The following is a 55,155-nucleotide window of genomic DNA, read 5'->3' as shown; positions in this document are numbered from 1 at the left end:
CCCTGTCAATGAGAGGAGGCAGCACTGGTAACCCTGGTCCATCTACAACACACTGTAACCAATCCTCCCCCTTTTTAACCCTGGTCAGGTGCTGGATGACAGGAAGCAGTGGTGGAAAGTGTGTAACTGCTCCGGGGCGTCTGGCTATGTGCCAAACAACATCCTGGAGGTCACCAAGGCTGTGGACTTCACGGTGCGGGGGGAACCCATCTATAGCCATACTATACAGGTGAGTACCTGGACGGAGTCTGAGAATAAGATATTCTCAGCATTTCTATGTTAATATTAGTCATGTTGATGGAGTAAAATAATACAGTCGTGGCCAAATGTTTTGAGAATGACTCAAATATTAATATTCACGTCTGCTGCCTCAGTTTGTATGATGGCAATTTGCATATACTCCAGAATGTTATGAAGAGTGATCAGAGGAATTGCAATTAATTGCAAAGTCCCTCTTTGCCATGCAAATGAACTGAATCCCCCCAAAAAACATTTCCACTGCATTTCAGCCCTGCCACAAAAGGACCAGCTGACATCATGTCAGTGATTCTCTCGTTAACACAGGTGTGAGTGTTGACGAGGACAAGGCTGGAGATCACTCTGTCATGCTGATTGAGTTTGAATAACAGACTGGAAGCTTCAAAAGGAGGGTGGTGCTTGGAATCACTGGTCTTCCTCTGTCAACCATGGTTACCTGCAAGGAAACACGTGCCATCATCATAGCTTTGCACAACAAGGGCTTCACAGGCAAGGATATTGCTGCCAGTAAGATTGCACCTAAATCAACCATTTATCGGATCATCAAGAACTTCAAGGAGAGCGGTTCAATTGTTGTGACGAAGGCTTCAGGGCCCCCAGAGAGTCTAGCAAGCGCAAGTACCGTCTCCTAAATTTGATTCAGCTGCTGGAACGGGGCACCACCAGTACAGAGCTTGCTCAGGAATGGCAGCAGACAGGTGTGAGTGCATCTGCATGCACAGTGAGGCGAAGACTGTTGGAGGACGGCCTGGTGTCAAGAAGGGCAGCAAAGAAGCCACTTCTCTCCTAGAAAAACATCAGAGACAGACTGATATTCTGCAAAATGTACAGGGATTGGACTGCTGAGGACTGGGGTAAAGTCATTTTCTCTGATGAATCCCCTTTCCCATTGTTTGGGGCATCCAGAAAAAAGCTTGTCTGGAGAAGACAAGGTGAGCGCTACCATCAGTCCTGTCATGCCAACAGCAAAGCATCCCGAGACCATTCATGTGTGGGGTTGCTTCTCAGCCAAGGGAGTGGGTTCACCCACAATTATGCCTAAAAACACAGCCATGAATAAAGAATGGTACCAACACACCTTCTGAGAGCAACTTCTCCCAACCATCCAGGAACAGTTTGATGAACAATGCCTTATCCAGCATGATGGAGCACCTTGTCATAAGGCAAAAGTGATAACTAAGTGGCTCAGGGAACAAAACATCGATCTTTTGGGTCCATGGCCAGGAAACTCCACAGACCTTAATCCCATTGAGAACTTGTGGTCAATCCTCAAGAGGCGGGTAGACAAACAAAAACCCACAAATTCTGATAAACTCCAAGCAGTGATTATGCAAGAATGGGCTGCCATCAGTCAGGATGTGGCCCAGAAGTTAATTGACAGCATGCCAGGGAGGATTGCTGATGTCTTGAAAAAGAAGGGTCAACACTGCAAATATTGACTCTGCATCAACTTCATGTAATTGTCAATAAAAGCCTTTGACACTTATGAAATGCTTGTAATTATCCTTCAGTATTCCATAGTAACATCTGACAAAAATAGCTAAAGACACTGAGGCAGACTTTGTGAAAATGAATATTTGTGTCATTCTCAATACTTTTGGCCACGACTGTAGACTCCTCCCCTCCACATGTTCACCAGTCCAATTGACAGAGTAAAGCATCTCATCAGCCATTAAATCATGTCCCAGTCATATATCTCATATTCATCTCTGTCTGTCTGTCTGTAACCTGTCCGTCTGTCTGTAACCTGTCTGTCTGTAACCTGTCTGTCTGTAACCTGTCTGTCTGTAACCTGTCTGTCTGTCTGTAACCTGTCTGTCTGTCTGTCTGTAACCTGTCCGTCTGTCTGTACCCTGTCTGTCTGTAACCTGTCTGTCTGTCTGTCTGTCTGTCTGTCTGTCTGTACCTGTCTGTCTGTCTGTCTGTCTGTCTGTCTGTCTGTCTGTCTGTCTGTCTGTCTGTCTGTCTGTCTGTCTGTAACCTGTCCGTCTGTCTGTAACCTGTCTGTCTGTCTGTAACCTGTCTGTCTGTCTGTAACCTGTCTGTCCGACTGTCTGTCTGTAACCTGTCTGTAACCTGTCTGTCTGTCTGTCTGTCTGTCTGTCTGTCTGTCTGTCTGTCTGTCTGTCTGTCTGTGTTGTCTGTCTGTCCGTCTGTCTAACCTGTCTGTCTGTCTGTAACCTGTCTGTCTGTCTGTGTTGTCTGTCTGTCTGTAACCTGTCTGGTCTGTCTGTCTGTCTGTCTGTCTGTCTGTCTGTCTGTCTGTCTGTCTGTCTGTCTGTCTCCATTCCACCTGCTCCTCTTTGTCTTTCACATAAAGCTAATGATGCCAAAGAAGGAGTTTGAGTTGTTCAAGGTATGGTTGGTTGGACCAGAGTCATACTGCATATATATATATACTATATACTATATACAGTGCCTTGCGAAAGTATTCGGCCCCCTTGAACTTTGCGAACCTTTTGCCACATTTCAGGCTTCAAACATAAAGATATAAAACTGTATTTTTTTGTGAAGAATCATCAACAAGTGGGACACAATCATGAAGTGGAACGACATTTATTGGATTTTTCAAACTTTTTTAACAAATCAAAAACTGAAAAATTGGGTGTGCAAAATTATTCAGCCCCCTTAAGTTAATACTTTGTAGCGCCACCTTTTGCTGTAAGCCGCTTGGGGTATGTCTCTATCAGTTTTGCACATCGAGAGACTGAAATTTTTTCCCATTCCTCCTTACAAAACAGCTCGAGCTCAGTGAGGTTGGATTTGTGAACAGCAGTTTTCAGTTCTTTCCACAGATTCTCGATTGGATTCAGGTCTGGACTTTGACTTGGCCATTCTAACACCTGGATATGTTTATTTTTGAACCATTCCATTGTAGATTTTGCTTTATGTTTTGGATCATTGTCTTGTTGGAAGACAAATCTCCGTCCCAGTCTCAGGTCTTTTGCAGACTCCATCAGGTTTTCTTCCAGAATGGTCCTGTATTTGGCTCCATCCATCTTCCCTGTCCTGCTGAAGAAAAGCAGGCCCAAATCATGATGCTGCCACCACCATGTTTGACAGTGGGGATGGTGTGGTCAGGGTGATGAGCTGTGTTGCTTTTACGCCAAACATAACATTTTGCATTGTTGCCAAAAAGTTTGGTTTCATCTGACCAGAGCACCTTCTTCCACATGTTTGGTGTGTCTCCCAGGTGGCTTGTGGCAAACTTTAAACAACACTTTTTCTGGATATCTTTAAGAAATGGCTTTCTTCTTGCCACTCTTCCATAAAGGCCAGATTTGTGCAATATACGACTGATTGTTGTCCTATGGACAGAGTCTCCCACCTCAGCTGTAGATCTCTGCAGTTCATCCAGGGTGATCATGGGCCTCTTGGCTGCATCTCTGATCAGTCTTCTCCTTGTATGAGCTGAAAGTTTAGAGGGACAGTTTTATATCTTTATGTTTGAAGCCTGAAATGTGGCAAAAGGTCGCAAAGTTCAAGGGGGCCGAATACTTTCGCAAGGCACTGTATATGGCTCTGGGTTAGAATGGCTCTGTGTGCTGAGTGCCTTGAGTGCAGTGATGGGCAGCTTTGATGGGGACCACAAAAATCTGAACTTATAATGAGGGTGCTGCAGTGGCTGAATAATTTTGCACGAGTCTTTTTGTTTACCCACTTCCATAACCCACACATGCAGTCGGAGCCGACCCTAACCTTCTGCAGTCAGAGCCGGCCCTGTAACCTTCTGGGGACCCTAACCTTCTACAGTCAGAGTGATGGGCAGCTTTGATGGGGACCACAAAAATAACCTTCTACAGTCAGAGTGGCTCGCAGTCATGTTTACCCTAACCTTCTGCAGTCATTCTGCAGTCAGCCCTAACCTTCTGCAGGGACCGGCCTAACCTTCTGCAGTCAGAACCTTCTGGGGACCCTAACCTTCTACAGGCCCTAACCTTCCTAACCTTCTGCAGTCGGAGCCGGCCCTAACCTTCTGCAGTCGGAGCCGGCCCTAACCTTCTGCAGTCGAGCCGGCCCTAACCTTCTGCAGTCAGAGCCGGCCCTAACCTTCTGCAGTCAGAGCCAGCCCTAACCTTCTGCAGTCGGAGCCCCCTAACCTTCTGCAGTCAGAGCCGGCCCTAACCTTCTGCAGTCGGAGCCGGCCCTAACCTTCTGCAGTCAGGAGCCGGCGACCTAACCTTCTGCAGTCGGAGCTGGCCCTAACCTTCTGCAGTCAGAGCCGGCCCCTAACCTTCTGCAGTCAGAGCCGGCCCTAACCTTCTGCAGTCGGAGCCGGCCCTAACCTTCTGCAGTCGGAGCCGGCCCTAACCTTCTGTCAGTAACCTTCTGCAGTCGGAGCCGGCCCTAACCTTCTGCAGTCGGAGCCGGCCCTAACCTTCTGTAGTCAGAGCCGGCCCTAACCTTCTGCAACCTTCTGCAGTCCGGCCCTAACCTTCTGCAGTCGGAGCCGGCCCTAACCTTCTGCAGTCGGAGCCGGCCCTAACCTTCTGCAGTCGGAGCCCCTAACCTTCTGCAGTCAGAGCCGGCCCTAACCTTCTGCAGTCGGAGCCGGCCCTAACCTTCTGCAGTCGGAGCCGGCCCTAACCTTCTGCAGTTCTGCGGAGCTGGCCCTAACCTTCTGCAGTCGGAGCCGGCCCTAACCTTCTGCAGTCGGAGCCGGCCCTAACCTTCTGGGGCCCCTAACCTTCTCTGCAGTCAGATCCGGCCCTAACCTTCTGCAGTCGGAGCCGGCCCTAACCTTCTGCAGTCGGAGCCGGCCCTAACCTTCTGCAGTCGGAGCCGGCCCCTAACCTTCTGCAGTCAGAGCCGGCCCTAACCTTCTGCAGTCAGAGCCGGCCCTAACCTTCTGCAGTCGGAGCCGGCCCTAACCTTCTGCAGTCAGAGCCGGCCCTAACCTTCTGCAGTCAGAGCCGGCCCTAACCTTCTGCAGTCGGAGCCGGCCCTAACCTTCTGCAGTCGGAGCCGGCCCTAACCTTCTGCAGTCGGAGCCGGCCCTAACCTTCTGCAGTCGGAGCCGGCCCTAACCTTCTGCAGTCGGAGCCGGGCCCTAACCTTCTGCAGTCGGAGCCGGCCCTAACCTTCTGCAGTCGGAGCCGGCCCTAACCTTCTGCAGTCGGAGCCGGCCCTAACCTTCTGCAGTAACCTTCTGCAGTCAGAGCCGGCCCTAACCTTCTGCAGTCGGAGCCGGCCCTAACCTTCTACAGTCGGAGCCGGCCCTAACCTTCTGCAGTCAGAGCCGGCCCTAACCTTCTGCAGTCGGAGCCGGCCCTAACCTTCTGCAGTCGGAGCCGGCCCTAACCTTCTGCAGTCGGAGCCGGCCCTAACCTTCTGCAGTCGGAGCCGGCCCTAACCTTCTGCAGTCAGAGCCGGCCCTAACCTTCTGGGGACCCTAACCTTCTGCAGTCAGAGCCGGCCCTAACCTTCTGCAGTCGGAGCCGGCCCTAACCTTCTGCAGTCGGAGCCGGCCCTAACCTTCTGCAGTCGGAGCCGGCCCTAACCTTCTGCAGTCGGAGCCGGCCCTAACCTTCTGCAGTCGGAGCCGGCACTAACCTTCTGCAGTCGGAGCCCTAACCTTCTGCAGTCAGATCCGGCCCTAACCTTCTGCAGTCGGAGCCGGCCCTAACCTTCTGCAGTCGGAGCCGGCCCCTAACCTTCTGCAGTCGGAGCCGGCCCTAACCTTCTGCAGTCGGAGCCGGCCTAACCTTCTGCAGTCGGAGCCGGCCCTAACCTTCTGCAGTCGGAGCCGGCCCTAACCTTCTGCAGTCGGAACCTTCTGGCCCCTAACCTTCTGCAGTCGGAGCCGGCCCTAACCTTCTGCAGTCGGAGCCGGCCCTAACCTTCTGCAGTCGGAGTCGGCCCTAACCTTCTGCAGTCGGAGCCGGCCCTAACCTTCTGCAGTCGGAGCCGGCCCTAACCTTCTGCAGTCGGAGCCGGCCCTAACCTTCTGCAGTCGGAGCCTAACCTTCTGCAGTCGGAGCCGGCCCTAACCTTCTGCAGTCGGAGCCGGCCCTAACCTTCTGCAGTCGGAGCCGGCCCTAACCTTCTGCAGTCGGAGCCGCCTAACCTTCTGCAGTCGGAACCTTCTGCCGGCCCTAACCTTCTGCAGTCGGAGCCGGCCCTAACCTTCTGCAGTCGGAGCCGGCCCTAACCTTCTGCAGTCGGAGCCGGCACTAACCTTCTGGGGCCCCCTAACCTTCTGCAGTCGGAGCCGGCCCTAACCTTCTGCAGTCGGAGCCGGCCCTAACCTTCTGCAGTCGGAGCTGTCGGCAGTCGGAGCCGGCCCTAACCTTCTGCAGTCGGAGCCGGCCCTAACCTTCTGCAGTCGGAGCAGAGCTGGCCCCTAACCTTCTGCAGTCGGAGCCGGCCCTAACCTTCTGGGGCCCTAACCTTCTGCAGTCGGAGATCCGGCCCTAACCTTCCTGTAGAGTTTCAGTCGGAGCCGGCCTCCCTTCCATGTTATAGACGTCTGCAGTCTGTAGAGCCGGCCATCTGTCTACTAACCTTCTGCAGTCGTGGTTTCATCTGAACCATGTTACACCACCTTGTCAATGTGTTGTGGTTTCATCTGAACCATGTTACTTGTCAATGTGCTGTGGTTCAGTTACCCACCTTGTCAATGTGCTGTGGTTCTTACACCACCTTGTCAATGTGCTGTGGTTCAGTTACACCACCTTGTCAATGTGCTGTGGTTTCCTAACCTTCACCACCTGTCAGTGGAGCCGGTTTCATCTGAACCTTCTGCAGTCGGAGCCGGCATGTTACCCAACCTTGTCAATGTGCAGTCGTTGAGCCGGCCCAATGTGCTTCTGCAGTCGGAGCCGTTTCCTAACCTTCTGCAGTTTCCTCTGTCGTGGCATCTGGTTACACCACCTTGTCAACCTTCTGCAGTCGGAGCCGGCCCTAACCTTCTGCAGTCGGAGTTGTCCGGCCCTAACCTTCTGCAGTCGTCCATTTCCTCATGCAAGCAATTACTGGGAGAGTTGAACCTAACTGCTTCATATTAGCCCAGTGGATGGATTCGGGCGATGATTGCCTGTTGTTTTTGATTATTATATATCCCCCTTTTTCTCCCTAATTTCCTAATTGGTAGTTACAGTCTTGTCTCAGTGCGGACTTGGGCCGTGCCCTCCGAACCAACCCAACCAAGCCGCACTGCTTCTGACAGCGCATCCAACCCGGAAGCCAGCCGCCCAATGTAACCTTCTGGTAACCTTGGTTAGCCACAGGAGCCGGCCGATGAGACATGGAATCCCAGCCGGTCAAAACCCTCCCCTGGACAACGCTCCAATTGGCGCCGCCCCATGGGTCTCCCGGTCGTGGCTTTGGGGCGGCAGGGTACCTAGTGGTTAGAGCGTTGGACTAGTAACCGAAAGGTTGCAAGTTCAAATCCCCGAGCTGACAAGGTAAAATCTGTCCTCCTGCCCCTGAACAGGCAGTTAACCCACTGTTCCTAGGCCGTCATTGAAAATAAGAATTTGTTCTTAACTGACTTGCCTAGTAAAATAAAGGTAAAAATGTTTTTTTAAAAACAGAGCCTGGACTCAAACCCAGAATCCTAGTGGCACAGCTCCACTGCGCCACTCGGGAGGCCCAGGCTAGAGCTGTTCTGAGTTCACCACTACAGTCTCTTCTCCTCCTCAGAAACAGCGGACGGACTACGTCCCCAAACCTCCCACCCCCATGCCCCCCATCCCCACGTCCCCACACCCCTCCCTCCTGCCCCGCCACGTCTCCCCACCTCCCCTGCCCCCCGTCGAACCCCCCCCCCCCCAGCACGGTGAGCAGACAGAGCAGCAACACCTCCAGCGACTCCGCATCCCAGCCAGCGTCACCATGAGAGACCACCCAAACCAGAGACCCCCGCCAGTCAACCGTACCACCTTCTTCCCTCTGTAGAGGGTTTTTGGTGTCTGTGTTCCCCTGTCTAATGGGTGTCTGTGTACTGTAGCTAGTGGAGGCATGGGTGTCTGTGTACTGTCCTAATGGGTGTGTACTTCCAATGGGTGTCTGTGTACTGTCTACGTCTAATGATTCTAATGGGTGTCTGTGTACTCTGTAGGGTGTTTGTACAGTTAATGGGTGTCTGTGTACCCTGTCTAATGGGTGTCTGTGTACTGTAATGTTAATGGGTGTCTGTGTACTGTCTAATGGGTGTCTGTCTGTCTAATGGGTGTCTGTGTACTGTCTAATGGGTGTCTGTGTACTGTACTGTCTAATGGGTGTCTGTGTAACTGTCTAATGGGTGTCTGTGTACTGTCTAATGGGTGTCTGTGTACTGTCTAATGGGTGTCTGTGTACTCTAATGGGTGTCTGTGTACTGTACTGTCTAATGGGTGTCTTGTGTACTGTCATCTGAACTGTCATGTTCTGTGTACACTGTCTAATGGGTGTCTGTGTACTGTACTGTCAATGGGTGTCTGTGGTACTTCATGGGTGTCTGTGTACTGTCTAATGGGTGTACACCACCTTGTCTAATGGGTGTCTGTGTACTGTACTGTCTAATGGGTGTCTGTGTAACTGTCTAATGGGTGTCTGTGTACTGTACTGTCTAATGGGTGTCTGTGTACTGTCTAATGGGTGTCTGTGTACTTCAATGGGTGTCTGTGTAACCACTGTCTAATGGGTGTCTGTGTACTGTACTGTCAATGGGTGTCTGTGTACTTGTCTAATGGGTGTTGTGTACTGTACTGTCTAATGGGTGTCTGTGTACTGTACTGTCTAATGGGTGTCTGTCTTACTGTCTAATGGGTGTCTGTGTACTGTCTAATGTGTCTGTGTACTGTACTGTCTAATGGGTGTCTGTGTACTGTACTGTCTAATGGGTGTCTGTGTAAATGGGTGTCTGTGTACTGTACTGTCTAATGGGTGTCTGTGTACTGTCTAATGGGTGTCTGTGTACTGTCTAATGGGTGTCTGTGTACTGTACTGTCTAATGGGTGTCTGTGTTTTAATGGGTGTCCATTCTGTGTACCTGTCTAATGGGTGTCTGTGTACTGTACTGTCTAATGGGTGTCTGTGTACTGTACTGTCTAATGGGTGTCTGTGTACTGTCTAATGGGTGTCTGTGTACTGTACTGTCTAATGGGTGTCTGTGTAACTGTCTAATGGGTGTCTGCTTACTGTCTAATGGGTGTCTGTGTATTAGCCCAATGGGTGTCTGATGTACTGTCTAATGGGTGTCTGTGTACTGTACTGTCTAATGGGTGTCTGTGTACTGTACTGTCTAATGGGTGTCTGTGTACTCTGTCTAATGGGTGTTTTACTGATTACTGTATAATATGTCTAATGGGTGTCTTGTACCCTGTCTAATTTGTCTCCTAATTTACTGTACTGTCTAATGGGTGTCTGTGTATGTCTAATTGTACTGTCTAATGGGTGTCTGTGTACTAATGGGTGTCTGTGTACTGTCTAATGGGTGTCTGTGTACTGTACTGTCTAATGGGTGTCTGTGTACTGTACTGTCTAATGGGTGTCTGTGTACTGTGGGTGTCTGTGTACTGTCCTCTGTGTACTGTCTAATGGGTGTCTGTGTACTGTACTGTCTAATGGGTGTCTGTGTACTGTACTGTCTAATGGGTGTCTGTGTACTGTACTGTCTAATGGGTGTCTGTGTACTGTACTGTCTAATGGGTGTCTGTGTACTGTCTAATGGGTGTCTGTGTACTGTACTGTCTAATGGGTGTCTGTGTAACCTAATGGGTGTCTGTGTAGTACTGTCTAATGCCTGTGTACTGTACTGTCTAATGGGTGTCTGTGTACTGTACTGTCTAATGGGTGTCTGTGTACTGTACTAATGGGTGTCTGTGTACACCTAATGGGTGTCTGTGTAACTGTCTAATGGGTGTCTGTGTACTGTCCTAATGGGTGTCTGTGTACTGTAGGGTGTCTGTGTACTGTACTGTCTAATGGGTGTCTGTGTACTGTCTAATGGGTGTCTGTGTAGACTGTCTATGGATCTGTGTACCCTAATGGGTGTCTGTGTACTGTACTGTCTAATGGGTGTCTGTGTACTGTACTGTCTAATGGGTGTCTGTGTACTGTACTGTCTAATGGGTGTCTGTGTAACCCTGTGTACTGTCTAACTGTGTACTGTACTGTCTAATGGGTGTCTGTGTACTGTACTGTCTAATGGGTGTCTGTGTACTGTACTGTCTAATGGGTGTCTGTGTACTGTACTGTCTAATGGGTGTCTGTGTACCTGTCTAATGGGTGTCTGTGTACTGTACTGTCTAATGGGTGTCTGTGTGTACTGTCTAATGGGTGTCTGTGTACTGTCTAATGGGTGTCTGTGTACTGTACTGTCTAATGGGTTCTGTGACTACTGTCTAATGGGTGTCTGTGTACTGTACTGTCTAATGGGTGTCTGTGTACTGTACTGTCTAATGGGTGTCTGTGTACTGTCTAATGGGTGTCTGTGTACCTGTCTAATGGGTGTCTGTGTACTGTACTGTCTAATGGTGTCTGTGTACAAATGGGTGTCTGTGTACTGTACTGTCTAATGGGTGTCTGTGTACTGTACTGTCTAATGGGTGTCTGGCACTGTCTAATGGGTGTCTGTGTACTGTCTAATGGGTGTCTGTTACCTGTCTAATGGGTGTCTGTGTACTGTCTGTCTAATGGGTGTCTGTGTACTGTACTGTCTAATGGGTGTCTGTGTAACTGTCTAATGGGTGTCTGTTACTGTAACTGTACTTGTCTAATGGGTGTCTGTGTACTGTAAAATGTCTAATGGGTGTCTGTGTACTGTACTGTCTAATGGGTGTCTGTGTAAATGGGTGTCTTTACTTACTGTCTAATGGGTGTCTGTGTACTGTACTGTCTAATGGGTGTCTGTGTAGAGTCTAATGGGTGTCTGGACTGTACTGTCTAATGGGTGTCTGTGTACAGAATGGGTGTCTGTGTACTGTCTAATGGGTGTCTGCACTGTCTAATGGGTGTCTGTGTACTGTACTGTCTAATGGGTGTCTGTGTACTGTACTAATGGGTGTCTGTGTACTGTACGTCTAATGGGTGTCTGTGTACTGTCTAGGCTGTGTACTGTACTGTCTAATGGGTGTCTGTGTACTGTACTGTCTAATGGGTGTCTGTGTACCAATGGGTGTCTGTGTACAGTCTAATGGGTGTCTGTGTACTGTACTGTCTAATGGGTGTCCTGTCTAGGGTGTCTGTGTAACAGTCTAATGGGTGTCTGTGTACTGTACTGTCTAATGGGTGTCTGTGTACTGTCTAAACTGTCTAATGGGTGTCTGTGTACTGTACTGTCTAATGGGTGTCTGTGTACTGTACTGTCTAATGGGTGTCTGTGTACTGTCTAATGGGTGTCTGTGTACTGTACTGTCTAATCCCCTGTGTACTGCCCTGTGTACTGTACTGTCTAATGGGTGTCCCTAATGGGTGTCTGTGTACTGTCTAATGGGTGTCTGTGTACCCTGTCTAATGGGTGTCTGTGTACTGTCTAATGGGTGTCTGTGTACTGTACTGTCTAATGGGTGTCTGTGTACGCCTAATGGGTGTCTACCCCTGTGTACTGTACTGTCTAATGGGTGTCTGTGTACTGTACTGTCTAATGGGTGTCTGTGTACTGTACTGTCTAATGGGTGTCTGTGTACTGTACTGTCTAATGGGTGTCTGTGTACTGTACTGTCTAATGGGTGTCTGTGTACCTGTCTAATGGGTGTCTGTGTACTGTCCCTGTGTACTGTACTGTCTAATGGGTGTCTGTGTAGTACTGTCTAATGGGTGTCTGTGTACTGTCTAGGGTGTCTGTGTACTGCAGTCAATGGGTGTCTGTGTACCTCCAATGGGTGTCTGTGTACTCTAATGGGTGTCTGTGTACTGTACTGTCTAATGGGTGTCTGTGTACTGTCAGGGTGTCTGTGTAGCTGTCTAATGGGTGTCTGTGTACTGTACTGTCTAATGGGTGTCTGTGTACTGTCTAATGGGTGTCTGTGTACTGTCTAATGGGTGTCTGTGTACTGTACTGTCTAATGGGTGTCTGTGTACCCCTGTCTAATGGGTGTCTGTGTACTGTCAATGGGTGTCTGTGTACTGTAAGGGTGTCTGTGTACACTGTCTAATGGGTGTCTGTGTACTGTCTAATGGGTGTCTGTGTACTGTACTGTCTAATGGGTGTCTGTGTACTGTCTAATGTGTCTGTGTACTGTACTGTCTAATGGGTGTCTGTGTACTGTAATGGGTGTCTGTGTCTAATGGGTGTCTGTGTACTGTACTGTCTAATGGGTGTCTGTGTACTGTCTAATGGGTGTCTGTGTACTGTACTGTCTAATGGGTGTCTGTGTACTGTCTAATGGGTGTCTGTGTACTGTCTAATGGGTGTCTGTGTACTGTACTGTCTAATGGGTGTCTGTGTACTGTCTAATGGGTGTCTGTGTACTGTCTAATGGGTGTCTGTGTACTGTCTAATGGGTGTCTGTGTACTGTACTGTCTAATGGGTGTCTGTGTACTGTACTGTCTAATGGGTGTCTGTGTACTGTACTGTCTAATGGGTGTCTGTGTACTGTACTGTCTAATGGGTGTCTGTGTACTGTAATGTCTAATGGGTGTCTGTGTACTGTCTAATGGGTGTCTGTGTACTGTACTGTCTAATGGGTGTCTGTGTACTGTACTGTCTAATGGGTGTCTGTGTACTGTAATGGGTGTCTGTGTACTAATGTCTAATGGTGTCTGTGTACTGTACTGTCTAATGGGTGTCTGTGTACTGTACTGTCTAATGGGTGTCTGTGTACTGTAATGTCTAATGGGTGTCTGTGTACTGTACTGTCTAATGGGTGTCTGTGTACTGTCTAATGGGTGTCTGTGTACTGTACTGTCTAATGGGTGTCTGTGTACTCTAATGGGTGTCTGTGTACTGTCTAATGGGTGTCTGTGTACTGTCTAATGGGTGTCTGTGTACTGTCTGTCTAATGGGTGTCTGTGTACTGTACTGTCTAATGGGTGTCTGTGTACTGTACTGTCTAATGGGTGTCTGTGTACTGTCTAATGGGTGTCTGTGTACTGTACTGTCTAATGGGTGTCTGTGTACTGTACTGTCTAATGGGTGTCTGTGTACTGTACTGTCTAATGGGTGTCTAATGGGTGTCTGTGTACTGTACTGTCTGTGTAATGTCTAATGGGTGTCTGTGTACTGTCTAATGGGTGTCTGTGTACTGTCTGTCTAATGGGTGTCTGTGTACTGTACTGTCTAATGGGTGTCTGTGTACTGTACTGTCTAATGGGTGTCTGTGTACTGTACTGTCTAATGGGTGTCTGTGTACTGTCTAATGGGTGTCTGTGTACTGTCTAATGGGTGTCTGTGTACTGTCTAATGGGTGTCTGTGTACTGTCTAATGGGTGTCTGTGTACTGTCTAATGGGTGTCTGTGTACTGTACTGTCTAATGGGTGTCTGTGTACTGTCTAATGGGTGTCTGTGTACTGTACTGTCTAATGGGTGTCTGTGTACTGTCTAATGGGTGTCTGTGTACTGTCTAATGGGTGTCTGTCTAATGGGTGTCTGTGTACTGTCTAATGGGTGTCTGTGTACTACTGTCTAATGGGTGTCTGTGTACTGTCTAATGGGTGTCTGTGTACTGTGGGTGTCTGTGTACTGTACTGTCTAATGGGTGTCTGTGTACTGTACTGTCTAATGGGTGTCTGTGTACTGTACTGTCTAATGGGTGTCTGTGTACTGTCTAATGGGTGTCTGTGTACTGTCTAATGGGTGTCTGTGTACTGTACTGTCTAATGGGTGTCTGTGTACTGTCTAATGGGTGTCTGTGTACTGTACTGTCTAATGGGTGTCTGTGTACTGTAATGGGTGTCTGTCTAATGGGTGTCTGTGTACTGTACTGTCTAATGGGTGTCTGTGTACTGTCTAATGGGTGTCTGTGTCTGTGTACTGTACTGTCTAATGGGTGTCTGTGTACTGTACTGTCTAATGGGTGTCTGTGTACTGTACTGTCTAATGGGTGTCTGTGTACTGTACTGTAATGGGTGTCTGTACTGTCTAATGGGTGTCTGTGTACTGTACTGTCTAATGGGTGTCTGTGTACTGTACTGTCTAATGGGTGTCTGTGTACTGTACTGTCTAATGGGTGTCTGTGTACTGTCTAATGGGTGTCTGTGTACTGTAATGGGTGTCTGTGTACTGTAATGGGTGTCTGTGTACTGTACTGTCTAATGGGTGTCTGTGTACTGTACTGTCTAATGGGTGTCTGTGTACTGTCTAATGGGTGTCTGTGTACTGTACTGTCTAATGGGTGTCTGTGTACTGTACTGTCTAATGGGTGTCTGTGTACTGTGTCTGTACTGTCTAATGGGTGTCTGTGTACTGTGTCTAATGGGTGTCTGTGTACTGTACTGTCTAATGGGTGTCTGTGTACTAATGGGTGTCTGTGTACTGTACTGTCTAATGGGTGTCTGTGTACTGTCTAATGGGTGTCTGTGTACTGTCTAATGGGTGTCTGTGTACTGTCTAATGGGTGTCTGTGTACTGTACTGTCTAATGGGTGTCTGTGTACTGTCTAATGGGTGTCTGTGTACTGTACTGTCTAATGGGTGTCTGTGTACTGTCTAATGGGTGTCTGTGTACTGTCTAATGGGTGTCTGTGTACTGTCTAATGGGTGTCTGTGTACTGTACTGTCTAATGGGTGTCTGTGTACTGTAATGTAATGGGTGTCTGTGTACTGTCTAATGGGTGTCTGTGTACTGTCTAATGGGTGTCTGTGTACTGTACTGTCTAATGGGTGTCTGTGTACTGTCTAATGGGTGTCTGTGTACTGTCTAATGGGTGTCTGTGTACTGTACTGTCTAATGGGTGTCTGTGTACTGTCTCCAGATGGCTGACGGTGGGCAGGGTTAATATCAGGAGTCTGGATTAGTGTCAGGGGTCAGGGTTTAGGTGGTATGGTTAATGTTGTGTCCTGTAGGGAGGAGGGTCAGGGGTCAAGGTTAGGGTTTAGGTGGTATGGTTAATGTTGTGTCCTGTAGGGAGGAGGGTCAGAGGTCAGGGTTGGGGTTTAGGTGGTATGGTTAATGTTGTGTCCTGTAGGGAGGAGGGTCAGGGGTCAGGGTTGGGGTTTAGGTGGTATGGTTAATGTTGTGTCCTGTAGGGAGGAGGGTCAGGGTTCAGGGTTAGGGTTTAGGTGGTATGGTTAATGTTGTGTCCTGTAGGGAGGAGGGTCAGGGGTCAGGGTTGGGGTTTAGGTGGTATGGTTAATGTTGTGTCCTGTAGGGAGGAGGGTCAGGGGTCAGGGTTGGGGTTTAGGTGGTATGGTTAATGTTGTGTCCTGTAGGGAGGGGGTCAGGGGTCAGGGTTAGGGTTTAGGTGGTATGGTTAATGTTGTGTCCTGTAGGGAGGAGGGTCAGGGGTCAGGGTTAGGGTTTAGGTGGTATGGTTAATGTTGTGTCCTGTAGGGAGGAGGGTCAGAGGTCAGGGTTGGGGTTTAGGTGGTATGGTTAATGTTGTGTCCTGTAGGGAGGAGGGTCAGGGTCAGGGTTAGGGTTTAGGTGGTATGGTTAATGTTGTGTCCTGTAGGGAGGAGGTCCAACATGGAGGAGGGTCAGAGGTCAGGGTTGGGGTTTAGGTGGTATGGTTAATGTTGTGTCCTGTAGGGAGGAGGGTCAGGGTTCAGGGTTAGGGTTTAGGTGGTATGGTTAATGTTGTGTCCTGTAGGGAGGAGGGTCGGAGGTCAGGGTTAGGGTTTAGGTGGTATGGTTAATGTTGTGTCCTGTAGGGAGGAGGGTCAGAGGTCAGGGTTGGGGTTTAGGTGGTATGGTTAATGTTGTGTCCTGTAGGGAGGAGGGTCAGGGTTCAGGGTTAGGGTTTAGGTGGTATGGTTAATGTTGTGTCCTGTAGGGAGGAGGGTCAGGGTTCAGGGTTAGGGTTTAGGTGGTATGGTTAATGTTGTGTCCTGTAGGGAGGAGGGTCAGAGGTCAGGGTTGGGGTTTAGGTGGTATGGTTAATGTTGTGTTCTGTAGGGAGGAAGTCCAACATGGAGGAGGTTCAGGACGAGTTGATGCACCGCCTCACCTTGGGTCGAAGCGCCAACAAGAAGTTTGCTGTTCCTGCTCGCAGCACCTCCCTCCCGTCCGTCAACGTCACGTACGACTCCTCCCCTGACGAGGTCAAGGCCTGGCTGCAGCTGAAGGGGTTCAGCTCTGTGTACGTCATTTAACATACACTACCGTTCAACAGTTTGGGGTCACTTAGAAATGTCCTTGTTTTCCATGCAAACTTACAAGAAATTAGTTGCAAAATGAATTGGAAATATAGTCAAGATCTGGACAAGGTTATAAATAATGATTTTTTAAATTGAAATAATAATTGTGTCCTTCAAAACTTTGCTTTCGTCAAAGAATCCATTTGCAGCAATTACAGCCTTGCAGACCTTTGGCATTCTAGTTGTCAATTGGTCGAGGTGATCTGAAGAGATTTCACCCCATGCTTCCTGAAGCTCCTCCCACCCGTTGGATTGGCTTGATGGACACTTCTTATGTACCATACGGTCAGGCTGCTCCCACAACAGCTCAATAGGGTTGGGATCCGGTGACTGTGCTGGCCACTCCATTATAGACAGAATACCAGCTGACTGCTTCTTCCTTAAATAGTTATTGCATAATTTGGAGCTGTGTTTTGGATCATTGTCCTGTTGTAGGAGGAAATTGGCTCCAATTAAGCGCCGTCCACAGGGTATGACATGGGGTGGCAAAATGGAGTGATAGCCTTCCTTCTTTAAGATCCCTTTGACCCTGTACACATCTCCCACTTTACCACCCCCAGACCATCACATTGCCTCCACCTCCACCAGACCATCACATTGCCTCCACCTCCACCAGACCATCACATTGCCTCCACCTCCCCCAGACCATCACATTGCCTCCACCTCCACCAGACCATCACATTGCCTCCACCAGACCATCACATTGCCTCCACCAGACCATCACATTGCCTCCACCTCCCCCAGACCATCACATTGCCTCCACCTCCACCAGACCATCACATTGCCTCCACCTCCACCAGACCATCACATTGCCTCCACCTCCCCCAGACCATCACATTGCCTCCACCTCCACCAGACCATCACATTGCCTCCACCTCCACCAGACCATCACATTGCCTCCACCTCCCCCAGACCATCACATTGCCTCCATCTCCACCAGACCATCACATTGCCTCCATCTCCACCAGACCATCACATTGCCTCCACCTCCCCCAGACCATCACATTGCCTCCACCTCCACCAGACCATCACATTGCCTCCACCTCCACCAGACCATCACATTGACTCCACCTCCACCAGACCATCACATTGCCTCCACCTCCACCAGACCATCACATTGCCTCCACCATCCATTGCCTCCACCTCCCCCAGACCATCACATTGCCTCCACCTCCCCCAGACCATCACATTGCCTCCACCTCCACCAGACCATCACATTGCCTCCACCAGACCATCACATTGCCTCCACCAGACCATCACATTGCCTCCACCAGACCATCACATTGCCTCCACCTCCCCCAGACCATCACATTGCCTCCACCTCCACCAGACCATCACATTGCCTCCACCTCCACCAGACCATCACATTGCCTCCACCTCCACCAGACCATCACATTGCCTCCACCTCCACCAGACCATCACATTGCCTCCACCTCCCCCAGACCATCACATTGCCTCCACCTCCCCCAGACCATCACATTGCCTCCACCTCCACCAGACCATCACATTGCCTCCACCAGACCATCACATTGCCTCCACCAGACCATCACATTGCCTCCACCTCCAACAGACCATCACATTGCCTCCACCTCCACCAGACAATCACATTGCCTCCACCTCCACCAGACCATCACATTGCCTCCACCAGACCATCACATTGCCTCCACCAGACCATCACATTGCCTCCACCTCCAACAGACCATCACATTGCCTCCACCTCCCCCAGACCATCACATTGCCTCCACCTCCACCAGACCATCACATTGCCTCCACCTCCACCAGACCATCACATTGCCTCCACCTCCACCAGACCATCACATTGCCTCCACCTCCACCAGACCATCACATTGCCTCCACCTCCCCCAGACCATCACATTGCCTCCACCTCCCCCAGACCATCACATTGCCTCCACCTCCACCAGACCATCACATTGCCTCCACCAGACCATCACATTGCCTCCACCAGACCATCACATTGCCTCCACCTCCAACAGACCATCACATTGCCTCCACCTCCCCAGACCATCACATTGCCTCCACCTCCACCAGACCATCACATTGCCTCCACCTCCACCAGACCATCACATTGCCTCCACCTCCACCAGACCATCACATTGCCTCCACCTCCACCAGACCATCACATTGCCTCCACCTCCACCAGACCATCACATTGCCTCCACCTCCACCAGACAATCACATTGCCTCCACCTCCACCAGACCATCACATTGCCTCCACCTCCACCAGACCATCACATTGCCTCCACCTCCACCAGACCATCACATTGCCTCCACCTCCACCAGACCATCACATTGCCTCCACCTCCCCCAGACCATCACATTGCCTCCACCTCCCCCAGACCATCACATTGCCTCCACCTCCACCAGACCATCACATTGCCTCCACCTCCACCAGACCATCACATTGCCTCCACCAGACCATCACATTGCCTCCACCAGACCATCATATTGCCTCCACCAGGCTTGACAGATGGTTCACTCCTCCAGCATCTGTTCATTTTTTTTCTGCGTCTCACGAATGTTCTTCTTTGTGATCCGAACACCTCAAACTTAGATTCGTCTGTCCATAACACTTTTTTCCAATCTTCCTCTGTCCAGTGTCTGTGTTCTTTTGCCCATCTTAATATTTTATTTTTATTGGCCAGTCTGAGAGTCGCCAGAGTCGCCTCTTCACTGTTGACATTGAGACTGGTGTTTTGCGGGTACTATTTAATGAAGCTGCCAGTTGAGGACTTGTGAGGCGTCTGTTTCTCAAACTAGACACTCTAATGTACTTGTCCTCTTGCTCAGTTGTGCACTGGGGCCTCCCACTCCTCTTTCTATTCTGGTCAGGGCCAGTTTGCGCTGTTCTGTGAAGGGACTAGTACACATCGTTGTATGAGATCTTCTGTTTCTCGCATGGAATAGCCTTCATTTCTCAGAACAAGAATAGACTGATGAGTTTCAGAAGAAAGTTCTTTATTTCTGACCATTTTGAGCCTGTAATCTAACCCACAAATGCTGATGCTCCAGATACTTAACTAGTCTAAAGAAGGCCAGTTGTATTGCTTCTTTAATCAGGACAATAGTTTTCAGCTGTGCTAACGCAATTGCAAAAGGGTTTTCTAATGATCAATTAGCCTTTTAAAATGATAAACTTGGATTAGCTAACACAACGTGCCATTGAAACACAGGAGTGATGGTTGCTGATAATGGGTCTCTGTACGCCTATGTAGATATTCCATGAAAAATCAGCCGTTTCGTGCTACAATAGTCATTTACTATATTAACTCTTGATACTCCCCATCCCGGATCCGGGATCGTGAATAAAGCCTCAGGCTCATTAGCATAACGCAACGTTAACGATTTCTGAAAATCGCAAATAAAATGAAAATAATGCGCCTGCTCTCAAAGCTTAGCCTTTTCTTAACAACACTGTCATCTCAGATTTTCAAAATATGCTTTTGAACCATAGCAAATCAATAATTTGTGTAAGAGTATTGCAAGCTAGCTTAGCATTTTGCGTAGCATTTAGCACGCAACATTTTCACAAAAACCAGATAACCAAATAAATAAAATCATTTACCTTTGAAGAGCTCCGGATGTTTTCAATGAGGAGACTCTCTGTTACATAGCAAATGTTCAATTTTTCGTGAAAGAATCTTTGTGTAGGAGAAATCGCTCCGTTTTGTACATCACATTTGGCTACCGAAACGAACCGAAAATTCAGTCACCAAAACGTCAAACTTTTTCCGAATTAACTCCATAATATCGACCGAAACATGGCAAACGTTGTTTAGAATCAATCCTCAAGGTGTTTTTTCACATATCTCTTCATTGATATGCAGTTCGTGGAAGCCTGCTTTCCCCTCAGAATCGCATGGAAAAATACCAGCAGCTGAAAATGATGCACCAATTTCGACGGAGGACACCGGGCGGACACCTGGAAAATGTAGTCTCTTATGGTCAATCTTCCAATGATATGCCTACAAATACGTCACAATGCTGCAGACACCTTGGGGAAACGACAGAAAGGGCAGGCTCATTCCTCTCACATTCACAGCCATATAAGGAGACAATGGAAAACGGAGCCTAAAAAATCCTGCTGATTTCCTGGTTGCCGTTTCATCTTGGTTTTGCCTGTAGCTCCCGTTCTAGGGCACCCACAGACAATATCTTTGCAGTTCTGGAAAATTCAGTGTTTTCTTTCCAAAGCTATCAATTATATGCATAGTCGAGCATCTTTTTGTGACAAAATATCTTGTTTAAAACGGGAACGTTTTTCATCCAAAAATGAAATTGCGCCCCCAGAGTTTCAAGAGTTAACAATGTCCACACTGTATTTCTGATCAATTTGATGTTATTTTAATGGACCAAAATTCAACTTTCTTTCAAAAACAAGGACATTTCTAAGTGACCCCAAACTTTTGAAGTGTATATGTATATAATATCATCCATATATCTATATGAGAATACATCCTATAGTATGGTATAGTACTGATACCTCCTCTCCTGACGAGCTCAAGGCCTGGCTACAGCTGAAGGGATTCAACTCGTTGTCACACTGGACATATAGAAATATTAGTTCTATCTGACTATGTGGAGTTGACTGCTGGTGTCCCCCAAGGTTCTATTCTGGGTCCTGTGCTTTTCACTATTTAAATGAATGAGCTCAACTCTGGTGTGGTGTATGTCTATTTCTATGGTGATGATGACTGCCGTACTCCTGTGCTACTACCCGTCTCTACAGTACCATTACCAGTCTGGGGGTATTAACCGGAGCCCAGCTGTTCTCTCTAAATAAGGAGGAGCTGAAGACGGTGTGTCCAGACGACGGGGCCAGGGTCTTCAGTCAGGTGACCGTCCAGAAGGCTGCTCTGGAGGTGGGTAGTGCTTCTCCTCTTACTAAACCTGATAACACTGAGCCGGCTAACCCTGCAAGCTAGCTGATTAACACTGTTAGACCAGGGATAAAGATACAGTAGCTAGCTGCCTCAAGGCAGAGTGCAGGGTTAAACCTGAACGGAAGGCAGCCAATCATAGCTGCCTCAAGGCAGAGTGCAGGGTTAAACCTGAACGGAAGGCAGCCAATCATAGCTGCCTCAAGGCAGAGTGCAGGGTTAAACCTGAACGGAAGGCAGCCAATCATAGCTGCCTCAAGGCAGAGTGCAGGGTTAAACCTGACCTCATAGCTGCCTCAAGGCAGAGTGCAGGGTTAAACCTGAACGGAAGGCAGCCAATCATAGCTACCTCAAGGCAGAGTGCAGGGTTAAACCTGAACGGAAGGCAGCCAATCATAGCTGCCTCAAGGCAGAGTGCAGGGTTAAACCTGAACGGAAGGCAGCCAATCATAGCTGCCTCAAGGCAGAGTGCAGGGTTAAACCTGAACGGAAGGCAGCCAATCATAGCTGCCTCAAGGCAGAGTGCAGGGTTAAACCTGAATGGAAGGCGGCCAATCATAGCTGCCTCAAGGCAGAGTGCAGGGTTAAACCTGAACGGAAGGCAGCCAATCGCTAACGTGTTTAGCTATCCAAAGTCCAGACTGTTGGGCTAAATGTTTGAACCCAGTGTTGCATTGTGGCTAGTGTAGTTCGGAGGATTCTACTGGCTGGGTGTCTGCTTTAGGGAATCTCTTCTTCTGAGTGTGTTTGATGTAATCACAAAACCTTGAATCTCTTCTTCTGAGTGTGTTTGATGTAATCACAAAACCTTGAATCTCTTCTGCTGAGTGTGTTTGATGTAATCACAAAACCTTGAATCTCTTCTTCTGAGTGTGTTTGATGTAATCACAAAACCTTGAATCTCTTCTGCTGAGTGTGTTTGATGTAATCACAAAACCTTGAATCTCTTCTTCTGAGTGTGTTTGATGTAACCACAGTACCTGCAAACACCTGTGTGTACCTATAAACACCAGTGCTTTCTCTGCATTTTGATGCATTACAGCCTTATTCTAAAATGGATTAAATTAATGTTTTTCCTCGTCAATCTACACACAATAACCCTTAATGACAAAGTGATAAAAAAGTTGTAATTTTTTTATTTTAGCAAATGTATTAAAAATGTTTACCTGATTTACATAAGCATTCAGACCCTATGAGACTCGAAGTTGAGCTCAGATTCATCCTGTTGCCATTGATGATCCTTGAGGTTTCTACAATTTAATTGGAGTCCACGAAACCAAGATTGAACTCTTTGTCCTGAATGCCAAGCGTCATGTCTGGAGGAAATCTGGCACCATCCCTACGGTGAAGCATGGTGGTGGCAGCGTCATGTCTGGAGGAAATCTGGCACCATCCCTACGGTGAAGCATGGTGGTGGCAGCATCATGTCTGGAGGAAATCTGGCACCATCCCTACGGTGAAGCATGGTGGTGGCAGCATCATGTCTGGAGGAAACCTGGCACCATCCCTATGTTGAAGCATGGTGGTGGCAGCATCATGTCTGGAGGAAACCTGGCACCATCCCTACGGTGAAGCATGGTGGTGGCAGCATCATGTCTGGAGGAAAGCTGGCACCATCCCTATGTTGAAGCATGGTGGTGGCAGCGTCATGTCTGGAGGAAATCTGGCACCATCCCTACGGTGAAGCATGGTGGTGGCAGCATCATGCTGTTGTTGTGTCTACTATCATTAACTGAAGACTGATAGTTTTTTATCATATATTCTCTGTAATTACTTACTATGCGATCAACTGATTAATCACGTAACTAATTAACTAGGAAGTCGGGGCACCAAGGAAAAATATTCAGATTACAAAGTTATCATTTCCTAAAATAACTTTTCAGATATTTTTCCTGATCAAGTAGTCTTCGAATTAATGAATTATTTACTGTACCTCCCGTTAGTCTCATTCCAAACGTCGTAAATGGTTGGTTATCTGCACGAATCCAGTCTTCACTATGAGTCATCCATGCACACGTTACTCTCATTCCAAACGTCGTAAATTGTTGGTTATCTGCACGAACCCAGTCTTCACTAAGAGTCATCCATACATCAATTGTCTTAAATCATTTATTTATTATTACAGTGCCTTGCGAAAGTATTCGGCCCCCTTGAACTTTGCGACCTTTTGCCACATTTCAGGCTTCAAACATAAAGATATAAAACTGTATTTTTTTGTGAAGAATCAACAACAAGTGGGACACAATCATGAAGTGGAACGACATTTATTGGATATTTCAAACTTTTTTAACAAGTCAAAAACTGAAAAATTGGGCGTGCAAAATTATTCAGCCCCCTTAAGTTAATACTTTTGTAGCGCCACCTTTTGCTGCGATTACAGCTGTAAGTCGCTTGGGGTATGTCTCTATCAGTTTTGCACATCGAGAGACATTTTTTCCCATTCCTCCTTGCAAAACAGCTCGTGCTCAGTGAGGTTGGATGGAGAGCATTTGTGAACAGCAGTTTTCAGTTCTTTCCATAGATTCTCGATTGGATTCAGGTCTGGACTTTGACTTGGCCATTCTAACACCTGGATATGTTTATTTTTTAACCATTCCATTGTAGATTTTGCTTTATGTTTTGGATCATTGTCTTGTTGGAAAACAAATCTCCGTCCCAGTCTCAAGTCTTTTGCAGATTCCATCAGGTTTTCTTCCAGAATGGTCCTGTATTTGGCTCCATCCATCTTCCCATCAATTTTAACCATCTTCCCTGTCCCTGCTGAAGAAAAGCAGGCCCAAACCATTGATGCTGCCACCACCATGTTTGACAGTGGGGATCGTGTGTTCAGGGTGATGAGCTGTGTTGCTTTTACGCCAAACAAAACGTTTTGCATTGTTGCCAAAAAGTTCAATTTTGGTTTCATCTGACCAGAGCACCTTCTTCCACATGTTTGGTGTGTCTCCCAGGTGGCTTGTGGCAAACTTTAAACAACACTTTTTATGGATATCTTTAAGAAATGGCTTTCTTCTTGCCACTCTTCCATAAAGGCCAGATTTGTGCAATATACAACTGATTGTTGTCCTATGGACAGAGTCTCCCACCTCAGCTGTAGATCTCTGCAGTTCATCCAGAGCGATCATGGGCCTCTTGGCTGCATCTCTGATCAGTCTTCTCCTTGTATGAGCTGAAAGTTTAGAGGGACGGCCAGGTCTTGGTAGGTTTGCAGTGGTCTGATACTCCTTCCATTTCAATATTATCGATTGCACAGTGCTCCTTGGGATGTTTAAAGCTTGGGAAATCTTTTTGTATCCAAATCCGGCTTTAAACTTCTTCACAACAGTATCTCGGACCTGCCTGGTGTGTTCCTTGTTCTTCATGATGCTCTCTGCGCTTTTAACGGACCTCTGAGACTATCACAGTGCAGGTGCATTTATACAGAGACTTGATTACACACAGGTGGATTGTATTTATCATCATTAGTCATTTAGGTCAACATTGGATCATTCAGAGATCCTCACTGAACCTCTGGAGAGAGTTTGCTGCACTGAAAGTAAAGGGGCTGAATAATTTTGCACGCCCAATTTTTCAGTTTTTGATTTGTTAAAAAAGTTTGAAATATCCAATATATGTAGTTCCACTTCATGATTGTGTCCCACTTGTTGCTGATTCTTCACAAAAAAATACAGTTTTATATCTTTATGTTTGAAGCCTGAAATGTGGCAAAAGGTCGCAAAGATCAAGGGGGCCGAATACTTTCGCAAGGCACTGTAACTAAGTAATTCACAGAAATGCATAAACAAACAAACAAAGGTATACGTAATGATAGGAGAATGTGCCCTAGTGGGCTGAACCGGCATGGCGGCTTGTTGGACAAAGGAGAAGTGGGGGTCGACTAAGAAGTCACTACGGAGTGATAATTATAACAATTGAAATGCTAATCCTTTACACATGAACGCTCACTCATTCAGGAACAATTGCAATCAATATATATATTTACGCTCAGTGTATCGTCTTGATCGCTGGTGAAAAGTATTTATTTTGTGGAGTTGTCCGTCTCTCTCCCTCTCTCCCTGTGTCTTGGTTAGAGGGGATAGTTCAAAGTGACATTAGTTTTAGAATGGATGTTTCGGGCGGTTGTCGTTCTTCGCGTTCAATGATACTGAATTCCTAGCTGCAGACTAGTAATTAATATCAAAGACTTGTTCTCATTCTGTCGGTATCGATAGTCGAAGAGTTTTAACCACGTGGTATGGTTAATAGATTCCGCAACCTTTAGCCATCTAAGCTCGGTCTCGTGATAATTTCTCAAAGTTGAGTTTTATTCTGAATGGCAGAAAAGGGCTGTCCCAGGATGTCTGATCCCAACTGGGCTCAGGGGCGGTCCAGGATGTCTGACCCTAACTGGGCTCAGGGGCGGTCCGGGATGTCTGATCCTAACTGGGCTCAGGGGCGGTCCAGGATGTCTGACCCTAACTGGGCTCAGGGGCGGTCCAGGATGTCTGATCCTAACTGGGCTCAGGGGCGGTCCAGGATGTCTGACCCTAACTGGGCTCAGGGGCGGTCCAGGATGTCTGACCCTAACTGGGCTCAGGGGCGGTCCAGGATGTCTGATCCTAACTGGGCTCAGGGGCGGTCCAGGATGTCTGACCCTAACTGGGCTCAGGGGCGGTCCAGGATGTCTGATCCTAACTGGGCTCAGGGGCGGTCCAGGATGTCTGATCCTAACTGGGCTCAGGGGCGGTCCAGGATGTCTGATCCTAACTGGGCTCAGGGGCGGTCCAGGATGTCTGATCCTAACTGGGCTCAGGGGCGGTCAAGGATGTCTGATCCTAACTGGGCTCAGGGGCGGTCCAGGATGTCTGATCCTAACTGGGCTCAGAGGCGGTCCTCTGATTTAGTTCAAATCCAATTCCCTTTTTGAGTTTTCCTTCATTAAACAGTCCAAAATCACATTGTAAAATTGTGTAAACAGTATCATACTCACTCATTCATCTTATACAACAATTAGATGTAAACCTTATATCTGGGGCTACTATATAAACATCGTTATGTTAATGTGGCCGCACCGTCTCCCATGAGCTTCCCAAGTGGTTCCAAGCGGACCAGTTCGTAGCTGGATTCTTCACCGATCTTTTACACTTTCTCTGGAACATGACATGTGTTCCTACCTCAAGTTCTGTGAGGTGGAAGGATTTCCTTTGTCTCCATGAAAAACTACTCTCTATAACTGTGTGTCCATGAGGTCTTCTCAGGAATTTATGACTTCTGACCACAGCAGCCTAGTTGAAGGAGGCAAGGGGAGGCAGGGAGAGGGGGATGGGCTTGCTATACCCAAAGAGACCAACGTCATGACACTGTGGGGGTGTTTTTCAGCGGCAGGGACTGGGAGACTAGTCAGAACAGAGCAAAGTATAGAGATCCTTGATGAAAACCTTAGGACTTCAGACAGGGGTGAAGGTTTACCTTCCAACAGGACAACGACCCTAAGCACACAGCCAAGACAATGAAGGAGTGGCTTCAGGACTAGTCTCTGAATGTAATCACTGCCAAAGGTGCTTCAACAAAGTACTGAGTAAATGGTCTGAATACTTATGTAAATGTGATATTTCTGTTTTTCTTTTGACATTTGCAAAAAAAAATCTAAAAAACTGTTTTTGCTTTGTCATTATGGGGTATCGTGTGTAGATTGATTGATGAGGAGAAAACATCTTTAATCCGTTTTAGAATAAGGCTGTAACGTAACAAAATGTGGAAAAAGTCAAGGGGTCTGAATACTTTCCGAATGCACTGTTTACAGGTACATTCAAGTGTTTGCAGGTACATACAGGTGTTTGCAGGTATATACAGGTCTTTGCAGGTACATACAGGTGTTTACAGGTACATACAGGTCTTTGCAGGTACATTCAAGTGTTTACAGGTACATACAGGTCTTTACAGGTACATACAGGTGTTTACAGGTACATACAGGTATTTGCAGGTACATACAGGTCTTTACAGGTACATACAGGTGTTTACAGGTACATACAGGTGTTTACAGGTACATACAGGTCTTTACAGGTACATACAGGTCTTTACAGGTACATACAGGTGTTTACAGGTACATACAGGTGTTTACAGGTACATACAGGTGTTTACAGGTACATACAGGTGTTTACAGGTACATACAGGTGTTTGCAGGTACATACAGGTCTTTACAGGTACATACAGGAGTTTGCAGGTACATACATGTCTTTACAGGTACATAAAGCTCTTTACAGGTACATACAGGTGTTTGCAGTTACATACAGGTCTTTAAAGGTACATACAGGTGTTTACAGGTACATACAGGTGTTTACAGGTACATACAGGTGTTTGCAGGTACATACAGGTGTTTACAGGTACATACATGTCTTTACAGGTACATACAGGTCTTTACAGGTACATACAGGTCTTTACAGGTACATACAGGTGTTTACAGGTACATACAGGTCTTTACAGGTCTTTACAGGTACATACAGGTGTTTACAGGTCTTTACAGGTACATACAGGTCTTTACAGGTACATACAGGTCTTTACAGGTACATACAGGTGTTTACAGGTACATACAGGTGTTTACAGGTACATACAGGTGTTTACAGGTACATACAGGTCTTTACAGGTACATACAGGTCTTTACAGGTACATACAGGTGTTTACAGGTACATACAGGTGTTTGCAGGTACATACATGTCTTTACAGGTACATACAGGTCTTTACAGGTACATACAGGTCTTTACAGGTACATACAGGTGTTTGCAGGTACATACAGGTCTTTACAGGTACATACAGGTGTTTACAGGTACATACAGGTGTTTACAGGTACATACAGGTCTTTACAGGTACATACAGGTCTTTACAGGTACATACAGGTGTTTACAGGGGTACAGGTGTTTACAGGTTACAGGTGTTTACAGGTACATACAGGTGTTTGCAGGTACATACAGGTGTTTACAGGTGCATACAGGTGTTTACAGGTACATACAGGTGTTTACAGGTACATACAGGTGTTTACTTTAAAGCTTTGGCAAGGTGTGGTTTCTGTCTGGTCTCTGTCCTCCTGCAGGTCTTCTTCTGACCACTGCAGTCTTCAGACTCTAAACTCTCACTAAGGTATTGTTCCACTAGATCGGTTGTTCTAGGCTCTACTCTGTTGGCCAGCGTTCATGTAGTCAAGGCTCTCTTCTGTTCAGGACTTCTGCACACCTGTCTCATTAGGCTAACACACCTCATTGGTGTTTACAGGTGGACATCAGGTGTTTTACAGGTACATACAGGTCTTTACAGGACTTCTCCACACCTGTCTCATTAGGCTAACACACCTCATTGGTCTGTGGACTTCTGCACACCTGTCTCACTAGACTAACACACCTCATTGGTCTGTGGACTTCTCCACACCTGTCTCATTAGGCTAACACACCTCATTGGTCTGTGGACTTCTGCACACGTGTCTCACTAGACTAACACACCTCATTGGTCTGTGTTCTAAATCCAATCCACCACTTAGACAATCCAGGTACATACAGGTGTTTACACAATCTTACAGGTACATACAGGTGTTTACAGGTAAGGTGTGGTTTCTGTCTGGTCTCTGTCCAATCCTGCAGGTCTTCTTCTGACCACTGCAGTGTGCAGGTTAAGATAACACACAGTATGTCTTGTATCAACTGCTCACACTAAATGTTGTGAAGCTGGCCAGCAGATGGAAGCTAAAAACCGAGATTCCCCTTCCTAGATAACCACCATGGCTATACCCTCCTCCTGGTCCCCTTCCTAGATAACCACCATGGCTATACCCTCCTCCTGGTCTCCTTCCTAGATAACCACCATGGCTATACCCTCCTCCCGGTCTCCTTCCTAGATAACCACCATGGCTATACCCTCCTCCTGGTCTCCTTCCTAGATAACCACCATGGCTATACCCTCCTCCTGGTCTCCTTCCTAGATAACCACCATGGCTATACCCTCCTCCTGGTCTCCTTCCTAGATAACCACCATGGCTATACCCTCCTCCTGGTCTCCTTCCTAGATAACCACCATGGCTATACCCTCCTCCTGGTCTCCTTCCTAGATAACCACCATGGCTATACCCTCCTCCTGGTCTCCTTCCTAGATAACCACCATGGCTATACCCTCCTCCTGGTCTCCTTCCTAGATAACCACCATGGCTATACCCTCCTCCTGGTCTCCTTCCTAGATAACCACCATGGCTATACCCTCCTCCTGGTCTCCTTCCTAGATAACCACCATGGCTATACCCTCCTCCCCGTCTCCTTCCTAGATAACCACCATGGCTATACCCTCCTCCTGGTCTCCTTCCTAGATAACCACCATGGCTATACCCTCCTCCCGGTCTCCTTCCTAGATAACCACCATGGCTATACCCTCCTCCTGGTCTCCTTCCTAGATAACCACCATGGCTATACCCTCCTCCTGGTCTCCTTCCTAGATAACCACCATGGCTATACCCTCCTCCCGGTCTCCTCCTGTCTGTAAGCGTTGCCATCCCTCACCTCTCACCATGTAACTGCACTGCCATGGAGAATCATATCATACCATATCACTACTAGGCAAAGGGAGACTTTAACCCTGAGTTGGAATATCAATTAGATGTCAGGTCTGTTTCTACCTGAACTACAGTAGATGTCAGGTCTGTTTCTTCCTGAACTACAGTAGATGTCAGGTCTGTTTCTTCCTGAACTACAGTAGATGTCAGGTCTGTTTCTACCTGAACTACAGTAGATGTCAGGTCTGTTTCTACCTGAACTACAGTAGATGTCAGGTCTGTTTCTTCCTGAACTACAGTAGATGTCAGGTCTGTTTCTTCCTGAACTACAGTAGATGTCAGGTCTGTTTCTTCCTGAACTACAGTAGATGTCAGGTCTGTTTCTTCCTGAACTACAGTAGATGTCAGGTCTGTTTCTTCCTGAACTACAGTAGATGTCAGGTCTGTTTCTTCCTGAACTACAGTAGATGTCAGGTCTGTTTCTTCCTGAACTACAGTAGAGTGTTCTACTACTAATGGAACTACAGGTCAGTTTAGAACAGGTTGAGTGTGATACTACTAATGGAACTACAGGTCAGTTTAGAACAGGTTGAGTGTTCTACTACTAATGGTGTTTAGACTACTAATGGAACTACAGGTCAGTTTAGAACAGGTTGAGTGTGATACTACTAATGGAACTACAGGTCAGTTTAGAACAGGTTGAGTGTGATACTACTAATGGAACTACAGGTCAGTTTGTTACAGGTTGAGTGTGATACTACTAATGGAACTACAGGTCAGTTTATAACAGGTTGAGTGTGATACTACTAATGGAACTACAGGTCAGTTTAGAACAGGTTGAGTGTGATACTACTAATGGGTCAGTTTAGAACAGGTTGAGTGTGATACTACTAATGTAACTACAGGTCAGTTTAGAACAGGTTGAGTGTTATACTACTAATGGAACTACAGGTCAGTTTGTTACAGGTTGAGTGTGATACTACTAATGGAACTACAGGTCAGTTTAGAACAGGTTGAGTGTGATACTACTAATGGAACTACAGGTCAGTTTGTTACAGGTTGAGTGTGATACTACTAATGGAACTACAGGTCAGTTTATAACAGGTTGAGTGTGATACTACTAATGGAACTCTAGGTCAGTTTAGAACAGGTTGAGTGTGATACTACTAATGGAACTACAGGTCAGTTTAGAACAGGTTGAGTGTTATACTACTAATGGAACTACAGGTCAGTTTGTTACAGGTTGAGTGTGATACTACTAATGTAACGACAGGTCAGTTTAGAACAGGTTGAGTGTAATGTGTTATACTACTAATGGAACTACAGGTCAGTTTGTTACAGGTTGAGTGTTATACTACTAATGGAACTACAGGTCAGTTTGTTACAGGTTGAGTGTGATACTACTAATGTAACGACAGGTCAGTTTATAACAGGTTGAGTGTAATGTGTTATACTACTAATGGAACTACAGGTCAGTTTATAACAGGTTGAGTGAGTCTGCCTGAAGGAAATGTAGGTATTTGTGGATCATCTCTGAAAACACAAGGTTTATTCCAGCGCTGGTGCTGAGTACGATGTTGTCCGGCTGGTTCTCAGTCTAAAGGTCAGTAGGTCTGCAGGACAACAGCTCTCTCAGGCCAGAGCTAACAAAGCCTACTGTCTGACCGGCTACAGGATTCTTCCACCAGACTGTCATCTACATTCACTAACAGTTTCCCTGTAACTGCCCAGCTGGTGAGGCTTCTCCCCTGACGCTCATCTACATTCACTAACAGTTTCCCTGTAACTGCCCAGCTGGTGAGGCTTCTCCCCTGATGCTCATCTACATTCACTAACAGTTTCCCCTGTAACTGCCCAGCTGGTGAGGCTTCTCCCCTGATGCTCATCTACATTCACTAACAGTTTCCCCTGTAACTGCCCAGCTAGTGAGGCTTCTCCCCTGATGCTCATCTACATTCACTAACAGTTTCCCTGTAACTGCCCAGCTAGTGAGGCTTCTCCCCTGATGCTCATCTACATTCACTAACAGTTTTCCCTGTAACTGCCCAGCTGGTGAGGCTTCTCCCCTGATGCTCATCTACATTCACTAACAGTTTCCCTGTAACTGCCCAGCTGGTGAGGCTTCTCCCCTGATGCTCATCTACATTCACTAACAGTTTCCCCTGTAACTGCCCAGCTAGTGAGGCTTCTCCCCTGATGCTCATCTACATTCACTAACAGTTTTCCCTGTAACTGCCCAGCTGGTGAGGCTTCTCCCCTGATGCTCATCTACATTCACTAACAGTTTCCCCTGTAACTGCCCAGCTAGTGAGGCTTCTCCCCTGACGCTCATCTACATTCACTAACAGTTTCCCCTGTAACTGCCCAGCTAGTGAGGCTTCTCCCCTGATGCTCATCTACATTCACTAACAGTTTTCCCTGTAACTGCCCAGCTGGTGAGGCTTCTCCCCTGATGCTCATCTACATTCACTAACAGTTTCCCCTGTAACTGCCCAGCTTTTCTCCCTGATGCTCATCTACATTCCCAGCTGTAACTGCCCAGCTGGTGAGGCTTCTCCCCTGATGCTCATCTACATTCACTAACAGTTTCCCTGTAACTGCCCAGCTGGTGAGGCTTCTCCCCTGATGCTCATCTACATTCACTAACAGTTTCCCCTGTAACTGCCCAGCTGGTGAGGCTTCTCCCCTGACGCTCATCTACATTCACTAACAGTTTCCCCTGTAACTGCCCAGCTGGTGAGGCTTCTCCCCTGATGCTCATCTAGTGGATTCGTAGAGTTATAAACACTAGAATGGTTTCTAGAGAGACCTCACTACTGTTTTCAACTCTATGATTCAGCCCAGCTGGTGAGGCTTCTCCCCTGATGCTCATCTAGTGGATTCGTAGAGTTATAAACACTAGAATGGTTTCTAGAGAGACCTCACTACTGTTTTCAACTCTATGATTCAGCCCTGCTGGTGAGGCTTCTCCCCTGATGCTCATCTAGTGGATTCGTAGAGTTATAAACACTAGAATGGTTTCTAGAGAGACCTCACTACTGTTTTCAACTCTATGATTCAGCCCAGCTGGTGAGGCTTCTCCCCTGATGCTCATCTAGTGGATTCGTAGAGTTATAAACACTAGAATGGTTTCTAGAGAGACCTCACTACTGTTTTCAACTCTATGATTCAGCCCAGCTGGTGAGGCTTCTCCCCTGATGCTCATCTAGTGGATTCGTAGAGTTATAAACACTAGAATGGTTTCTAGAGAGACCTCACTACTGTTTTCAACTCTATGATTCAGCCCAGCTGGTGAGGCTTCTCCCCTTGATGCTCATCTAGTGGATTCGTAGAGTTATAAACACTAGAATGGTTTCTAGAGAGACCTCACTACTGTTTTCAACTCTATGATTCAGCCCTGCTGTGATGAATACGGACATTATTTAGTTCCGTAGTGTTCCCCTGTGGGAGACATCTCTACTGACTCTAACCTCCTTTCTCTGATATCTCTTTCTCTCTCTATATCCCCCCTCTCTCTCCTTTTCTCTCTCTATATCCCCCTCTCTCTCCTTTTCTCTCTCTATATCCCCCCTCTCTCTCCTTTTCTCTCTCTATATCCCCCCTCTCTCTCCTCTTTCTCTATATCCCCCCTTTCTCTCTCTATATCCCCCTTTCTCTCTCTATATCCCCCTTTCTCTCTCTATATCCCCCTTTCTCTCTCTATATCCCCCCTTTCTCTCTATATCCCCCCTTTCTCTCTATATATCCCCCTTTCTCTCTCTATATCCCCCTTTCTCTCTCTATATCCCCCTTTCTCTCTCTATATCCCCCTTTCTCTCTATATCCCCCCTTTCTCTCTCTATATCCCACCCTTCTCTCTCTATCCCCCCTTTCTCTCTCTATATCCCCCTTCTCTCCCATTCTCTCTCTATATCCCCCTTCTCTCCCTTTCTCTCTCTCTATCCCCCTCTCTCCCCCTTTCTCTCTATATCCTCCCTTTCTCTCCCTTTCTCTCTATATCCCCCTTTCTCTCCCTTTCTCTCTCTATATCCCCCTTTCTCTCTCTATATCCCCCTTTCTCTCCCTTTCTCTCTCTATATCCCCCTTCTCTCCCATTCTCTCTCTATATCCCCCTTTCTCTCTCTCTATCCCCCCTCTCTCCCCCTTTCTCTCTATATCCTCCCTTCCTCTCCCTTTCTCTCTCTATATCCCCCTTTCTCTCCCTTTCTCTCTCTATATCCTCCCTTCCTCTCCCTTTCTCTCTCTATATCCCCCTTTCTCTCCCTTTCTCTCTCTATATCCCCCTTTCTCTCCCTTTCTCTCTCTATATCCCCCCTTTCTGTCTATATATCCCCTTTTCTCTCTCTATATACCCCCTTTCTCTCCCTCTCTCTCTCTCCCCCTCCCTCCCTCCCTCCGTTCCTCCCCCGCTCTCTCTCCCTATATACCCTCCATCCCTCCCTCATCCATCCCCCTCTCTATCTCTCCCTAAATCCCCCTCTCCCCCTCTCCATCTCTCCCTATATCCCTCCCTCCGTCCCCCTCTCTCTCTCCCTATATCCTCTCTCTCCCCCTCCCTCCGTCCCCCTCTCTCTCTCCCTATATCCTCTCTCTCCCCCTCCCTCCGTCCCCCTCTCTCTCTCTCCCTATATCCCCCTCCCTCCGTCCCCCTCTCTATCTCTCCCTATATCCCTCCCTCCATCCCACTCTCCACCCCCCCCCCTCCATCTCTCCCTATATCCCTCCGTCCCCTTCTCTATCTCCCCCTATATCCCCCTCCCTCCCTCTCTATCTCCCCCTATATCCCTCTCCCTCCCTCTCTATCTCCCCCTATCTCCCCCTCCCTCCCTCTCTATCTCCCCCTCCAGAGGAGTTCAGGGGCAGAGCTGCAGGAGATCATGCGGAGGCGTCAGGAGAAGCTGTCGGTCACAGCCTGTGACTCAGGGGTGGGAGTCATCTGACGAGTGCAGCAGCCACTGAACCCTCCGGGCCTCGCCCACCTCCCTCGTGACCACGCCCCTTTACGTTGTCACGGTTTCTGTTTCCAGGACGCCACGGAGCGCGCCCGGTTCGCTGAGATCCTGAGACGACGTCAGCAGCTTCTGGAGCAGTCACCTTAGTAGCGAAGCAACACCAGACAGACAGACTGGAGGGGTCAACATGGACACAGAGTGAGCATCCCAGCTGGGGATGCCTGATGACCTGTGGATTTATACACTTTCACTTCAATGAACTATTGTTTCTGATTCAAATGTGTCCGTTATGTCTTGCACAGGATGCTGGGAAAAATAGAAGGAGAAAATAGTTTCAACCTACACCTCATTGGACCAGAGTTGTCCTAGTTACAGGTGGGGGTGTGTAGGATAACACTGGACACAGAATGGATCAGGTGTGGTCTCGACCTACAGACGAAATAGAACCGACCAAAATAACCATCGTCTGTGTATTGATTCTGATCTACAGTATTTCAGTTATGAATGATAAGATGTTTATAATAACCAAATGTTGAATATAATCATTATTGTGTAAATCTTCTGGTTTACTGGTAAAGAGAATAATATTATATTTATGTATATATCCTCTTTTATGTTATGGTAATATGCCAAAATAGTAACTTGACATATAAATGACATTGGTCAAATGAATTTCAGATACAGGTGTTTTCTCTCATAAGGTGCATCAGATCATTTTGACTGTGATAAACATGCTTCCATTGAATCATGTATGTTGTCATCGCCAGTGGTGTAGGGGTGACTGGAGAAGTGGGTCGACTCGCATTATAACGTGGTTCCTTACCAGGAACGGGCCAGCAGCAGTCTACAGTCTAATGGATATTTCCATCTGTATCATGGTTCCTTACCACGAACGGGCCAGCAGCAGTCTACAGTCTAATGGATATTTCCATCTGTAACGTGGTTCCTTACCACGAACGGGCCAGCAGCAGTCTACAGTCTAATGGATATTTCCATCTGTAACGTGGTTCCTTACCACGAACGGGCCAGCAGCAGTCTACAGTCTAATGGATATTTCCATCTGTAACGTGGTTCCTTACCACGAACGGGCCAGCAGCAGTCTAATGGATATTTCCATCTGTAACATGGTTCCTTACCACGAACGGGCCAGCAGCAGTCTACAGTCTAATGGTTCCTTACCAGGAACGGGCCAGCAGCAGTCTACAGTCTAATGGATATTTCCATCTGTAACATGGTTCCTTACCACGAACGGGCCAGCAGCAGTCTACAGTCTAATGGATATTTCCATCTGTAACGTGGTTCCTTACCAGGAACGGGCCAGCTGCAGTCTACAGTCTAATGGTTCCTTACCACGAACGGGCCAGCTGCAGTCTACAGTCTAATGGATATTTCCATCTGTAACGTGGTTCCTTACCACGAACGGGCCAGCAGCAGTCTACAGTCTAATGGATATTTCCATCTGTAACGTGGTTCCTTACCACGAATGGGCCAGCAGCAGTCTACAGTCTAATGGATATTTCCATCTGTAACGTGGTTCCTTACCAGGAACGGGCCAGCAGCAGTCTACAGTCTAATGGATATTTCCATCTGTAACGTGGTTCCTTACCAGGAACGGGCCAGCTGCAGTCTACAGTCTAATGGTTCCTTACCACGAACGGGCCAGCAGCAGTCTACAGTCTAATGGATATTTCCATCTGTAACGTGGTTCCTTACTACGAACTGGCCAGCAGCAGTCTACAGTCTAATGGTTCCTTACCAGGAACGGGCCAGCTGTAGTCTACAGTCTAATGGATATTTCCATCTGTAACATGAAACCATTCAGTGTGCATTTTAGAACAGTGTTTTCCCCACAAATTACATGTTGTAACATTTGCTCTGTTCTAGGTCTACCGCCATTTTTTATTTTTTTTAACCTTTATTTAACCATGCAAGTCAGTTAAGAACAAATTCTTATTTTCAATGACGGCCTGGGAACAGTGGGTTAACTGCCTGTTCAGGGGCAGAACGACAGATTTGTACCTTGTCAGCTCGGGGGTTTGAACACACAACCTTCCGGTTACTAGTCCAACGCTCTAACCACTAGGCTACCCTGCCATGTGCCCATTGCTGCACTTAAAATGTGAAGAAACAATAGTTTATCTACATTGTAATGCTAAACATTCTGATCTGTTCAGGCTTATTCATTGATAAGGCGGATACCTCCACGACACTACTTTGATAATCCCCACAATGCCCACTGGGAAATAAGAGGTGTGTAAACACAATGCCCACTGGGAAATAAGAGGTGTGTAAACACAATGCCCACTGGGAAATAAGAGGTGTGTAAACACAATGCCCACTGGGAAATAAGAGGTGTGTAAACACAATGCCCACTGGGAAATAAGAGGTGTGTAAACACACTGCCCACTGGGAAATAAGAGGTGTGTAAACACAACTGGGAAATAAGAGGTGTGTAAACCAATGCCCACTGGGAAATAAGAGGTGTGTAAACACAATGCCCACTGGGAAATAAGAGGTGTGTAAACACAATGCCCACTGGGAAATAAGGGGTGTGTAAACACAATGCCCACTGGGAAATAAGAGGTGTGTAAACACAATGCCCACTGGGAAATAAGAGGTGTGTAAACACAATGCCCACTGGGAAATAAGAGGTGTGTAAACACACTGCCCACTGGGAAATAAGAGGTGTGTAAACACACTGCCCACTGGGAAATAAGAGGTGTGTAAACACAATGCCCACTGGGAAATAAGAGGTGTGTAAACACAATGCCCACTGGGAAATAAGAGGTGTGTAAACACAATGCCCACTGGGAAATAAGAGGTGTGTAAACACAATGCCCACTGGGAAATAAGAGGTGTGTAAACACAATGCCCACTGGGAAATAAGAGGTGTGTAAACACAATGCCCACTGGGAAATAAGAGGTGTGTAAACACAATGCCCACTGGGAAATAAGAGGTGTGTAAACACAATGCCCACTGGGAAATAAGAGGTGTGTAAACACAATGCCCACTGGGAAATAAGAGGTGTGTAAACACAATGCCCACTGGGAAATAAGAGGTGTGTAAACACAATGCCCACTGGGAAATAAGAGGTGTGTAAACACAATGCCCACTGGGAAATAAGAGGTGTGTAAACACAATGCCCACTGGGAAATAAGAGGTGTGTAAACACAATGCCCACTGGGAAATAAGAGGTAAGTGTGTAAACACAATGCCCACTGGGAAATAAGAGGTGTGTAAACACAATGCCCACTGGGAAATAAGAGGTGTGCCCACTGGGAAATAAGAGGTGTGTAAACACAATGCCCACTGGGAAATAAGGGGTGTGTAAACACAATGCCCACTGGGAAATAAGAGGTGTGTAAACACAATGCCCACTGGGAAAACACAATGCCCACTGGGAAATAAGAGGTGTGTAAACACAATGCCCACTGGGAAATAAGAGGTGTGTAAACACAATGCCCACTGGGAAATAAGAGGTGTGTAAACACAATGCCCACTGGGAAATAAGAGGTGTGTAAACACAATGCCCACTGGGAAATAAGAGGTGTGTAAACACAATGCCCACTGGGAAATAAGGGGGAATCTGGTGAATTCCTGCGTATGCCCTCCACTGCACCACTGACTGTAGTTCTATCTTGTGGCACACTAGTCAGATCAATGTAGCTAATCATGTCTACACAGGTGAGTTAACAGGTTAATCATGTCTACACAGGTGAGTTAACAGGTTAATCATGTCTACACAGGTGAGTTAACAGGTTAATCATGTCTACACAGGTGAGGTAAGAGTTCACAGGTTGTAAACTAACAGAACAGTCAATAGGTTTATCTGTATGTATGCATTACTACAGTAGCAGGCATATTATAGCGAGTCTAAAATCATCTCTAAAATAATTGAATATCAGAGCTGAGTTTAGTATATTAGAGGAAGAGCTGGCCAAGCATGTAGGTGACCCACCAAACTGACCTCTAGACATGTTTAGTAGGTGACCTACCTAGCTGAACTCTAGACATGTTTAGTAGGTGACCTACCTACAGTGCCTTGCGAAAGTATTCGGCCCCCTTGAACTTTGCGACCTTTTGCCACATTTCAGGCTTCAAACAAAGATATAAAACTGTATTTTTTTGTGAAGAATCAACAACAAGTGGGACACAATCATGAAGTGGAACTACATTTATTGGATATTTCAAACTTTTTTAACAAATCAAAAACTGAAAAATTTGGCGTGCAAAATTATTCAGCCCCTTTACTTTCAGTGCAGCAAACTCTCTCCAGAAGTTCAGTGAGGATCTCTGAATGATCCAATGTTGACCTAAATGACAAATGATGATAAATACAATCCACAAGTCTCTGTATAAATGCACCTGCACTGTGATAGTCTCAGAGGTCCGTTAAAAGCGCAGAGAGCATCATGAAGAACAAGGAACACACCAGGCAGGTCCGAGATACTTTTATGAAGAAGTTTAAAGCCGGATTTGGATACAAAAATATTTCCCAAGCTTTAAACATCCCAAGGAGCACTGTGCAAGCGATAATATTGAAATGGAAGGAGTATCAGACCACTGCAAACCTACCAAGACCTGGCCGTCCCTCTAAACTTTCAGCTCATACAAGGAGAAGACTGATCAGAGATGCAGCCAAGAGGCCCATGATCACTCTGGATGAACTGCAGAGATCTACAGCTGAGGTGAGAGACTCTGTCCATAGGACAACAATCAGTCGTATATTGCTCAAATCTGGCCTTTATGGAAGAGTGGCAAGAAGAAAGCCATTTCTTAAAGATATCCATAAAAAGTGTCGTTTAAAGTTTGCCACAAGCCACCTGGGAGACACACCAAACATGTGGAAGAAGGTGCTCTGGTCAGATGAAACCAAAATTGAACTTTTTGGCAACAATGCAAAACGTTATGTTTGGCGTAAAAGCAACACAGCTCATCACCCTGAACACACCATCCCCACTGTCAATCATGGTGGTGGCAGCATCAATGGTTTGGGCCTGCTTTTCTTCAGCAGGGACAGGGAAGATGGTTAAAATTGATGGGAAGATGGATGGAGCCAAATACAGGACCATTCTGGAAGAAAACCTGATGGAATCTGCAAAAGACCTGAGACTGGGACGGAGATTTGTCTTCCAACAAGACAATGATCCAAAACATAAAGCAAAATCTACAATGGAATGGTTCAAAAATAAACATATCCAGGTGTTAGAATGGCCAAGTCAAAGTCCAGACCTGAATCCAATCGAGAATCTGTGGAAAGAACTGAAAACTGCTGTTCACAAATGCTCTCCATCCAACCTCACTGAGCTCGAGCTGTTTTGCAAGCAGGAATGGGAAAAAAATTCAGTCTCTCGATGTGCAAAACTGATAGAGACATACCCCAAGCGACTTACAGCTGTAATCGCAGCAAAAGGTGGCGCTACAAAGTATTAACTTAAGGGGGCTGAATAATTTTGCACGCCCAATTTTTCAGTTTTTGATTTGTTAAAAAAGTTTGAAATATCCAATAAATGTCGTTCCACTTCATGATTGTGTCCCACTTGTTGTTGATTCTTCACAAAAAAAGTAGTTTTATATCTTTGTTTGAAGCCTGAAATGTGGCAAAAGGTCGCAAAGTTCAAGGGGGCCGAATACTTTCGCAAGGCACTGTAGCTGACCTCTAGACATGTTTATTTAGTAGGTGACCTACCTAGCTGACCTCTAGACGTTTATTTAGTAGGTGACCTACCTAGCTGACCTCTAGACGTTTATTTAGTAGGTGACCTACCTAGCTGACCTCTAGACATGTTTATTTAGTAGGTGACCTACCTAGCTGACCTCTAGACGTTTATTTAGTAGTTGACCTACCTAGCTGACCTCTAGACATGTTTATTTAGTAGGTGACCTACCTAGCTGACCTCTAGACATGTTTGTTTAGTAGGTGACCTACCTAGCTTACCTCTAGACATGTTTATTTAGTAGGTGACCTACCTAGCTGACCTCTAGACATGTTTATTTAGTAGTTGACCTACCTAGCTGACCTCTAGACATGTTTATTTAGTAGGTGACCTACCTAGCTGACCTCTAGACATGTTTGTTTAGTAGGTGACCTACCTAGCTGACCTCTAGACATGTTTATTTAGTAGGTGACCTACCTAGCTGACCTCTAGACATGTTTGTTTAGTAGGTGACCTACCTAGCTGATCTCTAGACATGTTTATTTAGTAGGTGACCTACCTAGCTGACCTCTAGACATGTTTGGTTAGTAGGTGACCTACCTAGCTGATCTCTAGACATGTTTGTTTAGTAGGTGACCTACCTAGCTGACCTCTAGACATGTTTATTTAGTAGGTGACCTACCTAGCTGACCTCTAGACATGTTTGTTTAGTAGGTGACCTACCTAGCTGACCTCTAGACATGTTTATTTAATATAATAATATAATATATCCCATTTAGCAGACGCTTTTGTCTGGGGCCACTGCTTTTACATATGGGTGGTCCCAGTGGGAATCGAACCCACGACGCTTGGCGTTGCAAGCGCCATACTCTACCGACTGAGCCACACAGGACCCCTATTTAGTAGGTGACCTACCTAGCTGACCTCTAGACATGTTTATTTAGTAGGTGACCTACCTAGCTGACCTCTAGACATGTTTATTTAGTAGGTGACCTACCTAGCTACACACAGATATTATAATGGTGAAACATCTCTTCAAATCGGTTAGTTTTCCTGTCTCCAGGTTTTCGGAGGACTTCTCATTCCACAGGTAGTTTAAACTACAGACTTTGGGTCCAATGTTTACTTAATCTGGGAAAAATGACTGGAAAACAGTGTTTTGTTTAGTAAAACAATTCTACTCCAACACGGGGACAGTAACAGCAGTGTGGCGACTACAGACATGTCATGCTGTGTGTGTAGATGGATGACGAGACTATCAGTTCGTCTGTCCAGACACAACCACAAAATCAAATCATATTTTTGCAGGAATCTCCTTGTGAATGATTTTGCCGAAGATTGTATCTCCGCCGGGCTGGGCAACCTGAGATTTTGCTATTTCACAACCACTGCCAGTTCTACTGTCCTGCAGTTCCAGACACAACCACTAGAGGGCCCGGGAGGAGAGACTTCAGTCAGTTCTACTGTCCTGCAGTTCCAGACACAACCACTAGAGGGACGAGAGGAAAACTTCAATATGAAATGCCTGCACAGGATGAGATGTACAGGATACGAACCAATACATTGTTGGCTTAATGTGTCATTTTCTGGGTACATCAGAAATGTTGTGGTCTGTTCTCACTGGGGTTCTGGGTGGCCAGTTCAACCCACTGATGTGTCTGGGAATGTGTCACTATGGGAAAGTGAATAGGGAAATGTTTAGGAAACTGGGGAGAGCATTGACCAGAAGTCTATGGCAAGTCAATCACCAGTCATGTTGAATCACAAGTCATGTTGAATCACCTTGTAGAGAATCACAAGTCATGTTGAATCACCTTGTAGAGAATCACAAGTCATGTTGAATCACCTTGTAGAGAATCACAAGTCATGTTGAATCACCTTGTAGAGAAGTCATGTATTCACTGCTTTTGAAAATAGACACACAATCTGTCTGATATTGCAACATTTTATTTTTCCAACACACACACACACACAGAGAGAGAGAGACATCCATTAAAACTCTGATGATAATCCTAGTAGCAGATCATCCCTCTAATTTAAGTGACACAATGCACAATAATGGCAGCAATGAGAAACAAGCCTGACTGATGCACACTGAGCAACAGAGAACTGTGACACGTGTACAGAACCCGACGAGTAACGTCTGTGTTTCTCTCCCTGGTTCCAGCCAGTCATACAATACCCGACGAGTAACATCTGTGTTTCTCTCCCTGGTTCCAGCCAGTCATATACAGTACCCGACGAGTAACGTCTGTGTTTTGTCTGTCAGTAGCTGTGACAGCCAGTCATATAGTACCCGACGAGTAACGTCTGTGTTTTGTCTGTCAGTAGCTGTGACAGCCAGTCATATAGTACCCGACGAGTAACGTCTGTGTTTTGTCTGTCAGTAGCTGTGACAGCCAGTCATATAGTACCCGACGAGTAACGTCTGTGTTTTGTCTGTCAGTAGCTGTGACAGCCAGTCATATACAGTACCCGACGAGTAACGTCTGTGTTTTGTCTGTCAGTAGCTGTGACAGCCAGTCATATACAGTACCCGACGAGTAACGTCTGTGTTTTGTCTGTCAGTAGCTGTGACAGCCAGTCATATAGTACCCGACGAGTAACGTCTGTGTTTTGTCTGTCAGTAGCTGTGACAGCCAGTCATATAGTACCCGACGAGTAACGTCTGTGTTTTGTCTGTCAGTAGCTGTGACAGCCAGTCATATAGTACCCGACGAGTAACGTCTGTGTTTTGTCTGTCAGTAGCTGTGACAGCCAGTCATATAGTACCCGACGAGTAACGTCTGTGTTTTGTCTGTCAGTAGCTGTGACAGCCAGTCATATAGTACCCGACGAGTAACGTCTGTGTTTTGTCTGTCAGTAGCTGTGACAGCCAGTCATATACAGTACCCGACGAGTAACGTCTGTGTTTTGTCTGTCAGTAGCTGTGACAGCCAGTCATATACAGTACCCGACGAGTAACGTCTGTGTTTTGTCTGTCAGTAGCTGTGACAGCCAGTCATATAGTACCCGACGAGTAACGTCTGTGTTTTGTCTGTCAGTAGCTGTGACAGCCAGTCATATATTACCCGACGAGTAACGTCTGTGTTTTGTCTGTCAGTAGCTGTGACAGCCAGTCATATAGTACCCGACGAGTAACGTCTGTGTTTTGTCTGTCAGTAGCTGTGACAGCCAGTCATATAGTACCCGACGAGTAACGTCTGTGTTTTGTCTGTCAGTAGCTGTGACAGCCAGTCATATAGTACCCGACGAGTAACGTCTGTGTTTTGTCTGTCAGTAGCTGTGACAGCCAGTCATATAGTACCCGACGAGTAACGTCTGTGTTTTGTCTGTCAGTAGCTGTGACAGCCAGTCATATACAGTACCCGACGAGTAACGTCTGTGTTTTGTCTGTCAGTAGCTGTGACAGCCAGTCATATACAGTACTCGACGAGTAACGTCTGTGTTTTGTCTGTCAGTAGCTGTGACAGCCAGTCATATAGTACCCGACGAGTAACGTCTGTGTTTTGTCTGTCAGTAGCTGTGACAGCCAGTCATATAGTACCCGACGAGTAACGTCTGTGTTTTGTCTGTCAGTAGCTGTGACAGCCAGTCATATAGTACCTGACGAGTAACGTCTGTGTTTTGTCTGTCAGTAGCTGTGACAGCCAGTCATATATTACCCGACGAGTAACGTCTGTGTTTTGTCTGTCAGTAGCTGTGACAGCCAGTCATATAGTACCCGACGAGTAACGTCTGTGTTTTGTCTGTCAGTAGCTGTGACAGCCAGTCATATAGTACCCGACGAGTAACGTCTGTGTTTTGTCTGTCAGTAGCTGTGACAGCCAGTCATATAGTACCCGACGAGTAACGTCTGTGTTTTGTCTGTCAGTAGCTGTGACAGCCAGTCATATAGTACCCGACGAGTAACGTCTGTGACCCTCCACACACTGGCTTTCTGCCTGCATCCCATTCTCTAGGGCAGTGTTTCCCAACTCCGGGCCTCTAGTACTCCAACAGCCCAACTCCGGTCCTCCAGCACTCCCAACAGCCCAACTCCAGTACTCCCAACAGCCCAACTCCAGTCCTCCAGTACTCCCAACAGCCCAACTCCGTTCCTCCAGTACTCCCAACAGCCCAACTCCAGTACTCCCAACAGCCCAACTCCAGTACTCCCAACAGCCCAACTCCAGTACTCCCAACAGCCCAACTCCAGTATCCCCAACAGCCCAACTCCAGTCCTCCAGTATCCCCAACAGCCCAACTCCAGTCCTCCAGTACTCCCAACAGCCCAACTCCGTTCCTCCAGTACTCCCAACAGCCCAACTCCAGTACTCCCAACAGCCCAACTCCAGTCCTCCAGTACTCCCAACAGCCCAACTCCAGTACTCCCAACAGCCCAACTCCAGTATCCCCAACAGCCCAACTCCAGTCCTCCAGTACTCCCAACAGCCCAACTCCGTTCCTCCAGTACTCCCAACAGCCCAACTCCGTTCCTCCAGTACCCCCAACAGCCCAACTCCAGTCCTCCAGTATCCCCAACAGCCCAACTCCAGTCCTCCAGTATCCCCAACAGCCCAACTCCAGTCCTCCAGTATCCCCAACAGCCCAACTCCAGTCCTCCAGTACTCCCAACAGCCCAACTCCGTTCCTCCAGTACTCCCAACAGCCCAACTTCAGTATCCCCAACAGCCCAACTCCAGTCCTCCAGTACTCCCAACAGCCCAACTCCGTTCCTCCAGTACTCCCAACAGCCCAACTCCAGTATCCCCAACAGCCCAACTCCAGTCCTCCAGTACTCCCAACAGCCCAACTCCAGTCCTCCAGTACTCCCAACAGCCCAACTCCAGTCCTCCAGTACTCCCAACAGCCCAACTCCGTTCCTCCAGTACCCCCAACAGCCCAACTCCAGTCCTCCAGTATCCCCAACAGCCCAACTCCAGTCCTCCAGTATCCCCAACAGCCCAACTCCAGTCCTCCAGTATCCCCAACAGCCCAACTCCAGTCCTCCAGTACTCCCAACAGCCCAACTCCAGTCCTCCAGTACTCCCAACAGCCCAACTCCAGTCCTCCAGTACTCCCAACAGCCCAACTCCGTTCCTCCAGTACCCCCAACAGCCCAACTCCAGTCCTCCAGTATCCCCAACAGCCCAACTCCAGTCCTCCAGTATCCCCAACAGCCCAACTCCAGTCCTCCAGTATCCCCAACAGCCCAACTCCAGTCCTCCAGTATCCCCAACAGCCCAACTCCAGTCCGCCAGTACTCCCAACAGCCCAACTCCGTTCCTCCAGTACTCCCAACAGCCCAACTCCGTTCCTCCAGTACTCCCAACAGCCCAACTCCAGTATCCCCAACAGCCCAACTCCAGTCCTCCAGTACTCCCAACAGCCCAACTCCAGTCCTCCAGTACTCCCAACAGCCCAACTCCGTTCCTCCAGTACTCCCAACAGCCCAACTCCGTTCCTCCAGTACCCCCAACAGCCCAACTCCAGTCCTCCAGTATCCCCAACAGCCCAACTCCAGTCCTCCAGTATCCCCAACAGCCCAACTCCAGTCCTCCAGTACTCCCAACAGCCCAACTCCAGTCCTCCAGTATCCCCAACAGTACATATGTTTGTTGTGGCCCCGGAGAAGCACCTGATTCTATTTGACACCCAACTTGCCTTGACAAGTTGAATCAGGTGTTTTTGTCCAGGGGGTACTGGTGTTTGGCTGTTGGGGTACTGGTGTTGGGCTGTTGGGGTACTGGTGTTGGACTGTTGGGGTACTGTTACTGCAGCTATGATAGAATGACCTCAACTAGGCTCTTCTGGCTCATGTTACATTCACTGACACACTCCAGTTACACAATGAGTGGCTGGTGCATGGAGAAACAGAGTTGTTCCAGAATGAGTACATGGAGAAACAGAGTTGTTCCAGAATGAGTACATGGAGAAACAGAGTTGTTCCAGAATGAGTACATGGAGAAACAGAGTTGTTCCAGAATGAGTACATGGAGAAACAGAGTTGTTCCAGAATGAGTACATGGAGAAACAGAGTTGTTCCAGAATGAGTACATGGAGAAACAGAGTTGTTCCAGAATGAGTACATGGAGAAACAGTAGTTCCTGTCATTAGGAACCTATACACAGTGTGTCAGATGGAGAACTGTGGTAATAGAAGCCCTGTCATTAGGAACATATACACAGTGTGTTAGATGGAGAACTGTGGTAATAGAAGCCCTGTCATTAGGAACCTATACACAGTGTGTCAGATGGAGAACTGTGGTAATAGAAGCCCTGTCATTAGGAACATATACACAGTGTGTCAGATGGAGAACTGCGGTAATAGAAGCCCTGTCATTAGGAACATATACACAGTGTGTCAGATGGAGAACTGTGGTAATAGAAGCCCTGTCATTAGGAACCTATACACAGTGTGTCAGATGGAGAACTGTGGTAATAGAAGCCCTGTCATCAGGAACATATACACAGTGTGTCAGATGGAGAACTGTGGTAATAGAAGCCCTGTCATTAGGAACATATACACAGTGTGTCAGATGGAGAACTGTGGTAATAGAAGCCCTGTCATTAGGAACCTATACACAGTGTGTCAGATGGAGAACTGCGGTAATAGAAGCCCTGTCATCAGGAACCTATACACAGTGTGTCAGATGGAGAACTGTGGTAATAGAAGCCCTGTCATTAGGAACATATACACAGTGTGTCAGATGGAGAACTGTGGTAATAGAAGCCCTGTCATTAGGAACCTATACACAGTGTGTTAGATGGAGAACTGTGGTAATAGAAGCCCTGTCATTAGGAACATATACACAGTGTGTCAGATGGAGAACTGCGGTAATAGAAGCCCTGTCATTAGGAACCTATACACAGTGTGTCAGATGGAGAACTGTGGTAATAGAAGCCCTGTCATTAGGAACCTATACACAGTGTGTCAGATGGAGAACTGTGGTAATAGAAGCCCTGTCATTAGGAACCTATACACAGTGTGTCAGATGGAGAACTGTGGTAATAGAAGCCCTGTCATTAGGAACATATACACAGTGTGTCAGATGGAGAACTGTGGTAATAGAAGCCCTGTCATTAGGAACATATACACAGTGTGTTAGATGGAGAACTGTGGTAATAGAAGCCCTGTCATTAGGAACCTATACACAGTGTGTCAGATGGAGAACTGTGGTAATAGAAGCCCTGTCATTAGGAACCTATACACAGTGTGTTAGATGGAGAACTGTGGTAATAGAAGCCCTGTCATTAGGAACCTATACACAGTGTGTCAGATGGAGAACTGTGGTAATAGAAGCCCTGTCATTAGGAACATATACACAGTGTGTTAGATGGAGAACTGTGGTAATAGAAGCCCTGTCATTAGGAACATATACACAGTGTGTCAGATGGAGAACTGCGGTAATAGAAGCCCTGTCATTAGGAACATATACACAGTGTGTTAGATGGAGAACTGTGGTAATAGAAGCCCTGTCATTAGAAACATATACACAGTGTGTCAGATGGAGAACTGTGGTAATAGAAGCCCTGTCATGTAACTAGTGATGCACATTTGTGATAACTTTCACAAAAGCTTTTCCAGAAATCCTGTTTGGATGATTTCCGGATTCCCTCCTGATTCCGGGAATCTTCCAACCGGGATTTCTGGAAAAGCTGTGACCTTTGGAACTCTAAACCCATGTAATGTAAGGTCAATATGAGGTCAGGGTGGTTGACCCTTCACCTCTGTAAACACTTGGTGCTCCTCTAACTAAGCAGTGGTCAGACAGACGGCTGGACAGAGACAGATGAGTCAGACAGATGAGCTGGAGACGGACGGATGGACAGAGACAGATGAGCTGGACAGAGACAGATGAGTCGGACAGAGACAGATGAGCTGGAGATGGACGGATGGACAGAGAGATGAGCTGGACAGAGACAGATGAATGGACAGAGACAGATGAGCTGGACAGAGACAGATGAATGGACAGAGACAGATGAGCTGGAGACGGACGGATGGACAGAGACAGATGAGCTGGAGACGGATGGATGGACAGAGACAGATGAGCTGAACAGAGACGGATGGATGGACAGAGACAGATGAGCTGGACAGAGACAGATGAGCTGGAGACTGAAGGCCAGTACAGTAGCCCTAACTCTTAACTAACTCTTAACTCAGTAGCTGCTGCATCAACAATCAAGATCATGTAATGATCCCCTTTTTAGTAAACACTCAACTGTTCGATAATGTACCTCAATAGTAATGTACCTTGATAATGCTGAGCCAGAGTGAGGATTTGATTTGATATTTTCCTGTTATTCCCTTTCCTTACTGTCCAGAGGTCCCATATAGATGGAGGTAAACTGGACTTCACACCCTAGTGGAGGACCCCTCTCCCTGTGACATCAGAACTGTGCTGTCTGTAGGTCTGATGTCATCACCAGGAGACACAGCTAGTGCCTAATCTGATATGCACATTTACAACATGCACCGTTCATATCTCAACACTCGATTGCAACTAATGCAATTATATACCCTGGTAAACAAATGACAGTTTAAAACCTCCCCATCTTGTTGTTTCAGTAAAGAGGTTTAAATGACAGTTTAAAACCTCCCCATCTTCTAGAAGACATCCCTCTTGTTGTTTCAGTAGAGGCTTAAATGACAGTTAAAAACCTCCATCTTCCAGAAAACATCCCTCTTGTTGTTTCAGTAGAGGCTTAAATGACAGTTTAAGACCTCCCCATCTTCTAGAAAACATTCCTCTTGTTTCAGTAGATTTAAATGACAGTTTAAAACCTCCCCATCTTCTAGAAAACATTCCTCTTGTTTCAGTAAATAGGTTTAAATCATTTAAGTCATTTAGCAGACGCTCTTATCCAGAGCGACAGTTTAATGACAGTTTAAAACCTCCCCATCGTGTTGTTTCAGTAAAGAGATTTAAATGACAGTTTAAAACCTCCCCATCTTCTAGAAGACATCCCTCTAGTTTCAGTAAAGAGATTTAAATGACAGTTTAAAAACCTCCCCATCTTCTAGAAGACATCCCTCTTGTTTCAGTAAAGAGATTTAAATGACAGTTTAAAAACATCCCTCTTGTTTCAGTAAAGAGATTTAAATGACAGTTTAAAAACCTCCCCATCTTCTAGAAAACATTCCTCTTGTTTCAGTAGATTTAAATGACAGTTTAAAACCTCCCCATCTTCTAGAAAACATTCCTCTTGTTTCAGTAGATTTAAATGACAGTTTAAAACCTCCCCATCTTCAAGAAGACATCCCTCTAGTTTCAGTAAAGAGGTTTAAATGACAGTTTAAAACCTCCCCATCTTCTAGAAAACATTCCTCTTGTTTCAGTAAATAGGTTTAAATGACAGTTTAAAACCTCCCCATCGTGTTGTTTCAGTAAAGAGATTTAAATAAGTTTAAAACCTCCCCATCTTCTAGAAGACATCCCTCTAGTTTCAGTAAAGAGATTTAAATGACAGTTTAAAAACCTCCCCATCTTCTAGAAGACATCCCTCTTGTTTCAGTAAAGAGATTTAAATGACAGTTTAAAAACCTCCCCATCTTCTAGAAGACATCCCTCTTGTTTCAGTAGATTTAAATGACAGTTTAAAACCTCCCCATCTTCAAGAAGACATCCCTCTAGTTTCAGTAAAGAGGTTTAAATGACAGTTTAAAACCTCCCCATCTTCTAGAAAACATCCCTCTAGTTTCAGTAAAGAGGTTTAAATGACAGTTTAAAAACCTCCCCATCTTCTAGAAAACATTCCTCTTGTTTCAGTAGATTTAAATGACAGTTTAAAACCTCCCCATCTTCTAGAAAACATTCCTCTTGTTTCAGTAAATAGGTTTAAATGACAGTTTAAAACCTCCCCATCGTGTTGTTTCAGTAAAGAGATTTAAATGACAGTTTAAAACCTCCCCATCTTCTAGAAAACATTCCTCTTGTTTCAGTAAATAGGTTTAAATGACAGTTTAAAACCTCCCCATCGTGTTGTTTCAGTAAAGAGATTTAAATGACAGTTTAAAACCTCCCCATCTTCTAGAAGACATCCCTCTTGTTTCAGTAAAGAGATTTAAATGACAGTTTAAAAACCTCCCCATCTTCTAGAAGACATCCCTCTTGTTTCAGTAGATTTAAATGACAGTTTAAAACCTCCCCATCTTCAAGAAGACATCCCTCTAGTTTCAGTAAAGAGGTTTAAATGACAGTTTAAAACCTCCCCATCTTCTAGAAAACATCCCTCTTGTTTCAGTAAAGAGGTTTAAATGACAGTTTAAAATCTCCCCATTGTGTTGTTTCAGTAAAGAGGTTTAAATGACAGTTTAAAATCTCCCCATTGTGTTGTTTCAGTAAAGAGGTTTAAATGACAGTTTAAAACCTCCCCATCTTGTTGTTTCAGTAAAGAGGTTTAAATGACAGTTAAAAGCTCCCCATTCCTATACCAGACAAGGTGTGTTATGTCTCCACAGTACAATAGGCAGCAGCATCATCAGTCTCAGGGCAGTGTGATGTGGACCAGACAGAAACACTGTAGTCTCTCTCTCCTCTCAGCTCTCCTCTTCTGTCATCAAATGGCCACAGCCAATCCAAGGTCTCAGGGCAAGCACAACAATAGATCCACAGTCTAAACTGGCATTCCACCGTTTCTAGCCAATAGAAACACAGTCTCTAGATTAGAACAGTCTCTAGCCAATAGAAACACAGTATTTAGCTTCTAAACTGATATTCCACAACCCATGTCTTGTCATGGTACTGTGATGTTGACAAGCTGGCAGTCGGCTGAAACGATACAGGCCTTTCCTCCAAGAGCAACCTGTCTGTAACAGGCCTTTCCTCCAAGAGCAATCTGTCTGTAACAGGCCTTTCCTCCAAGAGCAACCTGTCTGTAACAGGCCTTTCCTCCAAGAGCAACCTGTCTGTAACAGGCCTTTCCTCCAAGAGCAACCTGTCTGTAACAGGCCTTTCCTCCAAGAGCAATCTGTCTGTAACAGGCCTTTCCTCCAAGAGCAACCTGTCTGTAACAGGCCTTTCCTCCAAGGGCAACCTGTCTGTAACAGGCCTTTCCTCCAAGGGCAATCTGTCTGTAACAGGCCTTTCCTCCAAGAGCAACCTGTCTGTAACAGGCCTTTCCTCCAAGAGCAACCTGTCTGTAACAGGCCTTTCCTCCAAGAGCAACCTGTCTGTAACAGGCCTTTCCTCCAAGAGCAACCTGTCTGTAACAGACCTTTCCTCCAAGAGCAACCTGTCTGTAACAGACCTTTCCTCCAAGAGCAACCTGTCTGTAACAGACCTTTCCTCCAAGAGCAACCTGTCTGTAACAGGCCTTTCCTCCAAGAGCAACCTGTCTGTAACAGGCCTTTCCTCCAAGAGCAACCTGTCTGTAACAGGCCTTTCCTCCAAGAGCAATCTGTCTGTAACAGGCCTTTCCTCCAAGAGCAACCTGTCTGTAACAGGCCTTTCCTCCAAGGGCAATCTGTCTGTAACAGGCCTTTCCTCCAAGGGCAATCTGTCTGTAACAGGCCTTTCCTCCAAGAGCAACCTGTCTGTAACAGGCCTTTCCTCCAAGAGCAACCTGTCTGTAACAGGCCTTTCCTCCAAGAGCAACCTGTCTGTAACAGGCCTTTCCTCCAAGAGCAACCTGTCTGTAACAGGCCTTTCCTCCAAGAGCAACCTGTCTGTAACAGACCTTTCCTCCAAGAGCAACCTGTCTGTAACAGGCCTTTCCTCCAAGAGCAATCTCCGTCCAGGGTGGCAGTGTAAAGTAGAGAGTGAAAGTTTGTTGCAGCTGGAGACGGTGTCTGAGATGTGAACCTTGTTGCAGTTGGAGACGGTGTCTGATGAGATGTGAACCTTGTTGCAGCTGGAGACGGTGTCTGAGATGTGAACCTTGTTGCAGCTAGAGACGGTGTCTGGGCTGTGAACCTTGTTGCAGTTGGAGACGGTGTCTGAGATGTGAACCTTGTTGCAGCTGGAGACAGTGTCTGAGATGTGAACCTTGTTGCAGCTGGAGACGGTGTCTGATATGTGAACCTTGTTGCAGTTGGAGACGGTGTCTGAGATGTGAACCTTGTTGCAGCTGGAGACGGTGTCTGATGAGATGTGAACCTTGTTGCAGCTGGAGACGGTGTCTGATATGTGAACCTTGTTGCAGCTGGAGACGGTGTCTGATATGTGAACCTTGTTGCAGCTGGAGACAGTGTCTGATATGTGAACCTTGTTGCAGCTGGAGACGGTGTCTGAGATGTGAACCTTGTTGCAGCTGGAGACGGTGTCTGACATGTGAACCTTGTTGCAGTTGGAGACGGTGTCTGACATGTGAACCTTGTTGCAGCTGGAGACGGTGTCTGACATGTGAACCTTGTTGCAGCTGGAGACGGTGTCTGATATGTGAACCTTGTTGCAGCTGGAGACAGTGTCTGAGATGTGAACCTTGTTGCAGCTGGAGACGGTGTCTGATGACATGTGAACCTTGTTGCAGCTGGAGACGGTGTCTGATGAGATGTGAACCTTGTTGCAGCTGGAGACGGTGTCTGGGATGTGAACCTTGTTGCAGCTGGAGACGGTGTCTGACATGTGAACCTTGTTGCAGCTGGAGACGGTGTCTGACATGTGAACCTTGTTGCAGCTGGAGACGGTGTCTGAGATGTGAACCTTGTTGCAGCTGGAGACGGTGTCTGAGATGTGAACCTTGTTGCAGCTGGAGACGGTGTCTGAGATGTGAACCTTGTTGCAGCTGGAGACGGTGTCTGGGATGTGAACCTTGTTGCAGTTGGAGACGGTGTCTGGGATGTGAACCTTGTTGCAGCTGGAGACGGTGTCTGAGATGTGAACCTTGTTGCAGCTGGAGACGGTGTCTGACATGTGAACCTTGTTGCAGCTGGAGACGGTGTCTGAGATGTGAACCTTGTTGCAGCTGGAGACGGTGTCTGAGATGTGAACCTTGTTGCAGCTGGAGACGGTGTCTGGGATGTGAACCTTGTTGCAGTTGGAGACGGTGTCTGGGATGTGAACCTTGTTGCAGCTGGAGACAGTGTCTGGGATGTGAACCTTGTTGCAGTTGGAGACAGTGTCTGGGATGTGAACCTTGTTGCAGCTGGAGACGGTGTCTGAGATGTGAACCTTGTTGCAGCTGGAGACGGTGTCTGGGATGTGAACCTTGTTGCAGCTGGAGACGGTTGTCTGAGATGTGAACCTTGTTGCAGTTGGAGACAGTGTCTGGGATGTGAACCACACTCATTTCAGTTCAGTTCCACTAAGTTGCTGTGTGAAAGATGGGTCCACACTCCCTCTAAACAAGGTACGTGTCCTTTTATAAGAGACGTTTCATCACTCAGAGGGGTCATGCTGCTGTCCCAACCAGCCAGGTTCCTGATGTCTCGGTCAGTTGTGTTGTAGTTCTGCTGAAGGTTGAAGAGGAGAAACAACATCAAGCTTCATAGGGCCAGACCTCCTGGTCAGTCTGAGTCAGGGAACGAGCCTCCTTCAGACCCCTGTTCAATCCCACACAACTAACACCAATTCAAACTCCAATCCATCTTCATGTTGTTCTTCGTGTGTCGTTGTCAGATTAGTTAAACATTTTGTGTTCATTTTTTTTGTGTCAATGATGAAAAGTGTCTCGGTAGAGAACAGATGCCTGAAGCACGGGAGTCTGAGTGATGTCACAACCTGCAACAGGAAGAACGGGGTTAGTATAGAACTGCTAGTGTAGGGACCTGCTCAGATATAGTCTCTATCTGATGACAGAGAGGTGATTCAGAGGGGTGGCTATGGATTCAGAGGGGTGGCTATGGATTCAGAGGGGTGGCTACGGATTCAGAGGGGTGGCTACGGATTCAGAGGGGTGGCTACGGATTCAGAGGGGTGGCTACGGATTCAGAGGGGTGGCTATAGATTCAGAGGGGTGGCTATGGATTCAGAGGGGTGTCTATAGATTCAGAGGGGTGTCTATAGATTCAGAGGGGTGTCTATATATTCAGAGGGGTGTCTATAGATTCAGAGGGGTGGCTATAGATTCAGAGGGGTGTCTATAGATTCAGAGGGGTGTCTATAGATTCAGAGGGGTGTCTATATATTCAGAGGGGTGTCTATATATTCAGAGGGTGTCTATATATTCAGAGGGGTGGCTATAGATTCAGAGGGGTGGCTATAGATTCAGAGGGGTGGCTATAGATTCAGAGGGGTGGCTATAGATTCACAGGGTGTCTATTGATTCAGAGGGGTGTCTATAGATTCAGAGGGGTGGCTATATATTCAGAGGGGTGGCTATAGATTCAGAGGGGTGGCTATAGATTCAGAGGGGTGTCTATATATTCAGAGGGGTGTCTATATATTCAGAGGGGTGGCTATAGATTCAGAGCGGTGGCTATAGATTCAGAGGGGTGGCTATAGATTCAGAGGGGTGTCTATAGATTCAGAGGGGTGTCTATAGATTCAGAGGGGTGTCTATATATTCAGAGGGGTGTCTATATATTCAGAGGGGTGTCTATATATTCAGAGGGGTGGCTATAGATTCAGAGGGGTGGCTATAGATTCAGAGCGGTGGCTATAGATTCAGAGGGGTGGCTATAGATTCAGAGGGTGTCTATTGATTCAGAGGGGTGTCTATATATTCAGAGGGGTGGCTATAGATTCAGAGGGGTGTCTATAGATTCAGAGGGGTGGCTATATATTCAGAGGGGTGGCTATA

General features: G+C 46.8%; 1 protein-coding gene and 1 non-coding gene across 2 annotated transcripts; one reads left to right on the top strand and one right to left on the bottom strand.

The window, feature by feature from the left end:
* Window positions 1-8,038: 8,038 nt before the first annotated feature.
* On the top strand, window positions 8,039-35,511 carry LOC135532190 (epidermal growth factor receptor kinase substrate 8-like). Its single transcript, XM_064959797.1, has 4 exons — window positions 8,039-8,134; window positions 16,240-16,423; window positions 21,229-21,361; window positions 34,730-35,511. Exons 1-4 carry the CDS (start codon window positions 8,095-8,097, stop codon window positions 34,820-34,822), a joined length of 450 nt encoding a protein of 149 aa, XP_064815869.1. The 5' UTR covers window positions 8,039-8,094; the 3' UTR covers window positions 34,823-35,511.
* Window positions 35,512-41,310: 5,799 nt separating this feature from the next.
* On the bottom strand, window positions 41,311-41,386 carry trnaa-ugc (transfer RNA alanine (anticodon UGC)). Its single transcript has one exon. It is a non-coding gene; the product is annotated as a tRNA-Ala (tRNA).
* Window positions 41,387-55,155: the final 13,769 nt, after the last annotated feature.

Source organism: Oncorhynchus masou, unplaced genomic scaffold (genome assembly GCF_036934945.1).
Source record: "Oncorhynchus masou masou isolate Uvic2021 unplaced genomic scaffold, UVic_Omas_1.1 unplaced_scaffold_1761, whole genome shotgun sequence".
NCBI lineage: Eukaryota > Metazoa > Chordata > Actinopteri > Salmoniformes > Salmonidae > Oncorhynchus > Oncorhynchus masou.
The sequence above is the reverse complement of the archived record's forward strand: the minus strand, read 5'-3'. Positions and strand labels throughout refer to the sequence as shown.

What these genes read in the sequence shown, in the direction of transcription:
- LOC135532190 (XM_064959797.1), top strand. Translation starts at nt 8,095, where the DNA reads ATGAGAGACCACCCAAACCAGAGACCCCCGCCAGTCAACC. An exon ending in CTGAAGGGGTTCAGCTCTGT is followed by an intron (nt 16,424 to 21,228) that starts GTACGTCATTTA and finishes CCGTCTCTACAG; the next exon opens with TACCATTACCAGTCTGGGGG. An exon ending in TCCAGAAGGCTGCTCTGGAG is followed by an intron (nt 21,362 to 34,729) that starts GTGGGTAGTGCT and finishes CTCCCCCTCCAG; the next exon opens with AGGAGTTCAGGGGCAGAGCT.